The sequence below is a fragment of the Microchirus variegatus genome, assembly GCF_963457635.1.
Source record: "Microchirus variegatus genome assembly, chromosome: 5".
Lineage (NCBI taxonomy): Eukaryota > Metazoa > Chordata > Actinopteri > Pleuronectiformes > Soleidae > Microchirus > Microchirus variegatus.
This window is the reverse complement of record NC_139806.1, coordinates 7493193-7564546: the sequence shown is the minus strand read 5'-3', so window position 1 is coordinate 7564546 and position 71354 is coordinate 7493193. Positions and strand designations below refer to the sequence as shown.

At 40.5% G+C, this 71354-nt stretch overlaps 5 protein-coding genes across 5 annotated transcripts; 4 read left to right on the top strand and 1 right to left on the bottom strand.

Moving 5' to 3' along the window:
* Window positions 1–1262: 1262 nt before the first annotated feature.
* On the top strand, window positions 1263–19359 carry nfatc4 (nuclear factor of activated T cells 4; the record flags this gene model as incomplete). Its single annotated transcript, XM_083890284.1, has 13 exons — window positions 1263–1464; window positions 10715–10881; window positions 11794–12306; window positions 12384–12559; window positions 13358–13520; window positions 14409–14509; window positions 14693–14794; window positions 15826–16001; window positions 16093–16233; window positions 16573–16628; window positions 16730–16856; window positions 17781–18506; window positions 19260–19359. 13 exons carry the CDS (start codon window positions 1263–1265, stop codon window positions 19328–19330), a joined length of 2721 nt encoding a protein of 906 aa, XP_083746410.1. The 3' UTR covers window positions 19331–19359.
* Window positions 19360–29201: 9842 nt separating this feature from the next.
* On the bottom strand, window positions 29202–35549 carry myadmb (myeloid associated differentiation marker b). The gene is made up of 2 exons (XM_083890457.1): window positions 35417–35549; window positions 29202–31414 (listed from the first exon to the last, which is right to left on the bottom strand). The coding sequence occupies exon 2, from the start codon at window positions 31345–31347 to the stop codon at window positions 30466–30468; it is 882 nt and encodes a 293-aa protein (XP_083746583.1). The 5' UTR covers window positions 31348–31414; window positions 35417–35549; the 3' UTR covers window positions 29202–30465.
* A 2530-nt stretch (window positions 35550–38079) lies between these two features.
* On the top strand, window positions 38080–43709 carry pex19 (peroxisomal biogenesis factor 19). The gene is made up of 8 exons (XM_083888829.1): window positions 38080–38179; window positions 39197–39285; window positions 39389–39551; window positions 39630–39715; window positions 40164–40337; window positions 40416–40586; window positions 40873–40917; window positions 42115–43709. The coding sequence occupies exons 1-8, from the start codon at window positions 38116–38118 to the stop codon at window positions 42205–42207; spliced, it is 885 nt and encodes a 294-aa protein (XP_083744955.1). The 5' UTR covers window positions 38080–38115; the 3' UTR covers window positions 42208–43709.
* Window positions 43710–44385: 676 nt separating this feature from the next.
* Window positions 44386–57300, top strand: copa (COPI coat complex subunit alpha). Its single transcript, XM_083890554.1, has 30 exons — window positions 44386–44560; window positions 44904–45017; window positions 45132–45205; window positions 45900–45980; window positions 46082–46158; window positions 46431–46540; window positions 48278–48387; window positions 49168–49267; window positions 49512–49730; window positions 50325–50475; window positions 50585–50651; window positions 50761–50836; window positions 50939–51021; window positions 51206–51431; window positions 51631–51769; window positions 52459–52621; window positions 52744–52890; window positions 52993–53182; window positions 53286–53381; window positions 53527–53615; window positions 53805–53928; window positions 54205–54294; window positions 54413–54516; window positions 54692–54835; window positions 54975–55115; window positions 55389–55571; window positions 55684–55794; window positions 55906–56067; window positions 56187–56381; window positions 56913–57300. The coding sequence occupies exons 1-30, from the start codon at window positions 44521–44523 to the stop codon at window positions 56970–56972; spliced, it is 3666 nt and encodes a 1221-aa protein (XP_083746680.1). The 5' UTR covers window positions 44386–44520; the 3' UTR covers window positions 56973–57300.
* A 407-nt stretch (window positions 57301–57707) lies between these two features.
* On the top strand, window positions 57708–69469 carry ncstn (nicastrin). The gene is made up of 17 exons (XM_083889238.1): window positions 57708–57778; window positions 59271–59372; window positions 59604–59727; window positions 60708–60829; window positions 61126–61271; window positions 62573–62717; window positions 62830–62942; window positions 63700–63852; window positions 63964–64068; window positions 64406–64483; window positions 64914–65083; window positions 65203–65305; window positions 66075–66173; window positions 66599–66686; window positions 67043–67206; window positions 67372–67584; window positions 68259–69469. Exons 1-17 carry the CDS (start codon window positions 57721–57723, stop codon window positions 68379–68381), a joined length of 2106 nt encoding a protein of 701 aa, XP_083745364.1. The 5' UTR covers window positions 57708–57720; the 3' UTR covers window positions 68382–69469.
* The last annotated feature ends 1885 nt before the right edge of the window (window positions 69470–71354 follow it).

Here is a 71354-nt window from a genome sequence, read left to right as displayed (position 1 = left end):
CTCGGTTTACGCTGCACTACGACATGCTCCTGCCCCGGCTGCCCGATGGTTGTGAGAACCAAAGGAGGGCGAGGAAGGAAGGAGGATAGAGAGAGACACAGAGGAGGAAGAGGTGGAGGAGGAGGAGGGGGTATAGGAGGAGGAATAAGGAGAGGGGACCGAGAGCCAGAGAGAGAGAGAGAGAGTGTTTATTTAAGTTTTTCGTCTCCTGACTCAGACAGAGAGCAGACTACAGCGGATAATGAGAAACAGATCTGTGGTGGGGAGAAAAGGAGGGGAGAGTGGGGGAAAGGGGGGATGAGGAAGGAGGAGTGGGTTAAAGAGGGAAAAAAAAGAAAAAAAAGAAAGGGGAGGAGAGGGAAGAGTGACAACCAAAGGGGGGGTGATAGAGTAGGGCGAGCGTTCATGGCCACAGGAAATAGTCCTTCTTATGAGCGGTAAGTGACAGTTAACATCACGGCCTCGGTGGTCAAACGCTGCCGGGGCCTTTAACGGCGGCGTTTGAGCTGCTGACCATGAGTGGAATAATAATCACGTGTGTAAAAAAAATAAATAAATGTGCAAAGCGGTGGAAGGAGAGATATGACGAGTGAGGAAACAGCAGCAGAATTATGAATAAATAAGATGGGAAATAAAAGAGGAGGTGGTGTGGGGGGGGGGGGGGCTGGTGAAATAAGGGAAATATTTAGTGAGTTTGGGTTAAAGTGAGTGAGTGAAGGAGAGAAGGAGAGAAGGAGGGAGGGAGTGAGGAGGGGGTCATGACTGACAGGGATTAGACCCTATGGGAAATGAGTAACGGACCAACTGGAGTTGGGAAACCCACCCAAAGGCAATTAAGGGTAAAGGACGACAAAAATATTTGATAAACTTTTCCCCCCCTCACTCACTCACTCTTTCTCTCTCTCTCTTTCCTTTCTCTATCCCCTTCTCTGTCTTGAAGAGAGAGATGGATCCAGATGGAAGGAGTCGACTCTCTCTGGGAAAAATGTCTCTGGAAAACAGTCACTGAAGTTCATCAAGGCTGGAAAAGTTTCAACAACCCCATCGAGACGCGTCTCGCAGGCGGACAGCGTCACCAGGCACCGAGCGTCGCGTGGAACAGCGTCTTTTTTTCCCGGAGGAGCTCTGAGGTTTTTGCGCAATGACATTCACTTCTAGGAGGGGTCGATTTTTCACCAAAAGACGTTAAAGTTTCACAGGAAAGGGGGAGACGGGATTCTATCAAAGTGTCTCTATCTCGTCCTTACTGGAGCCGGAAGGCGATGGGGGCCGCGCCGGGTTCGGGCTGGGAGGAGGGCGAGTTCGAGTTCAAGCTGGTGTTTGAGGAGGACCCGCCGCCGCGGCACAACCGGGGACCGGGGCCGGAGCCGGTGCTCACCACCGAGCCGGAGATAAGCTCCGGACCCGGGGAGGAAAGTGAGGGCGCCGGTGGCAACAGCGGCGGCAGCGGCAGCAGCAGCCTGGGTCAGAAACACGTTTTTATTACAATGCATGATAAAGTAAAAGAGAGCACACTAATCTAATCCAATCTGGCTGGTTTTAATGAGGCTGAAGTTAGGATTATGATATTGGTCCGATACGTCGTGGTTCTCAAACTGTGGTACATGTACCACGGGTGGTACGTGAGTTTTCTGTGGTGGTACTTGGAGGAAAATCACAAATATAGCTCTTCTGTATTTACCAGGGTATTTGATCCGGGTAGAGTTGAGGAAAATAATCCTAATCCATCTTAATCTAATTTCTCTATACCAGTGTGTGAAGCAAAATATGTGAGGAAGAGGAGGATGACGATGCTTCCGTGGCTGACTTTTCTCACCCACTGTATTTTAACGTTAGACATAATTACTGTTACTGTGTGTGAGAAACGACGCTTTATGGCAAACGTCTGCATCTGTCACTCATCATCTGTTCCAACGACGTGACGTGTGTCTCTTTACAGCCTGTGATGTCATATTGGGCTTTTCCATCCACCACATTTCCTTTTCATAATATCGACATCTTGGCTCGGCCGATTTTGGACCGGTACCAGTGAGAAATATGTCGTATTGACTGTCCAAATGAATGAAAGTCAATACAGTGACCTGTCAAGAATAGCTGGACAAACCTCTCTCTCTTTCCCTCTCTCTCTGTGTGTGTGTGTGTGTGTATATACTCATTTTTGTTACCTCTTTAGGACCTTTCCTTGTATAAACACTGACTTTCCCTGGACCAGTACTCCTTGTAGGGACCAAAGCCTGGTCCTAATGAGGCAGAACCTCATTTTGAGACGCTGGTGAAAAAAAGGTTATGGTTATGGTTACTATTTACCTAGTTATAATAGTTTAGGTTAGGCCGCCTCAATGAATGGAAGTCATTGCCGTGAATTTACAAGAATACCAGTGTAAACCTGCGTGTGTGTGAGAGAGAGAGCTTGCATGTGAGCACAAGTATATTTTTATTGTGTGTTTGCTTTTTGCGCATCTGATTGTGTGCATTTTTCTTACTTGGTACATTTGCATGTGTGTGTGTGTGTGTGTGCATCTCTGTGTGCATGTGTGTGCGTGCAGCCCCAGACTCAATGTGTTTCTAATCAGCTGTGCGTGTGAGCAAAGTTAACAGCTGCCATCTGGGTAGGAACCTCAACCTCTGTGTACTGCACTCAACCTCAATCTCCCATATTTTTCACTACACACACACACACACACACACACACACACACACACACACACACACACACACACACACACACACACACACACACACACACACACACACAAAGACAGACACACACACCTCATGTCCTCACATCCACCCTCTGTTTGTTTCTCTCCTACACTGGCATACAGTTGTATCACCACACCCAGCACGAGAGAGAATTACACGAGAATTTTTCCTGTTTCAGATTATAATCCTGCACGGAACTTTGGTCGATACCTTCTTGTGTGTCTCCGCCGATGCGTTGACACCTCACCTGATACTTGGATTACATCCTCTCTATCTATGAGACAGGGCTGGGAAATAATGCAAAAACAATATATATTGCAGAATATTTTTTAATTAGCAATTGAACGTACGTTCAATATATATTGATGATCATACTTGAATTTGTGAAATGTGAAACTCTGCGTTTTTGCTGTTTTGCTGCTCATTAAGGCTGCAACTAACGGTTATCTTTATCTTTACTTTTAGTTATTTCTTTGTTATATGGAGCAAATAAACCAGAAAATACTTACCTTTAAAAAGCTGAAAAAAACAAACAAAAAAACACTCAAACCAATTAATAGTTGAACTAAATGTTTTTTTCAACTTTCACGAGGCAACAAAACTTTTAAAATATTTAAAATTAAAACAAATGTCTATTTAAACCATTGTAAAAATGAGTCCATACAATGCTGATCAGCTCACCGTGGTGTTAAGATTAGGGCTGTACATCTGGAATAAATATAAAATTAAGCACGGTAGTTCAAATATACAGCCTAGAAGTTCATCACACCGAGTGTAATAAACACACGGTCCAGCAGAGGGTGCGGTGAGCGCAGCTTGGATTTGGACTAGCTTTGAATCCACCCTGAAGAAGAAAACAGATAGTGGTGTTTTGTTGTTTCTCAGAACTGGAGCTAACTTCCTAATGAGCCTAAAGTTTTGCTGTGATGATGGAGGACACATTGATGACGGCAAAGCTTTGGAAAAACTGTGTGTGGGAGCACTGCGCTGTCTTCTCTGACGACAACGACAACGTAAGGAACAAATCTGCTGACTCACCTCCTAGCTTAGCTGTTAGCTGCAGCCTACTACTTTAGACATTGCCGCACTGCACACAGGAAGTTAATTTACTGACATTTATCGATAATTATGTGGTTTTTTTTTACACACACTATGAGATATATCTATCATATACATAAATAAATCCATTTTGACTCGCTAACCCTGCTTACTGGCTGACCAATTAAAGCAACACAATGCAACCTAAAAATAACTGCTATAAAATATGTTTGATGGCTGTCTGGCATGTAACTGGCCGGGAGAATTTGACTCTGTCCCTGAACATCCGTTCTTGTACTATATGTGTCTTTAGTGAGTGGGTAGGAACACTGTCTTCAGACTAAGACATTAGTTTGGTGTCGTGAAAACATGTCGGCCTATTCTTAGTTGGACTAACGTACGTGGACAATTTGATTCAAAGTCCGATTACTCTCAACAAATATCCGCTCATGTAGTTGAGCCATCATGGTACAGTTCAGTCTGGTATAGTACGGTATGGTTTGGAATGGTAAAGCCCTTGGTCAGGCTTGTGTTTCGAATGAGAACAATACCTTGACATTGTACCAGTAACAAACTGCGACACAGAACACAACAGACAACAACACAACGGACAACAACGGCCCTAACCCTAAATTTTGCACGTTCATGTGTAGGGGGGAGCAAGGGGAAGTGCGATTTTGCCATTTATAATCAACCCTCAAAATGTAGAGAGCTCTGATGCGGGCTTAAAACGAAGTGGAAGATGTAATTACCCATGATGCTTTGCGAATTCAGCGAGCCGGCTGATTTTTTTCAACAAAGATGGAGGCCACATCTGCCGAGGAACAATTTTGTTGTAATATATTTTGTTATGTTGGTTTGATATACATCCACAGGACCGTTGAGCTTTGAACACTAATGACGATTTATGAAAGCAGCTTGCTAACTAGCTAGCTAGCGGCTATTTGCAGAGGACGGGCAAACGCTCTCGAAGCACTCGGCAAATAGCCGCTAGCTAGCTCTGCTACATCTGGGTAGTTTTGTCAGTGTTTTGGATGTGTGTACCGGCATTCACCTGAACACGAATACCCTGGACTCCAAAATCACCTTTGTGATAAAGCGTTTACGAAGACGGAGAAAAAAAAAACGGTAGAATTGGCAACATGTGACGTAGGTTAGCACGTTCGTTACGGTCATTACGCTAATTTGCATATAGTCGTGTCCCAATTCCATAGGGAAGCCGCTTCCCTCAACGAGGGGAATTTACGCTTGAGGGCACTCAAAACCAAGCGATTTAAACGGGGAGGTATTGGGACGGGGCCTAACACTGGTTGCAAGGGAGTGACGTTTTTCTGTCGCCAACTGTACTCTACCATGCCATTACTCTGGTACCCCAAGGGAAGGGTACAGAAAAATAGAACGATAGGGGCCAGTTATTTTGGTACAATTCCTAAAGGAAACGCAGAAAATAAATACATAGCATACCGTACCGAACCGTCCCACTCAGTGGAAACACGCCAAATGCATCTTGGGTATAAAGGGGGCCTCAAACAACCTGAATCAATGCTTAGAAATTATGAAACAACTGCGCTCATTGTGGTGTTTTTTTGCTATAGTGGTTCCTCACATGTTGCTGTTGGACCACAGGTACACGTGAGCTCACGTTTCAGAACCAGAATTACATCACCTATTTACATGTCTACAGTCATACATCAATGTGATAGTGATTTGACCACATTTTTGGCCGAGATGAGGGGTGATGACTACCATTTCCTGGTTATGAATGTGGTTAGGTTGTGGCACAAAAGCACACGGTTTGGGAAAATAACAGATCCTGCCCACCCCCCCACCCCCCCTCCATAGCGTCAACATTTTCTCCATAAAAACACACCACGTCAAAACATAAAACTTACCCTAACCCTAACCCTAACTACAACAAATCTTCCAACATTTCTCGGTTTTTGAATTGTGGTCTGCAGTTTGGCGGACGCCTCGCTATGTTTCATGCCAACCTCTTCACTTCCCGGGAGTTTTTAATGGCAACTATGTCACATTGTTTTGAACTGAACTATGTTGTTGCTGTACTTAGTTGAATAAGATTCTTAGAAGAGGAAAAAACAGCCTATCCGAAATATGGAAATCATTTTTATCGCAGGCAGCATGAGGCCAGAGATTGTTGTAGCTCTAAAGAAAAAAAAAAAAAAAAAAAGCCCCACTAGGCAGCGAGCCGTGACTTTAATGGATATAATCTATAGCAGAAACGCTGAATTTTAAAAACAACAGTGGGAAAAAGAAAACACGTTTGATGTGGATCGGTCACGTCATGCTTGTTGATACCCAGGCAGCTTCATGAGGTCAGCGTCGTCCTGTCAGGAAATCAAACAGTGATGCGCGAGAAATAATAAGAGAAGATGTGAGCCATTGGAGACACCCTGAGTCTCAGTCACAATAATGTCATTGTCTCTCTGATTGTTAGGCATCACGTTTTGTGTATGAGATTTGAAATTTTGATTTTGTCTTTCGTCCATATGTCGGACGTTTGGTTTCTTCCACTCTCTCCAAATTGTCTGGGACACAGAATAAAACAACATGTTGGACTGAGCCGAGGAGACTTTTCTCTTCTGCTTTAAATAAAGTGACACGAAATGTTTTTCCGAAAAACTGTTAGCTCCTCTTCCGATTTCCTCTTGGAACATGTAAACGATCTTAGAGAGGCGTTAAGGAGGACAATTGAATTATTTTGGTACAGAAAATGTTTGGAGACGAAAACGAGAGAAACTACTCGGAGGCCACTTTCCCACAACGTCACACTCAAAAGAGCCGTTCCGGTCATCATGAAGTACGGTTATATGTTTCAGCTGAGTTTTCATCGCTAAAATGGAATCAGTTCTTTCTTGTGCTGTAATCTGCATGCCCAGAAAATATAATCACGACTTGTCCTTTAATTTTTCAGCTGTGCTACTGACAGTGAGACAAAAAAAAACACGAAACCCACAACCTCCTTGGCAGAGGATTTTTGACGACTATCAAAAACTAAATATAATCTACTATTGTGTTTGTTTGGAAACTTTGACGAATCATCTTTTTCTTTGAGGAAGTGGGACCTTATATTTTTGTTACACTACCATTCAAAAGTTTGGGATCACTTAGAACTGTCCTTATTTATGGAAAATCTCTTTTTTTTCCCAATGAATATAACATTAAATGAATCAGAAATACACTCTATACATTGTTAATGTGGTAAACGACTATTCTAGCTGCAAACGTCTGGTTTTTAATGGAATATGTACATAGGTGTATAGAGGCCCATTTCCAGTGTTCTAATGGTACATTGTGTTTGCTAATCGCATTAGAAGACTATTGAATGATTAGAAAACCCTTGAAAACCCTTGTGCAATGATGTTAGCACAGCTGAAAACAGTTTTGCTGGTTCTTTGAAGAAAGGGTAAAATTATTATTTTGAATGAAAATCATTATTTCTAATCTTGTCAATGTCTTGACTATATTTTCTATTAATTTTGCAACTCTTCTGATGAATCAAAGTGTGAATTGTATCGGTGACCCCAAACTTTTGAACGGTAGTGTATATAGATACATATATATGCATGTATATATATATTAGGGCTGCAACGATAGGTCGATTACTGGAAGTTCTCTTCAGTTTTCAGCTTCTGAAATGGGAATATTTTCTGCTTTATTTGTTCCATATGACGGAGAAATCAGGTTTATTGATAATATAAGACTTTTAAAGGCACCATAACTAAGAATGTGGCCAAAAACGGTTACTACACTTAAATTCAAAGGACCGAGGTCTTTTAGGTTTTGTTTTCTCCGCCATTGTAGCTCACACATAACTGGCAACCCGTGGTTGCTCGGCAGCTGAGACTCTACTGACCGCAGCGATTGGTAGGTGGCGGTAGGTGGCGCCAGATGCCAAAACATGATTTGCAGTCTGCAAAATATTTTTTTTTTTGCAAATATTTTGTCTGTACTGTTGTTGTTGGTGAGTTCAGTATGTTTTATGAACATTATTCCTGAGTCTCGGTGACATATTAGGAGGATTTTATGGCCAGTTGCTTTAGATTTATTACATAATGCACCTTTAAGAACATCATTATTATGGGGTTTGGGAAACACTGATCAATATTTTCTGACATTCTATGGCTCAAACAAGCACTGGATTATTTAAGAAAATAATTAACACATTCATCGATTATGAAAATAATTGTTATTTGCAGCTCTAATATAGATACCTGTATGTATAGCAAGAAAACAGCTTTGTGTTTGCTTCGTTTCAGGCTGAGATGCAGCAGAAGGGGGAAAAAAATCATGAGATTATTTACTTTTTTTAACTTTGGTGTTTAGAAAATGTTCATGAAGTATGGATTTGTAGGGGTAGAGAGAACCAGACTATGCATTTATGTACATAAACATCCACTCATTGGAACATTTCTTCATTTAGGTTCACCTTGGGACACGCAATAAATTATTCCCTCTTACTCAATCTGTTAGATTAGACTTTTATTGACTTTAATAGGTGTTTAGGTAACTTTTCTTGGCTCATAAACTCCTCCGCTGGTCATCACACAATAATCTGACGCTCTTTTTTCGAGCGTAAAGTGGTCCAGCAGCAGAAGGGTTGCCTCAACGCTGCAGCTTTAATCACTTGGAAATATTTTTGTTGCCAGGAAACATTTGAGATTTTTCACCCCAAGTCTTAATTTGCTGGCAGTTGCTGTTGTGCGTCCGTTGCCCAACAATTGCCTGCATGTATGGCGTGCTGCCACTGCAGCGCAACAATGACCAATTGGAGGCTCGCTCATTAAAGAGTAACTACTGTTTGGCTGCGTGTGAAGGTCTGACTGCGCCACGCTGGGGAAATGTTGTGGTGAGAACTGTGGTTCCTGAGCGGTCGTGTCCTTGTGGTTCTTCGGGGTCCAGGACGTTTTGTCGGGAAGGATTTCTGACGGTTTTTTGTTTTTGAAAGGGGAATGTAGAAAAGCCCAAAATCATCTCAACCACTTTCCAGATTAGCAGCAGAGAGTTGGGTTTGTGAGCCTCAGTGGCGTAAGATTTGGATCAGTGAGGCAAAAGTAAACTTAATCATTTGGTTAAATTTCCACTTTAAAAAGAAGTCTTGGGGCAAATTTCGTAAATCGTTGCCATGTGACTGCAAAATTATGGAATATAAAAGTATAAATACTTGAATATGAAGCTACATAGTTTTCTCCTTTTCGGGAAGGAAAACAAGGTCAGCAGCCATACATCCCAGTCACTTTCCACGAAGATCCCAAATATGAAAACCAGTTGAACCGCAACCTCATTTGTTTCCATGGCAACAACCGAAATGAACAAATGAAGCATGCCATATGGAGTTTGGAGGAAGAAATAGTCTAAAGTAGGCAAACACAGGTAGAAATGGCATTGTGCAATATATTTTATTATTGTTTACGTGACTCCAGATTGTGAAAATGAGTCTCTAAAGTAACGCTAAACTTTAAAAAAAGAGGCACACATACGCAGTACACAGGTACGCTGGTTATTTGTACCCCTGCTCTTTTCGTTTAATAAACAGACTGCTTCAGTTCTACTGTTGGCACGCTAACGGCGCTAAAGGAGCTAATGCAGCTAACGGAGCTAACTGGTAAACGGTGCCTGGAATCCGGTGTCGCGGCACGTAAACATGACGTCATACGCGTCTTTTTCCGGTTAACGTGCGTTAACCTGGTGGCCAGCACTAATTTTATGATTATGTCTCATATAAATGATCCACTTCTTTTGAAAGCTGCTACCAATTATCGGAATGCTTTGTTGTTTGTTTTTAAATGACTTGCACATTGTGTGATACAAAACAAAGGACATTCAAACGCATTCATTCAAATCTGTCTTGCCAGAGAAAAGCAGTCAAAAAGTTGAGGGAAGATAAAATGACCATCTAAAAATAACCAGAGAGCCCCGATTTTAGTATTTAAACATTAAAGGAAGGTGTTTGTTTTTGTCCTTTCTGAGCCTGTGTAGTCATTTTGAGCTTTTGCAAAGTTGTAAGCAGCTTCCACACTGCTGCTCTGCCAGCTTTGCAATTGTCCTCTGGCTCCAGCACGCTCTTAGAAATAAGGGTTCCAAAAGTGTCCTTCTACAAGGGCTGAGGTTCTACCTGGAACCATTTGCTTCTGAAGAAAGGGTTTTTCAAGGGTTCTTGGTAACACTAATAGTTCCAGTAAGAACCATTTTGATCCAGAGAACCCTTTAAAACCCCTTTCCTGAATAAAGGGTTTAAAAGGGTTCCAGGTGGAGGTGCTCAAGGTTCTACCTGGAGCCAAAAAGGGGTTCTCCTATGAGGACAAGCCGAAGAACCTTATATGGTTCTACTTAGCACTTTTATTTCTAAGAGTGCAGGTTTTTACAAAGTCTGAACGTTCTCTTTATGTCTCCAATGACAGTAACGCAGCACTTGTTTGAAAGATGCCAACCGGGCCCTTCCTGCAGAGAATGCTCCGGTTGCATGTATTTCCCACGTGGTAACAATTACAGCGCACTAAATCAAGGAAAACCAATATGAAAGATGTTGGAAACAGAAACTCCACTTAGCACTAATTGTGTTTACAGTATTTTCACCGAGTCCTGTTTCGTGCCAGATACAAAAAGAAGGTTTCAGACTCAGCTGTCATCGCGTGGTTTTCAAGCAAAAGATCAATATGAGGTCAAATGCCCTTGAAAACTATAGTGGGTTTAAGCAAAGTGAAAACTGGGAAGCAGCCAGAAAAGAAATTGTTGCCATGTGGACGAAAAAGTGAATATTCAACAAATGAATACGATTTAAACTGTGTATTAGCAGCAGCAGCTGATTGTTTTTTAATAAATTAAACCAAAGTGGGGAAACAAAAATGGGGGATGCCCGTTCGTGTTTTGTTTGTGTTCTGAACCTGTGGTGATCACTGTCAAGAGTTTGCCATGTTTGCTCAAATTAAATCACAGTATGTTTACTTACTTTCAGTTACAGACAACCACTTGGCTGCCGCTCATGCAGCTCACTCAATCAGCATCCCCAGCCCGCCGCCTTCAGCCAGTCAGCGCGCTGGGATGCACTCGCCGCCTCCACGACGGGCCCCGGTCAGAGAGTTCAGTGGGACGTACGAGAGCCTGCCGGCGCGCTCAGTGCAGGTGAGACATCCTGTTTGCACACTCACTCTTCATGTTTATTAAAGACAAAAGAGTTTAGGGAACATTCAGCCCATCGTGTCCCATTGACAACAACAACAAGGTGAGCTCAGCCATGGTTCCTGAACTCACCGCGACATGTTGTCTTCCTCTTAATACTTTGTTGTATCATCATTTATTATTATTAGGGACCTCACGCATAAGGGTGCGAGGACCCTATCGTAATTGCATGAATCGGGGAACGTGCACACAGGGTGCAACAAGGACACTAGGGACCGAGCACACAGGGGTGGCGAAAATGAAAACAGTATTTTTCTTCTAGGAATTATTATTGTTATTTCACTCGAATTTTACCCCCTAAACATGCGTGAAAACGGGCAAAAATTGCCACGCACATCAGAACTTGCGAAAAATGCAAAATGCAATGCAAAATGGCTTGGTATCGCCCCCACAGGTCAAGCGCCTATGGAGCTGGCCAAAATTTAGTTGCGCCAAATTTCGAGAAATTCGGTGGGAACATGGTCTGGCCCAAGATGAACAAAAAATCCTCTTGACACCATGACCTCAACTCAACAGGAAGTCGGCCATCTTGGATTTGGCCTATATCTTGTTGTTATTATTATTATTATTTTGTAATTATCACCTTCTTTCTCTTGATTTTTCAAATGCAAATACAACAATATGAGCCAACAATATAAGGCCTTTCAGATTTAGGGATTAGGCAAATTAGACACCGATTTGTCCATGTTAGCTGGCGTGGGCTCCAGTTCCCCCACGACCTCTTACAGGATAAGTAGTAGAAAACTGATAAATGAAATAACAGTCTACATTAAAATAAATAAATAAATACAATTATTATTTGATATTTTAATATCTGTCATTTTCCCTATCCCTTCATCCACCTCATCCTCTCAGGTTTCAGAGTCCCGTGTGGTCGAGTGCCCGAGCATCCAGATAACCACCATCTCCCCTGAAGACGACCCTGCGTCCACCAACAACAACTACTGGGACATGGGTGGTGGAGGTGGGTGGGACCGTGAACGCCTCTACCTCCCCCTGCTGGACCCTTTCACCTACCGCGACCGATGCCCGGGCTCCCTCAGCCCCAGCCCAGCCTCCAGCCCCTCCTCACGTGGCTGGCTGAGCCCCGCCTCCAGCTGTGACTCCCTGCTGGTCGAGGAGGAGGAGCTCAACGAGGCCACCATCCATTTTGGGCTGTCGCCGTCATCGAGACCCACCTCACCTGGTGGTAAAAAACGCAGGAACTCTCCTCTGGCCTCCCCCTGTACCTCGCGGAGGGGCAGCTACTCAGAGGAACTGCAGGGGTGCCACCTGGAGGGCGGAGACTCCAACCTGCAGTCACAAGCTCCGCCCGGCAGCTGTGAAATGAGCATTCCACAGAAAACTAGAAAGACGTCCTTGGAACAGGTAAAGATATTGGACATTGGTTTAATTTTGTGGCAAAATATGAAACATTTGATATGACCTCACTGTCTGTCCTTCAGTTGTCTCCCAGGGAGGTGGATCAGGAGCAGGCTCCAGGCCACAGCTCCCCCTGCCCACTGCCTGAGGTCCAGCAGGTCAGGAGAGAGCCTCCTCCTGTGGGCATGGACTACCTCTCTGTGCCCCCTGCTCTGGCCTGGGGAAGAACCAGAGCCAACGCTCACAGCCCTCTGTTCAGGTACACGAACACACACATACAGAATTTCAACAGTTTATACTGTGTATGGTATTTTTGTAAAACTCACAAATTAACACCTTACCTAGCTTGAACCTTAAAGGGACCATATGTAAAATGTTCAGGTATTACCATTTAAAATGAGGGCTGCAACCTCAGTTCAAGGCAAAACGGCAAAACATACACTTAGTCACTTAGAAATGTCCTTATTTTTGAAGGAAATTCACTTTTTTTTCAATGAATATAACATTAAATGAATCAGAAATACACTCTATACATTGTTAATGTGGTAAACGACTATTCTAGCTGCAAACGTCTGGTTTTTAATGGAATATGTACATAGGTGTATAGAGGCCCATTTCCAGTGTTCTAATGGTACATTGTAGAAGGATGATTAGAAAACCCTTGTGCAATTATGTTAGCACAGCTGAAAACAATTTTGCTGGTTTTAAAATCATTATTTCTAATCTTGTCAATGTCTTGACTATATTTTCTATTCATTTGTAACTCTTTTAATTATTAAAAGTGTGACTTTCAATGGAAAACACAAAAAATTGTATAGGTGACCCCAAACTTTTGAACGGCAGTGCACCAAAAAAGCCAGTATTTCGGTGATTTAACCTTTAATCTGAGCCTCTGAAAGAAGGTTCTGCGTCAAGGTCACAAAAACAAACATTTAGAGATATAGCAAATATGTAGAGTCACATAAGTTCACCTAAATGACTAAATAAACCGTCCTGTGATGGGTCTGTCATGTTCGCATAAATAAAAAAGTAAATCTCACTTGTTTTCTTGTTCCAGGTCTAATGCGCTGCCGCCTCTCGACTGGCCGCTGCCACCCCAGTTTGACCCGTATGAGCTGCGTATCGACGTGCAGCCCCGCCCACACCACAGAGCCCACTATGAGACAGAGGGCAGCAGAGGAGCAGTCAAGGCTGTGCCTTCAGGACATCCTGTGGTCAAGGTGAAGCAGAGTGAAATAGTCTGAAAGTGTTTTTGTGTTTTCCATTAAAAGTCACACTTTTATTCATCGAAAGAGTTGCAAAACGAATAGAAAATATAGTCAAGACATTGACAAGATTAGAAATAATGATTTTTGGAACCAGCACAATTGTTTTTGCGATTAGCAAACACAATGTACCATTAGAACACTGGAAATGGGCCTCTATACACCTATGTACATATTCCATTAAAAACCAGACGTTTGCAGCTAGAATAGTCGTTTACCACATTAACAATGTATATTGTGTATTTCTGAAATCAAGAGGACCTTCTTCTACTATGCAAGGCTTTGCAAACCGACATATTTCACAGCTCAATACAAAGACACGACTCTCCTTCTGTCTCCCACCACTGACTCAAATCTTGTCTCTTTGAGACAATTTAACTTTGCTTTTGCATTAATGTGGAAAACACACATGGTCAGATGTATTTGTAAAACTCAAACCCCCTCCCCCCCAAAAAAAAATCCACATGGAGCCGAAACACAGGGAACAGAGCAGACACACATAAAAACCAGAGCATAACAAACAGAGCAACAGACATGAACATACAAGATGAACTAACACAGACACTGGCGAGGCAGGCAATCAACAGGAAAAGACAGAACAGCAAGCCAAAGATAACATAGTCCACACAAGGAAAAACTTCAAAATAAAACATGAAACAAAGAAAACAGTAAACTAGAAACAGAACTAAAAACCCAAAGTCGAGAAAACAGAACAATAAAAAGCACCTGGATAATCCACGGGTTGTGACAGAGACGGAACGTTCTCTCATACTCTGACATCTGTCAGACTTTCTTGATCAAAGTCATGTAAATGTCTTGGTATGTGTGTCTCTTTCTTTGCAGCTGTGTGGATACACGGAGAGAAAACCGCTCTCACTTCAGGTGTTTGTAGGAACAGCTGATGACAGATCCATCAGGCCGCATCCTTTCTATCAGATACACAGGTACTGTTTCATTTCATGACACTCACAGGGTTTCCTTGAAATTGTGTGAATTATCCTAAAAGTTCAGTAGGGTGTGGACGCCATTTCATTATTACTTTGAGCATTAGCTAAACATCTACTCCTGACAAAGAGGGAAAAAGACACTCTAGGCCTCAGTTTTGCCGTGTCTCTGTCGTCCTGCAGGGTCACAGGGAAGATGGTGGGCACTGCCAGTCATGAGAGTGTTCAGGCTGGGACCAAGCTGCTGGACATTCCCCTCAACCCTGAGAACAACATGACTGCACTGTGAGTAGAAGAAAACACAAGTGATAAAAAAACACATCTAATTTTCAAGTCTACCTGAGATATTAATGAGGTCCACGGCATCTTGAAGGTCCAGTGTTTAACACTTAGGAGGCGTCATTGGTAGAAATGTAATCCTATCCCACTAATTGTTACACACTGGACCTTTAAAGAGAAGCGTTGCACTTTTCAGTCTTTTTAAAGTTCATTTATTCACCTTTGTTAGTTACAGAGAGTCTGAAATTATGATTTTGTCAAAAAATTGTTGTTACATTTCTCTGATGATGAGTAAATCTTCCACCACTGCAGCTAATTTCCAGGAATCCAACATATCACTTCCTGTCGGTAAAACCAAATAATTTTAAAGGAGACATATCCATTTTAACCATTTTAATACTTATATTTGGGACTCTATGAGTAGGCAAAGTGTGTTTTTGTGGTCCGCCTCAGTCTTAAGTACAGGAGATAAAACATGCGATGTTGACTTCCGCACTCATTGCTACGTCACAGTGAGACATTCCTAGAATTGTTGTCTCGTGGAGCTCCGCTTTGTCCCTAAAAAACGCGAGAGTGCAGGCGAGGGCAATAGTATCTGGAAGAGCGGAAGTCCGCAAAGTGATCTATTCTTGTCTGCACAGTGCAGCACAGAGTTCTACACAAACTTCCAGCCTCAGAGGATTTACATTTTATATATGATGGCAATGTACTGGCTAGAATCGGCAAATGATGGCTTCTCCAAATGCTAACTGCTGTTAGCTGCTGGAGCCGTTGAGACACGGTTTCCTGTGTCTTATTTGCATATTTAAAGAGACAGGCACTCAAAAGCGAGCGTTCTGAACAGGGCTGTTTTGGCAGAGTGATTGAACTGCTGTGGTGCTTCATCCTTAAGGTATTTTGACCAAAGCATGTCACAGACATGTTCATTAGGACACCAGGGAACTAGGTTCACTTGGTAGAAATAGGGTATAATATGTCTACTTTAATATAATATAGAAACACATTCTCTGAATAACTGTAAACAAACATTGTTTTAGCATTGACTGTGCTGGGATCCTGAAGCTGAGGAACTCAGACATCGAGCTAAGGAAAGGGGAAACAGATGTTGGCAGGAAAAACACACGTGTCCGCTTGGTGTTTCGTACCCACCTCCCTCTGGCGCCCCCTGGCCGGGTTCTGGCTCTGCAGGTTGCCTCACTGCCTATCGAATGCTGTGAGTTACTGGCCTTGTGCATCATTTTTGTAATGTTACTGGTACTGAGGAGGTTTTCATTCACCAAACTATTTCCCTCCCCTTGCTTCAGCCCAGCGCTCGGCCCAGGAGCTGCCCGTCATCGAGTCCGTCAGCCTCACGTCCTGCTCTGTGGAGGGCGGAGAGGAACTTCTGCTGAGTGGCACCAACTTCCTGCCAATCTCCAGAGTCCTCTTCATGGAGCGAGGCACAGGTAAAGGTCACGTGATGTCAAGTTAAGATTTGTACTAAACTGAGGGCGCGTTGGCTGTACGTATGAAAACAGGATGCAGAAGTTGCATAAATAGACTTAGATTTATAGATAGGTTTATTCCCAATAAAATCATTTGCTCTCTAATCTTCTTCACATATACTTCAAAGAAATCAGATTAGGATGGAGCAAGTGATCACATACCCCGGTACACAGTAGAACAGTACTTCTGATTTTAGTACCACCAGAAGAAGGCTGTGTACCACTGGTGGTACATGTACCACAGTTTGAGATTCATGGTGTTCAACAATCTGTGTGTGTGTATGTGTGTTAATGTCTTAGATGGCAAATTACAGTGGGAGGAGGAGGCTCATGTCGACCGCGACAACAGCAACGAGGTAATTTAGCGCCCTGCAAAATCTCAAGGAGAACTTCAGTCTCTGCATGATTTTCTATGTTTTTAAATGTATTTATATATTTATTTCAATAAATCTTGTAGTGTTTGTTGCGCGTGAGAGTTCCCGCCTACAGTGACCTGTCCGCCAGTCGGCCTGTGCCGGTCAGTCTGTACGTTTCTAACGGGAAGAGGAAAAGAAGCAGCACTCACTGCTTCAAGTATCTCCCCGGTAAGTTTTCCCTGATATTTAGATTCATATATATACTGTACATATATATATATTGTATAAAACCTTAATATCATCATTTCTAACCCTAACCCGAAGGAGTTTTTTTGCAAATAAACTAAAAGTGTAATGTGTGTAATGTAATTTATTTTGTTAAAATTTATTTTGTTAGCATCAAAGTCCAGATTTTCGTCCAGATATTGGTATTGACAGCTTGATGAAAATGTGTTTGCCCACATTTTCTACGAGCCCTAAGCCCTGACATGTTCAAAACGTCTCATTTTTTGTTCTGCAGAAATTCCTGTTTTTCTTTTACAATAACGAATACAACACACATCAGCATTTATTTAGAGACTCCATCAATGATCATGTTCAGACCTGGTGTTGACATCTGGTCCGAGTGAGTGGATCATGTGCAGATCGGTCTCCATACTGAATGTGTCTAAAACCACTCGAGCTGCATAAACTCAGTCCGTCCTCAGGACACGTTGGAGACTGGGTCTCCAACGTGTCCAACCCGGGTGACGTCCTCTCACTTATTTGTACACATCTGTACAGTCAGACTTGTGAAAAACAGAATTTTAAGACAAGACAACACAATACTTTATTCTCTGTTTCTTGCCGTCACCATCCTGACAATCGTAGACAGACACAAGACAATTTTGTTTATTTATGCTCACAGGAAAGTCACCCAGGACACATTTTTACTGCCATAGTTACACACTGTACTTAACTCAGTCTGCATGTGATCAAATCGGTGAAGCTGGATGTTTATAGCAGGTCTGAACTGATCCAATAAGCCATGTGGCATTAACTTTCTGAACTTGGCAGGAAAGAAAAACAAAAACAACGTCAGTTTTTTATTTATTCTTTCTAGGAGAGAAGTGTTTTTAACAATATTAATGTTTCCTTTGTTCCCCTCTGAAGTCATGTTTAAAGAGGAGGACCCTCTGCTGTCCCGGCCCTCTGCACTGCCTCTGGACAGGGGCACTGTGTGTCCTGCAGACGCTCAGAGCAGGATGGACAGAGGCTTCCATATGAGAGGTGACCCCGCAGCGGATGATCGAGGCCTGGGTTTCCACTTGCCCCCCTACCCCTCCGCCTACTCCCCTCCCTGCCCCACCATGAGCTACCACCACGAGGAGTACTGCTCCAAACCCGACTCCGTGTCCGAGGAGCCCGGTGGATCCAGAGCGCCGTTGTCCGAGCATCACCCCAGCTTCGAGAACCTGGAGCTGGGCTTCACCGAGCTTCTCCCCCCTCTGTACCCCCGTGGCCCGCAGCCTCCCTCCCCCTCTCCTTCTCCGTGGCTTGACTCGCCCTACCTGTCCTCCTCACCCTCTCCCTCTCACTCCTCCTCCCTCAGTCCGTTCCCAGCCAGCAGTCCAATCTCAACCTCCCCTCTGCCTCCCATGCCCACCTCCCCTTACCCCCAGTACACTATTTATCATCAGGAGGTGTGTCCCTCCCCTCCTTCCCAGCCCAGTGCCTATCAGGACATGTGCCCAGTACCCTACTCCCACTATGACGGCTGGGACCCTCAGGGAAGGGTGGTGGGAATGGGACATGGGTTAGAGAGGGACGCCAAGATCCAGGAGTGCCCACTGGAGTTTACCAGCTCAGTGTCTATGCACCACATTACCTTTGAAGAAGGTGAGTTGCCTTGAATTTTAAAAAAAAATGTTGAGGTGTGCGTGTGTGTGAATGTGTTGAACTAGGGAGCAAAAAGAAATGTGAATCTAACTGTGTTTTGTATGAGATTATGAAAATATCAGTCAGTGGAAAATGGCAGAATAAATGGTTGGTGGTTTTTTTTATACACTACCGTTCAAAAGTTTTGGGTCACCTTGTGTTTTCCATTAAAAGTCACACTTTTATTCATCATAAGAGTTGTAAAATTAATAGAAAATATAGTCAAGACATTGGCAAGATTAGAAATTATGATTTTTATTCAAAAATAATAATAATAATAATAATAGCTGTGTTTGCATAATTGTAAAAGGGGTTTTCAAGGGTTTTCTAATCCTCCAATAGCCTTCTAACGCGTTTAGCAAACACAATGTACCATTAGAACACTGGAAATGGGCCTCTATACACCTATGTACATATTCCATTAAAAACCAGACGTTTGCAGCTAGAATAGTCGTTTACCACATTAACAATGTATAGAGTGTGTTTCTGATTCATTTAATGTTATATTCATTGAAAAAAAGTACAGGGACATTTCTAAGTGACCCCAAATTTGCATTTATTTATATTTTTGACAATTAGGGTAGTTAAGGTAATGGGTAACGTTATCTATCGTCTTTGGCCGTCACATCAGTCTCAGTTATTCTAAAATTCACAGATATTCATGTGGTGGACTCTGACTGACTGACTGATTTTCTCTGTCTTCTCCCTCCACAGTATCAGAGTACATTGGAGAGGACATCCAGTCTTACCAGTCAGGCTCACAGATGGACAACCAGCCAAACTGAGCTCAGAGCAGCAGCCGATCACTCCTCTGTTCTTAATGCAGCGTCAGTTCAAACCTCCTATGCACTCCGTTCGCTCCGGGTTACATGTGATAGTTGTCAGGGAAATTTTCTAATTACCAGGACACTGTTGTAATTATGACCACAAGTAACGGTTATGGTTTTATAAAAGGGAAACTAATGTTTTTAACATGTTTTCAATATAAATTATACAATAAAATGTGTGTGTTTTTCTTTCTTTCTCATCATCAGCATCATACAAGGTAAATGGGATTAAAAATCAATGAATCATTTGGTCCATAAAATGTCAGAAAATGTTTTTATAAAAAAAACGTTGATCAGTGTTTCTCAAACCTGGAAATGACGATGTTCTCCAATGTCTTGTTTTGTCCACAAACCAAAATGATTCCGTTTTAATGATTTCTTTGTTATGTGGAGCAAAGAAATAAAGGAAATATTCACATTTAAGAAGCTAAAACAATCAGAAAAAAGCTTCAAACCGATGAATTATCAAAATAGTTGACGATTAATTTAGTAATCGATAAATTGTTTCAGCCCTAGAGCCATGTCTCATTTTTATTTGTGAGTCCCCCCTCCCAACCACTAGGGGGTTGTATTTAATTCCTTATATTCTGCCTGAGGCCGACACCAGCCCAGGGTCATGCTGGGTCATTTAAGGTCATTTTACTCAGATGTTGCTGATTAAAAGGGACAAACAGTTTTCTACTGTGCTTGGGTTTTAAGTTTATGTAACACTTTATTAATAGGGAACACATATTTACCATTAACTAGGTGCTTACCAACATATATAAGTCGCATACTAGCCCTTTATTAGTAATAATTAAGCACATATTGACGCCATATTCTACCTCTATGAGGACATGAATTAAGATTTTTCCTACATACGGTGTTAATACGTGCTTAATATTTACTAATAAAGGGCTAGTATGTGACATGCATGTTAGTAAGCATGTAGTTAATGGTGGATATGTGTTCCCTTATCTAAAGTGTTACTGAAAAATAAGATGACATTGGAAGGAAATAAATATGATGATATCATTTCAGACATGAAGGAAGAATCTGGTTCTGATTTATATTTGAGTGCACGTAAAAACAATACCTACAGCAGCCAGTACAGGTCTTAGTCGCTCCACTACTGTTTGTATACATTTCCATTCATTTTCTGGTTTTGAAATATTGTCTAGAAAGATGTTAAAGAGGCCAATGTGTTACGGGATGAGGTTTTTCTGTCCTGTTTGTAGTGTTGAGACAAAAGAATTCTTCTGTTCGTATAAACCACCGCGGACGATTGATGTGACTGTTAAAGCTGTTTGACAGGTTTGTGTGAGCAACAGTTTGTTAAATCCTCTCAGAGCAGAGTGGGTCTGCGACTGAAGAACAGTGCCACCTGGGGGGAGGCCAGGACCAGGATCAGCATCATGACACGGTCCTCAATCAGATTGAGATATTACTCTTTCTGCTGTTAAGACTTCACAAGTCTGACTTTGTTCTGTTTGGAACTTCTTCACGTGAGGAGTATGGATGGCAAAATACCTCCATTATTCCCAAAACACGGAGGGCAATAAAAATGAGCCAACCTAACAAAAAAAAGTCGCTAAAGTAGCATTATATGTTTTCTCGACAGTTTTATGGATCTATATGGTTCAACACCACCATAAATGGGAATGTTGGGAGCTCGAGAGAGAAAAGTCGTAAAGTGAAGGAATGGATAGAAGAGTTGGTGTAGCGCTCTTAACGTCTTAAAAAGATGAGCTTATGGTTGGGAACCTGGAGCCGTAAACTCCACCGTGACACAGACCGTTCCAGCTCCGGCTCCTATTTTGAATGAATTTTTCTACACTCAACAAAAACATAAACGCACAAAGAAAAACTTGTAGTTTTATGTGACAAAACAGAGTAACTATCCAAAAATAACTTGATCAATAAAGTGGCTTTAATTTGCGAGTATTAGGATCAATTTCAAAACAAAAGTCCTGGAGTATTGGCAGGAAGAACACAATGGTGGTCGATGATCCAAGTTCACAAACTTCAATAACGTATGTGTCCACCATTAGCTTCACCATTAGCGACGCATAGACATCACCAGGTTGTCGATCGTGGCCTTGGGGGATGTCGTCCCCATTCCTCCTGCAGAGCCACTTGAAGTTGGCGGCCGTTCTGGGGAACTGGAACTGGAACCCGCTGGTGGACACGCTTATCCAGAACATCCCAAAGGTGTTCCATAGATGACATGTCTGGTGAATACGGCGTCATTCAGTTGTGTTGCCACAGCTGTAACACTCTAAACCCAGCACTCAGCATGCCAATGGCACACTCCCTCATGATTTGTGACATCTCTGGCATATTGACAAGTGACAAAAGTCCACATTTTGGTGTGCCCTTTTATTGACCAGACCATAAGGAGTGTCTGTGTACTGGTCACGCATATTGACCACCACTCTGCCGTGCTCCATGACTCTCGTGAGTTGAAATACTCACAATCTGAGATTGTCGTCAATAGGAGTGGCCAAGTGACGCTGGACTACTGGGTTTGAGCAAAACAAATCATTCCATAAACAAATGCATCAAGAATCTGAGCAAATGTCATGACATTCTATTTTTGTTCACTGTTTCAAGTTTGTGCGTTTATATTTTTGTTGAATATAGTTTACACTTTTGCACTTTTAAGGGATCAAAGAGCAGACAAAAGATGCTTTACAGTGCAGCTCACATCATTCAGTGACATTAGATTTATTGCCAGGTGTTTGGTTGTTTTTTTCCCCCATACAAATAATTTGCTTTTGCAATTAAAAATTCTGAGATATTATTATCTGCGTTGCTTCTCAGCCTATGAATAGACAAGCAAGGTCACCTTGACATGAGACTGGCAAACCAGCCACCAAAAGGAAATGCTTTTTTTTTTTTATCTGTTTCTCTGAAGCCTTTGGGAACAATGTTGCTTCCCCACCCTCTGGTAGCACTATTGGAAGCTGCAAGTGTCCTCTACCTTTTGTTAATAAGTATGAAAATGCTATTTTGAGCGACTCAGATTCAATGCCTAGATGTGATTTGTGGTCGGCAGAAGTGTCAAACACATTGCGTCTTTATCTTGAGAGATTTTTTTTAACGATTTTATAACAAAAAGAGAGGAGATTTATTTGACGCATTTGATGGCGCCCTGTACTGAGATACTGAGAGGGGCGGGACTACGTTTATTAGTCTGTATGTACTTAATGACAGTCTGTATGTACTTAATGACAGTGACTTAGAATGACAGTGGGTGGGGCTAAAAATAGACGTCTGGTGGCGTGTTTCGCGTACATTAATTCAAATCGTTTTTTACGCTACTTAAATGAACAAACTTGTCTGATCACATGAATCAATCGCTGAGAATTTGTACTCAACCTGTCAAGGATTAAAAGTCACCAAAAGGTCACGCAGTCAAAAGGGTCGTGGCCTCGGCAACCATCGTAACTTAGGGGCGAATTTTGACGATTTGCCACGAAACAGGAAGTTCCCTGTAACTTTGGCGTACATAGACCAGTCTGCACGAAAATTCGGCAAAGCTTACAGGAAGTGCCCTGTAAGCTTTGCCGTACATTGACCTGTGTGCTTGAAACTTCAGGAGTGGGGTGTAATCCGTTTGTAGAGGTATGCACGGATGTGAGGGAGCTCTTTCTTACCCTTTTCCTAACTCCTCCTGAGTTGGGTTTTTTGCTTTAAGTTTTAAAACGAAATCTACTGTTCAATACGTCTTTTCAAACCCAAATTCAAGAATCACAGTTCTGTTGTAATGTCTTATATTGTTTCTACACACATGAAATCACTCAGACACTCACCAGGGGGAGACAAAAACTCAAACATCAGGTAGTGAGTCACGTGAGTCAGCCTGACTGACACATATTTATACATACAACAGCTGTGGAATGGATCCTTAATGGGGAAAAAAAAAAAACAACCCTCATTATATAAAGACCCAGTCCCACGAGACTGGATAAGTATAGCTATAGTTAATGTGGCTCACTGCTGTGTTCACTTTGACACATATTTACTGTGTAACAGTGATACTTTCTGTGACTCTGGCACTGACACGCTCACAGTTTATTTAAAAAAAATCAAGACTCACATCCTTAACGTTTCTACAGAAAAGTGCCTTCAACTAAAGTATCCTTATGGCCTATTTTAGTATTTCACTTATTATGGGATTGCTTTGTGCTGATCTTGCTGATTTTTGTTGCTGTTGTTGTTGTTGTCATTTACACTACCGTTCAAAAGTTGGAGGTCACTTAGAAATGTCCTTATTTTTGAAGGAAAAGCTCTTTTTTTCAATGAATATAACATTAAATGAATCATAAATACACTCTATACATTGTTAATGTGGTAAACGACTATTCTAGCTGCAAACGTCTGGTTTTTAATGGAATATGTACATAGGTGTATAGAGGCCCATTTCCAGTGTTCTAATGGTACATTGTGTTTGCTAATCGCGTTAGAAGGCTATTGGATGATTAGAAAACACTTGAAAACCCTTGTGCAATGATGTTAGCACAGCTGAAAACAGTTTTGCTGGTTGTTTTTGACGAAAGGCAAAGAATACAAATAATTATTTCTAATCTTGTCAGTGTCTTGATTATATTTTCTATTCATTTTGCAACTCTTTTGATGAATAAAAGTGTGACTTTTAATAGGAAACATTTCCACCGGCCCCTCCTCCTCCTCATCAGCTCAAATCCACTCACCTGTTCACTGCAGCTGCACCTGATCACTAATCAGTCCACTATATATATTCCTCTTCACCATGCACACATATTGTGCCATATTGTGCTATATCACCAGCACTAGTCTCTCCAGTGGTTTTTCATTGAACTGTCGATCAACATTGTGGTAAATAAACTTCATTACCAACTGTCTGTTTGCCTCTGTGTACTGCAGTTGGGTTCTTCCCTGACTCATTACACTTACTATATTATTGTATTATTGCTTGTTCTGCTACTATGTTGGACTTGTCACTTGCTGGAAAGGAGGGAACCAGGGGTACAGGCTCCAAGTAACTCAGATGTTTATTTTAGGGCAAACAAAGGTGGATGAGGTTAGGAGCAAGGTTTTGTACCAAATGAAATCAACAAACCAAATCTCTTGTTATCTATGCATACTAACTCGTATTAAAAATTCAAATCAATTGTATTTCCAGTAATTATCAACGTTCTTCACGATATCATCTACCTCAAATCTGTTTTTGGTTTCCTCGTCGCGTCGGCAAATTACAACACAGTCGCGCTTCAGTGTGAGGTCAAAGGGTCACCAGAGTGTTGAAATTCAGCGACGCTGCAAACATTACTTAACAAGATGTTCGTAAACTGCTTGCACAGCTGTTTGACATCAACTGCCGATGACTTGGAGAAAGAAGAGGGAAGAAATCAGTTGAGGAAGCTACAAGATGAGGAAGCAGCGAAGGAATGTTTGGCTGACAAACAGCTCGACACATCTGCGAGTCTTCTGTCACCACTTTTAGGTTTTTGTGTTATCACTCAAGCGCCTGCTGTACAACGCACCCCTTGTGAGAGTGGGAACACGGTGCAGCTTTTCTGTGATGTCTTTCATTTCAGATTGTATCGAGCCATTGTTGCTCTGATGAACTTAAAACCTCTTTGTTCTCTTTTTGGGTCAGAATGGGAAGGCCAAGGTTAGCAGTTTTTTTTTTTTTTTTTTAAAGAGGAGGACGATCAAATGGATCATTTCCTGAATTTCAAAAATTCATTAAAATTATTCCTTAAGAGGTTTGCAAATATTTTCAACGGATCATTGTTCAGAGCGATGCAGACTATTATGATGGTAAATTTCAAGTCATACCGAGATACTTTTTTTTTTTGAAGAAAGTCAGTTCACTGTCAAAGTGCATCAGGGCAAATGGATAATTTCCTGAATTTCAAAAATTCATTAAAATTATTCCTTAAAAAGTTTGAAAATATTTTCAACTGATCCTTGTTCAGAGCGATGCCGACTATTATGATGGTACATTTTAAGTCATTCCAAGATACTTTATATTTTTTTGAAGAAAGTCAGCTCACTGTCAAGGTGCATCAGGGCAAATGGATAATTTCCTGAATTTCAAAAATTAATTAATATTATTTAATAGGTTTGCAAATATTTTCAACGGATCCTTGTTCAGGGCGATGCTGACTATTATGATGGTAAATTTCAAGTCATTCTGAGATACTTTTTCTTTTTTTGAAGAAAGTCAGCTCACTGTCAAAGTGCATCAGGGCAAATGGATCATTTCCTGAATTTCAAAAATTCATTAAAATTATTTCTTAAGAGGTTTGTAAATGTTTTCAACGGGTCCTTGTTCAGGGCGATGCCGACTATTATGATGGTAAATATCAAGTCATTCTGAGAAATAAAGTTGCTACTCACCAAATAATTATTATGCTGATTTATTTATTTGTGTTTTACAAGCTTAATGATTATTGGTTATTATTATTATTATTATTATTGATTATAATAATAATAATAATGACAAAAAAGCCAAAACCTTTCATTAAAAGACTTGAGTATTTCCTCTCACTGCTCACAGAGAGTAACAGTTATTTTTATATATCAGAGTTATTTTCCATGGACAATAATCTGCAAACGTGCCGGCAGCCGGTGGCTCCTGCAGCTGTCCATTCCTATGTCAGAGTGAGGGTACGACCCTTTTCTGTAAACAAAACAAACCGTGTGACATTGTGAGCAGAGGTGGGAGTCCAAGCCTCACCAGAGATTTATAGGTGACTGAACAGCCGACTGTGTCGCACTCTGTCTCCCGCAGTTGTGAAACGTGCGAGGTGGATCTGAACCACACCGGGTTTTTCCCCCGACTCTGTGGGGAAAACAGGTGTGGAAAAAAGAAATATGTGGTGAGAGACAAAGTGAACAGCAGAGGATACTGTAAATCATGTCAGGGTTAGTTTACCAGAGCTGGTCCAAAGTATAAGCAAACTGAGGGCCCCCCACATTTTAACATATTCAAAAAAATCTAGATATCTTTATATTTTTATTCCAGTCCAATATCACCTACATTTAGTGCTTCACCGTGAATATGAAAGTGCAAATGAATGCTTTAGTGTAAATAACACAATTATAATTAATGCAAATTATACTGTTACATTTGTATCATTAACATTCATCAGGGCTGTCAAACGTACGGTCCCCAGGCCAGAACTGGCCTGGTCCAATCCAGACCCCAGGAAGAATTTGTGAAAATACTACACTACTGTTTAAAAGTTTGGGGTCACTGACACAATTGCTTTGTGTTTTCCATTGAAAGTCACACTTTCATTAATCAAAAGAGTTGCAAAATGAATAGAAAATATAGTCAAGACTATGACGAGATTAGAAATCATGATTTTTATTCAAAAATAATAATTTTCAGCTGTGCTAACATCATTGCACAAGGGTTTTCTAATCATCCAATAGCCTTCTGACGCGATTAGCAAACACAATGTACCATTAGAACACTGGAATTGGGCCTCTATACACCCATGTACATATTCCATTAAAAACCAGACATTTGCAGCTAGAATAGTCATTTACCAATGTGTAGAGTGTATTTCTGATTCATTTAATGCAAATGTGTCAAACTCAAGGCCCGGGGGCCAGATGTGGCCCGCCACGTCATTTTTTGTGGCCCGTGAGTGATTAATTGGTCTTGAAAAACTGTGTTAAAATAGGTCTATGCTGCTTTAAGGCGTGCATTGACCATACACTACATTTCCCACAATGCATGGCGATTGTGTTACCCGCAAAGTGGCAGCACCGCCATTAGATCGCAGTGTATCATTGTTTACGCATCATGCGACGAGTGAAATTGAATAAGTAATAAATACACGAAGTTATTTAGCAATATGTTACGGAGTAATTACATTTATTTTACATTATATTTGGTTGCATTTGGTTACATTTATTCTGTATGACAGTTACATCTGGCCCTTTGAGTGTAACATTTATGCTGATGTGGCCCTCAGTGAAAATGAGTTTGAGAAAAAAAAGCGCTTTTCCTTCAAAAATAAGGACATTTCTTAGTGTTTTCAGATACCTGTGTCTACATGTTTAGTGCCTTTATGGATCCACTGTGATCTGTAAGTTGTCATGCACACGTGTACAATGCACAACTTGAAGTTTACCATTTAAGGCATGAAATTGTTGAAATTGCACTTATTTTTCACTAGAAATTTCAGGTGTTTCGTAATATCTTGTGTAAATGGATAGTCAACTAAAGGGAAAAAAAATGTGGGGTCCTTGTTTATAGGTTGTTATGCTATTATTTCACTGGTCTGGACCACTTGAGATCAAATGTTCAACACGATCAGCGTTGTCAAGTTACCAGCTTTTTTTTTTTTGCACTGTTTTTGTTGAAGGGTGACCATATATGGACATTGGCCAGTCGGTTAAGGGCGACACACACACTGATCCTGACACATTTTAACTGTGAACACAAATCATTGTTGGCGGTGGAGCAGTTAGAGCAGGCACAGTGTCCGCATGGTTATGACAAAAATATTGTATGGCGCTAAATGTGCAGCAAAATAAGTCAAATGTAATTTTGTAGTTACGTGTGTACAAAATGTTTATTTTTCGTATTCTTGCAAATGCATATTTGTCACAAACAGTGACAGTAGAAGGGAAGAAAATACACTTGAAATTGAAAAGCTGTGTTTTCTAGAACAGTTGACGTGTTTTGTTTTTTTGTAATGCTGCTATTTTTGATAATGCTGCGTGTGTAATGTAATGTGTGTGTGTGCACTCTTGTCTTTCTATTCTTGTGTGGACCACCCCCTGGCAAAACACCCTTTTTGTGGGGACGTTTTTCCTTGTGGGGACATTATGCCCGGTCCCAAACGTGGTCCCCACAATGTGGTAAAGACATGTAGATCTGTGTGCGCATGTGTGCGCGTGTTTGGGCGTGTGTGTGTGTGTGTTCGGACTCTCAGGGCCACTGTAGTTGTAACTCTTTCTATGGGATATGATCACATTACAATAAGAGCATCATGTAAAAGGTCAGCAGACATTCAGTCTACACAGGCTCAGTCATATTAACACAATTAAAGCTCTGTTGGGTAATCATACAAATCATCCTTTGTAGGTGGGATGCTTTTGCTCGATGCTTAAGTTGCTTTGGTTTCGAATAAGAAATGTGAACGGGATGTGACTTTAGTTTGTATAGTTTTATAGTCAGATGGTTAAACGGTTCTGCCTGCAGATTCTGCTGTTTTTGTTTGTGTCTCCGTAAATATATTAGTTGTTTTGGTCTGTAGAAAATGAGGCCATGATATTCACCCTCGGTTTCTTCACCTATAAATTATGCCCCTTTTATCAATGGTGTGCAAGGCAACATGGACTCTCTTGATGGCAGCCATTTTGGCAGGACAGCACAGTGGGAGGGGAAAGAAATGATGGCCAGGTTCCATTTAGCTTTCTTAATTTCAGGCTCACCACTTTTCATACATGTGAGAAGTCAGATTTTAGCCGGACTAAGACAATCTTCGGGAGTGTTTTGCGTAAGCATGTTAGTCTGACTAAAATCGAACTATTCTTAGTCGGACTAACTGACTTAAGTCCAAACAGCAAATTGGCACTTTTAATTGGTCGTCCAAGTCGAAGCAGGAAGTGCGATGTATGAACGGTAAAACCGTTCCTTATTTTCTCATCAGGAATAGAAAAGTATTTGGCCATATCAAATCCGTAGTGGTGTTTGAGGATTATGCGCTGCCTTTAGTGGCTACCGACTAAAAAATATATATATATATATATATATGATTTATGAACGTTTAATCAAACCAAAGTATAAGAAAAAAAACACATCCACACACAAACATCTATTTACCATGTGGTTTTATTGAAACTCTGGGTTACCGTTTCCTACAATACTGATGTGGCAAGCTAACATGAAACATGAACAGTGAAATAATAATAATAATAATAATAATAATAATAATGATTAAAAAAAAAAAAAAAATGTTTTTTTTTGTTTGTTTTTTTTAACAGCAACACAAACCCAATGACCCGATGAACATTTTGTCAGTTTAAGCAGGGTGAGAGTTTACAGTTGCTTCGGTGTTGGAGACACACACGACTATAAACACATGGAAAATATGAATATTAAGTGCACTTTAAGTCGCCCTCGATTGTGTTTTTAAATCCTATAACTATATATATATATATATATATATGTATACATGAATATTTTCCGGCTGTAGGATTGTAGCTTGCAGATACAGATATACATATGTCATTACAGGAGCAAAAAAAAAGCTAGCCTAGCATTCATCTTAATATCATGTAAACCATCTTAATTTCACTAATTCAAGTCTCAAAAAACACTGGAGCCACTGGAAAGAAAAAGTAAAGGCGATGACCCAAACTGCAGCATGGCATACTGTTGGGAAAGACATTTTTAATGACTTTAATCGAACTAAGTTGAACTTTCTTAAAAGTCTGAATTAGATTTCCAATTGTGAATTTAAATATTCTCCTGGCTCCGCACAGCTGTTCAACTTAAAACCACATGACGTGCATATGTTTTGCAAAAATAAGAAACGGGGAAAATAAACCTTCTTTTAACTTTGGTTTTTCCCATCATGTGTCATCACAGACTATATTTACATGCACCTAGTAGTATCTTTGATTGTTTATATCTTTGGTCTATAGCTTCCGCACATCACAAACAATACACCACAGGCACTGATAAGCCATAATATAATGTATATATATAAAGGTATTTTGTGATATCAGCACATTCAGGTCTGAAATATTGGAGTTAAGAGTCTATTCAGGTCATTGGAATCAATGTTTGACATTTACATGCTCCCACACACACACACACACAAACAGAAGGCCTCTGTAATTTAAGGGGATATTGCGCTGTACGTGTAAACACACCCAAGGTCCTAAGAATGGCAGTATATTTCACACAAAATCAAATTTGGCTGAAAAAAAAAAAGAGAGTAAAAGTTGAGGTTTGGTGAATCTGACAACCATTTTCAGCAAATTTCAAACACTCGCTCCCGACATTGTATGTAAAACAGGTTTGACAGCCTTTAAGAAGCCAAATTCAGCTTTATTTGGAGCATACTGCTGGGCCTTACATGCTTCCTCTCCCCTCAAGCATTGATAAACACCAGGCGGGTGGAGTAGATGAGATCAATCAAGTAGAGGATGAAGTTGACACCAGAGAGCACGGCCACCGCCATGAGCTTATCCCACACGCACAGACCCATGGCATTGGCGCACGTGTACGGCCTCTGCTTAATTCCACCGTTCTTCGGATCAAAGTTAAAGATGGGCCAGATGATGGTCGCCGACAGGTAGAGGATCACCGCCAGCATGGCGTACGAGGACAGGAAGCGGGCAAACGGGAAGGGGAGGCAACCGGTGCATTCGCCTATGCAGAGCAGGATGATGGCGGCCGACAGGATGAAGCAGATGCAGTAGACGGCCATGCAGTACTTGAGTGCGTCGTGGCGGTCGTACAGCACGGGGTCGCTGATGAAGACGAAGATGATGCAGGCAAAAAAGGTCTCGCAGACCTTCAGGAGGCCGGGGGCGGTGGCCATGTAGCCGGCCACCTCGCCGGGACGCGCCTTGCTGATGCTGACTTCGCTGATGTAAGCGACGGCGGCCAGGAAGGAGAACACGGTTGCCACGATGCGGTAGTCACGGACCTCGCTGGGGCCCTGGGAGCCCTTCAGGAAGTAGAGGGGGAAGATGATCAAGGCGGAGAGGCAGAGCAGAGCGGCGTAGCAGGCGAATGTGATGGGGAAGTTCTTCCAGGACACGGGGGCTCTGGTCTGGAGGCCGAAGAGCTCCACCAGGAGGACGAGCAGAGTCCCGGCGAAGCTGAAGGTCCAGCAGAAGAGGCAAAAGTCCCCAGTGCCGTGGTAGAGCCTGCCGCCATGCACAGCTACAGAGAAGGCCACGCAGGTGAAGATCAGGGCCGCCAACCGTGTCCACAGCAGAGGGCTGGACTTCAGGACGATCGCCATGATGGGAGACGGGGTTGGTGATGAGAGAAGCTAAAATGTTTTTTTTCAAAGCCACTTCCTTTACTACCTGCAAGAAGAAAAGACAATGAAAAATAAGGACCATACAGCACGGTACTTTAGGGTTTTATGTAACGTCTCTGACTAAATGAATTATAATACACGACCACTTGAGGGCAACAGCTTGCACATTCTCCTCAAACAGGCTGCATAGCATTTTAGACTAACAATGCCGTTATTGTATTTTTATGAATAGCAGAGAGAGAGAAAAAAAACAACCACGAAAAGACAATTTCAAACCACAGATAATGACTGCACTGTGATCACGCTCGGCACATTTACATCGAGCCAAATCGTCTCGTAAACAACCGAACGTTTCTTTTTCTCTGGTTGTTTCTGCCTCCTAATCAAACTCCAGACTACAAATGTTATCAGCAGCTTTCCCTCCGCTGGCTTTTCCACTCAGGAATTCCTCCATGTCAATGTCCTCAGTGACGGCCGGGTGTGGCACCACGGCTTCCACTGAGCCCACAGTGCGTCTATCATCGTGCTCTTAAAATGACCCTCCTCTCGCCTCATCCACTCTGCAAAACACTCGGTTTGAAGCGACTTCAATTTCTTTTACATTTGCAAAGCTGGAAACAAGCCCTTTGGATGCTAAATTACTTGACCTGAATGCTCAAAATAGTTTTATAAATGGACATTTTTGAAATTGCTTGACTGCATGATGTCACTGGGGATAACTTGGTTTTGTTGCTGCCATTTCATATCGTTAAAGGTGCCATATGTAAGAATGTGGCCAAAAACCGTTACTACACTCAAATTCAAAATACTGAGGTCTTTTAGATTTCGTTTTTCTCCGGCCATTGTAGCTCAGACGTAACTGGCAACCCGTGGTTGCTTGGCAGCTGAGACTCTACTGACTGCAATGATTGGTAGATGGTGGTAGGTGGCGCCACATGCCAAAATATGATTTGTGTGATCCGCAAAATATTTTTTTAATGCAAATATTTTGGCTGTACTGCTGTTGTTGGTGAGTTCAGTATGTTATATGACATTATATGGACATTATCTCTGTGACATATTAGGAGGATTTTACGGCCAGTTGCTCTTTGCCAAACTCATCCTTCGATTTTAGAACGATGTCTGAACGAGTCTGTAAATCTGAGAAAAAAAGTCTGAATTCTGAATTTAATCTCAGAAATCAGTCTGTTTTCCCAAATAATTTTTTACATTTGGCCCTAATCCTCCTCCCTATAGAATCAAACCAGGAAGTAACTCTTAATTTAATAGCCACCAGGGGGCAATATTTCCATCTCAATGGGCCTACTTTGCACTTGAGTTGTAACGTCAGTAAACATCTTCCTCAGGAGTTAGGGTGCGTTTACACTAGCTGGGTATTTTTATAAACGGATATTTTCTTCCATGGTAATAACCTCATTCTCAAAGTTCTACCACCAGACAGCAGTCCGCCCAGGTCGAACACAAAAGCAGCGATGCTGAAGGTGTCTGCTCCTCTATGTAATATAATGTAATATAGGAGCTGTATTTGCAAATGTAAACATGTAAAAATTATCATAACCAAATGTAAAAAGGTTGCATTTTTGAAGCGTAGATTTGCCGAAAGAATTGTTTTCAGAGGCAAAATCGCCGTTTGTGTGTAAACGAAAAGGCACAAACGCAGGGAAAGTCTCTGTTTTTAAAAATACCCGTGCTAGTGTAGCCTTAATCAGGGTCACAATCCCTATAGCTTCCCACTTTCTTTAATAGAACACGATGTCAATTTTGTAGATTATGTTCTCGCTTAGCGAAAATAATCTATGTTTTAGTAGATTCTTAAAGTAGTATTTTGTTTTTTTTACAGTGTAGAAACAGTCTGGCCATACTGGCCGTCCTCTCTCCTGACGCCCACTTGGCTGCACATGCACTCCACTGTGTGTTCCCAGTGTTCACAGAGACACAGTTATAAACAAGAAGAAAAGGCCTGTTTACATTAGTTCTATTAAACACCTAAAGAGGCAGCTTTGACTGGACCCGGGGGGGGGAGGTGTGCAAGTAGAGACGAAGACAAAAAAGAGACGGAAAATGGTGTAAAGGGAAAGTTTTAAATCCTGCAGGGTGACTCATTTGGAGCTGGTGTGTGTGCGTGTGTGTGTGTGTGACAAAGAGGGAAGAACACGGGGGAAGCCCTGTGCCTCGGCCGCAGGAGGACAGAAAGTTTAAACACATTGATGGAGTGGAATAGCAGAAGTGTGAGTCACCACTGGGCCCCCATCTCTTTCACCACTCCTTTCTCCTCCTCCACTCTCTGCCCCCTTCTCCCTTTACTCCTTGTAAGATTTTCCAGCACCCTGATGTGTTCCAGATGTGCTGCAGTCTGGCTGCTGCAGAACAACTGGTAACTTTGTCACATTTGCCAAGTCCTTTCCTCTCTTTTTTACTCTGCTTCCTTCCCTCCTTCACAGTCCCCTGTTTGGTGGTGACTACTCCCTCTCTTTTCCATCAGTTGTCACCCCCATTTTTCTCAATAGACGGCCCACTACAGGCGCGTTACAGTCAGGGTACCAATTATGCGCCATGTAAACCACTCAAAATAAGCATACGCGGAGGGTCGTAATGGAAAAATCAATCGCGCCACTCCTGCCGCCATTACTTTGCTGCTTATGGAATCAAGTCAGGAAAGAAAATAGGAGAGGAAAATATGGGCAGATGGTGAAAGGGTGAAAAAAAAGAAAGAAAGAAAAGAAACAAGAGCTCAGTTTAGGAAGAGAAAAATGTGTCTTTTCACAGCACATTCATGGAAAACACAAACAGGGCCCACTTCCCTACATGGAGGAGGTTATCAGGACTTCAACAGGATGTGACAGCGTCGTGCACCTCACGTAAACCCTTGTAGGAGTGTGTTCTGCTCACACAAAGCATCGCACACACACATGCATCGTGAAGCTGACATGTCTCAGGAAACAAGTGGCTGGTGTGTCTCCGGCTGAGAGGTCTGCTTGTTTGGTTGTCATGACACAACGTTGTCTAACTCGATTTCACACCATAATCCACTTACAGGGCATCTATGAAGAAGAAGATCTCTGTTGGCTGTGTGTGTGTGTGTGTGTGTGGGGGGGGGGGGGGGGGGGGGTAAATTCATTTAGGTTTGAGCATGTGCTTTTTTCGACGGCTATGACAGAATACACATTTTCAAACTGAATAAATTCCCCTTATTCAGCATTTTCCAGCAGAATTCCACGCTTGTCTGCACACACACACACACACACACACACACACACACACACACACACACACACACACACACACAGAACAAAGTAAAACAGTCTGTGCACCATCAGACGCTGTAAATCTCTTTGATTTTTAAAGTCATGCTTCTTTCTTTTTTTCTCCCCCAAGCAGCCCAGCTCACCACATCTTCTCTGCAGCGAGTGTAACCTGATACAGCTTCTGATTTTATGACAAAGTGGAGAAACAACGAGGAACTTGTTGAATCGGCCACGTTCATATTTTAGACAGTGTGAAGCAAAATAGCAAAACAAAACGTAAAAAAATAAATAAAAAAGGACCCTGCAAAGTCGTTATCCAGCCGTGTTTTCATGCAGAGGTTCATTCATTGACAGTGAGGGTGGGTGTGCCGCCTGCCGCACCCTTCTCCTACCACATTTACACACACACACACACACACACACACACACACACACACACACCACACTGTCGCCTTCAAAACACAAACAAATCAACACACTGCATTTTGTCAAAGAAACTTCAGAATAGCTGTAGAAAATAACATCGAAAGTGTCTACAACAGCAGCTTAGAGATGAATAAAGTGGTTTATTATCTTATTCTATGATGCAACTTTTATATAGATTTCAAAATTTGACTAAAAAAAAAAAAAAAGCACCAGTTTTACATGCACTGATAGTATCACACTGTTATCATGACAGGAAAACAAGATGCAACAGGTTACAACTGCAAGAAACTATGTTCCAGAAAAACAACAAGCACACAAACATTCCACCATCTCTTCAGTCTCCACAGTTAATGTGTATGTTTGTAAAAGTCTATTACCTTGTGTCACCTGCTGATGTCTGTCTGTCTGTCTGTCTGTCTGTGTGTGTTCTTCTGGACGTCCAGCAGTTAAGAGTCTCCTCAGCTCCCTGACTGGATTTACTAGCAGCTCACAGAGTGAGCAGCTCCTCCCCGCCCAGAGAACCAAATTAGGCATCAAATGTCTCCACCGTTACTCACATCTGTCTGGGTTCTCCTCCTCCTCCTTCTTCTCCTCCACCACCTCCTCTTCATCCTCCTCCTCCCTGTTGCTGGACACACCCAGTGTCGTAACCCGCTTTCTGGGTTAGCACCTAATATTTTATTTTATTTTGCACTACACTCAGTACTCCATATGTATACTTTAAAAAAAAATACATATTTTATATTACTATATTACTATGTCTAGTTTGTTCTTTTATGCTCTTTTTTTCCATTTCATTGTGTTATCTATCTATCTATCTATCTATCTATCATCTATCTATCTATCTATCTATCTATCTATCTATCTATCTATCTATCTATCTATCTATCTATCTATCCCCCTCTTTCTTTTAGCTAGCAAAAGGTCATTTTAGCTATCTCTCTTTCTCTAATTATATAGCTTTTAGCTAGCAAACGTTCATTTTTTAGCTAGCCAACATCTATCTATCGCTCTATCTATCTATGTTTTAGCTAGCAAATTTTCATTTTAGCTATCTCTCTTTATATAGCTTTTAGCTAGCAAACTTTAATTTTAGTGTCCCCTTTTCCTTTTTGCATGACACAAGAAAGAAAAAGTAAAAAGTGTTAAAAAGTAACAGAGTTACTTTTACTCTGAGTACATTTTAAACAAGCTACTTAAAAAAAAAAAAAAACTTTAACTTGAGTACATTTTTAGCCCAGTACTTTTACTTGCAAAAAAATAGTGGTACTTTTACTTGAGTAGAATATTTCAGTACTCTTTACACCTCTGCTTTTATGTCATGCAAAAAAAGAAGGAATACTCAGAATGTAATATCTGTATCTGTTGTATATACTACATAACGAAGCTATTGTTGTTTACTTATTCTCATATTGTTTTTTTGTTTTTTTACCCTTGCTCATAATAATTATAAATTATATTTAACACTCTTTATTTCCTTATTTCTACTTTTCTGCCTTGTTGTGATTGTTGGCTGATCTCACTGAAGATTTCTTAACTTATCTTATAATTTGTGGTATGAAACATGAGTGCATGTGTGGTCACACTTCTCTTTTCTTTTGGTAAAGGTGAGGAAACAACGACTGCAGCTGCAGCATCACACATGCATCCTTACAGGAAACACATCAATTTACAACTCTCTGTAAATACATGTGGTTGTCAGGGGCAACCGCTGCAGCTGCTTGGTAACCCACACAAACATAATCTCGGCGTGCGGAGATGGTGCTGACAAATATTTAGCCTATATATTTATCCTGTATCGATAGTAACGCTGCACATTAAAAATAAAAATAGTTTTTCGAAAAAAGGGTTTTTACAAACCAGGGGATGTACAGCACATGTTTTATTAGTTATGAAGGTCTAATGAATTAAGAAAAAGAAAGTCCAACTTATATAATCTAATATAATAATATTAGATCTAATATAATCTTAACTGTTGTGTTTCCATGGGAACATTTCCATTAAACAAAAATCAGAGGTAGAAAGAGTAACTGAAATGACACCAGAGGCACCAGAGGTGAGCCAGACACCATAGATGTATTATACATATCAATTTTACAATACAGTGACTGTCTGAATAGTATATCACAAAAATAAGCTGTCTGTTAATAATATGAATAAATTGTTGGTAATAAAACAATAATGCAGTACATTTACATGCACATTTTAAACTGAAGGGGGCAGCATATCATGTTCATTATAGCGTGACTTCTGTATCATCCTTGAACTATTCACACTCCTTTAGAGCAGAAACAACTGATTAATAAAATACACTGACACAAAACACTATCATAAAAAATGTGCTTAACAAATGTATTACACCAGCACCCAAAGCAACAGCTCCTCTAAATCAACATCAAAATCACAATCATATGTTATGTTTCTGTAATGGTTAATACACCAGTATGTAGATGCTCTTTAACCGAAAAGACATTTCTAATGTTAAAATGTGATTATGATTGTTATCCTCCAACTTTCAAATGTACCGTTTTACAAAAAACAACAACCTGAATTGTTACTTCTTGATTAAGACGTCAAACTATAGTGATTTACTTACATTCCTGAACAGAAAAGTTTAGTTTTAATGATTGAATGTTATGCTTGATTCATTTCTAACTTCTCAGTTCATTTGCCAAATAAATAATATAGGCCTACAAAAATCCATAACAACTTTATTTGTTTTATTAAATACTCTGGTGCATACAGTAGAACAGTATTGCATTTATAATAAAATATAATATAATATGATATAATAGAATAGAATAGAATAGAATAGAATAGAATAGAATGGAAAAAAACAGCGCTCCTATTGGACGCTCCTCTGTCAGTCATTGTATTAAACCCGCCCTATTTCAGAAACTTGTGTGTGATTGGTCCAAATCGTCGAATGATGTAGAATGCAGGGAGCCACGCCCACGAATGAAAGTGACGTAAAAAACGAGCTCGCTGATTGGTCCGCTTTCCAGACTAACGTTACCACGACATTTTTCGACAATTTACGACGAACCTGCTCAGTGGTTCTCTTTTTGGCGAAATCATGGCGTCCGGAGGAGGAGAGTCATCCACACAACACGACGCAGAATTGGATGAATTACTGGACAGTAAGAAATATTGTTAATCCATGGCATTGACTCACATTTTACCGACATTATTACGGGTTGTTTGGGGTTTCAAAGTCACTCTGGTCTCGCAATGTGACCCTCGTTTTCTCCTCCTCCTCTCGCTCTCTCGTTAGCTTACATGCTCGTTGATCTTTGCCTTGTTTGATAAAAATAACAAGTTATCGACAACATTCACATAAACAAAGCAAAAAAAGCTGCAGGTGGCGTTAAATGCTATTGCTATGCTATTCACGCTAGCTGACAGCAGTGTGTGAGACCCTGTGAGCTGTTTGTACACACTCTGCCCTTGAATTTATTTGTTTAGAAGTTAGTCGACATTGTTCAATATTGATGTTTTGAAACCCCATTGGTCTCCCTGTTCTCATCTGTTTGTGTCTCTCTATGTGTGCGAAACACTTTAAACATGTTGCACAAGACGTCACCCGACAGAATCAGAATCAGAATACACAGTTGCTCCATGAAAAATTAAGAGATATATAAGTAAGGAAGTTCAAAATATTACAAAATAAAACCTAATATAATATTATAACAGAGCAGCAGAATGCCCAGATGAAAAATGGACCAATGCTCCTTATAAACAGAGCCATTTATAATAAATGAAAAGTAAGTTCAAAATTCAATGAAATACTCCTTATGAAACAGCACAACAACAAATAAGAACATTGGTAGCAGTCAAACTCTGTACAGAATGTGCTGATAATGGGAGTGTGTGCAGAATTTTGTTATGTATAATTAACGCTGTTTCAGTGGTGCATTTGGGTGGTATCAGTCTCTCATTGATGGCACTTCTGTGACTGGCCCGCATGTCGTTGGAGCAGCATCTCCAGCGTTGTCCTCATCTTGGACAAAATTCGATTCCCAAAACCATCGCCCAGCTCCGTACCCACAGCGTTACTGGCCTTGCCGATCTATTTGTTATTATCATCATTCACGTGTTTTCTAACGTACAATGTGAATGATGCTGAATATCCTGTGACCCAGTATTGTCTCTTTCAGGTGCGTTGGATGACTTTGACAAGACATCGGCCCCTCCAGCCCCTGATCCTGCTGCCGCTTCCTGCTCGGCGAACAGCGATGCACAGAAGGTTCTGCATGTGCCAGCAGCTCTTGTTTGACTGGTTTCTTCTCTTCTAATTGGATTACACTTGTATTTGCTGATTGTCAATGACTTTTGTTCTGCCTGTTTAGCCGCCCATCCTCGAGGACTCAAAACTCTTCGAGACCCTCTTTGAGGGAGAAATGGCTGTTCAAGCCAAGGAGGAGTGGGAGAAGGCCATGACTGAGCTGGCTCAGGAGGAGCCAGAGTTACTGCAGCACTTCCATAAGCTGTCAGAGGCTGCAGGCAAAGTTGGTAAGGGCTTCAGTTTGCATTGTTTGATGTGTTGCCGCTTTGTTCCTGCGTCCTAAATGTGACCTGTGTTTTGTTTAGGAAGTGACACGGCCTCCCAACAAGAATTCACCTCTTGTCTCAAAGAAACTCTCAAGGGGATGGCCAAAAATGCTGACAACCTGCAGGTGTGTTAAATCAAGATAATGCTGGTTTCAAGTCGTCATTTAGTCTCCATGGAGATTTTGCACGCTCTCACAGAACTGCCCGCTGCAGTAGGCATTATTCCAGACATACAGTTTTCAGTCATCCTCAACTTTCTGATACTCAACTTTCCCTCATCCTAATGCAATGATTCAACTCCACCCTCCAACGTCTCTTCCAATCTCTACAGATCGGGTAAAATATTCTCCCTTCTGCTTGTCCCCAAATGTTTTGGTGTCTTGGGGTACAACAGCTACCCATCCATCTTCACATTTTACAGTTGGCAAAGAGACGAGTTGCTTGACATACTGTATTGCCTGGTATATACTGTGTGTTGTTTGGTATTATTTTAATTTCCGACTGTTGCGTGATAGGATTTCATGAAGCCAGCTTCTGAAACTCTATAAAACACATACTATTCTTTTCTTATAGTCAGCGGGACTGGCAGGAGATGATCTTGTGAAAGCTCTAGAAGGTCTGGGTTTGGAGGAGGGCAGCGAAGGAGGCGGTGAAGACGGAAACATTCTGCCCATCATGCAGTCCATCATGCAGAATCTTCTGTCAAAGGAGGTGCTTTATCCATCTCTCAAAGAGATCACCACCAAGGTACAATTTAATTTCAGTAACAGTTAAAGATGATCTGTCCCTGTCACCGTTTGTAATGAACAACCCTTACCCTCGCAGTATCCAGAGTGGTTGGATGCCAACAAACCAAGCCTTAGTCCAGAGGACTACCAGCGTTATGAACAGCAGGCCAAAATCATGGGAGAGATCTGCAAACGCTTTGAGAAGGAGGAAGAAGGCACAGAAGATAAAGAGACCATGTTTGAGGGCGTCATGGACCTGATGCAACAGGTAGATTTGACCACCAAGTTGTTGAATAGCTCATTATGAATTATGAACGTTATGAATTAATGTGTGTGTAAGTTTGTTCCACTGTCTTTAGAGGATAAAGGATAATTAATTATTTTTCATTTTACTGGAACACATCCAGAAAATATGAATGCAGGTTTTTTTTTTTTTTTATCCTCTACAGCTGTCAAGTATTTAGCGTGATCTACCCTTACACTTGATGTTCTATTTTCGTTATGTTATTTATATAATATATAATTATTTAATATAAAACATATTTTGCTAACAGCTGCAAGACCTGGGCCAACCACCTAAAGAGCTAGCGGGGGATGCGGTAAGTTTCTGCAACAAAACACAGTGTGATTTTGATATATATATATATATATATATATATATATATATATATATAATGTATTGTATGTATGTGTAATGTATTAAATGTCAACTTGCACAATTAGAAACTAGAGTAATCACAAAGACAGTAATAACCTTTTGTCCGCCATGTGTCAGGTTCGCAATCATTTACAAGAATAAACTTCCGATCTGTGTCCTGATCACCACCTAAATGTAATTATTTGTTCCTTCAGCCATAACCTACAGCCTCAGAATATGTACTCAAAATCTGTTCTGTAATTACGGAGTTATGCTGCTCACGGTAAAACAGTCAAATGTGACCAGAACACTCAACCATCCTCTGCAGAGTTAATAATCTTTGTAACGTATAGATATGGTTCTATCGTGAAATGGATATATGGCACTGCAAAAGGCAGATGGGAAATGTTGATATAAATATTTTTTTAATGAATAACATCTAATGAGGTTCATATAAAAGGCTTAACTTAAAAAAAAAAAAGAAATGTATACAAATATATTTTTTAAAGTGATTATTTTGCATTTATATGTTTTTTTTTTTATATATATATATATATATTACACTTTTACAATTAACCCTCCTAAATGTTACACACTGGGCCTTTAATTTACAGATAATACGCCCAGATATATTAAAGTAAAAATTGTGAAATAATATGTGAGCTGAAAAAAAGAAATGCAAATAATAATAAAAAAATAAAATGAGTAAAGGTCCCATATGTAAGTATGTGGTCAAAAACGGTTACTACACTCAAATTCAAAATAGCGAGGTCTTATAGGTTTCGTTTTCTCTGCCTTTGTAGCACAGACCTAACTGGCAACCCGTGGTTGCTCCTGGTAGACAGTGGTAGGTGGCGCCACATGCAAAAATATGATTTCAAAACATAAACATAATTTGCGGTCCGCAAAAGATTTTTTTTAATGCAAATATTTTGGCTGTACTGTTGTTGCTGGTGAGTTCAGTATGTTATATGAATATAATTCCTGAGTCTCTGTGACATATTAGGAGGATTTTATGTTAGTTGCTTTAGATTTATTACATAATGGACCTTTAAAAAAATGCAAATTTGACAGATTTATATTGTTTTCAGCACCAAGTTTATTGGCAGTTTGACCTGCCCTTGTCTAAAGATGAGTGTCTGCACTTCTTCCTCTACAGCCTCCCGGTTTGAACTTTGACATGGAGTCGCTGTTTCTCCCTGGCGGAGCCGGTGCTGGTGCTGGGGCTACAGAGCAGTGCTCAATCATGTGATGAAATAGCAGCGCATTCCATCAGAAGCACTGGTGCCAGAGGGTCACTCTGTACGCGTCAGCAGTGAACACGAAATAAGGAAGGGATGACAGCGTGTTAGGCAGGGGTCAAGCAGGAGTGTGACCAGACCTTCAGCACCGTTCTCCCTCAAGTCCAAGGTGTGTGTTTGGCAGAAAACAACAGGTGGAGGCATGAAAACCAGCCGTAGAACCACACACACACACACACGCAAACCCCTGATCTTCTCTGTAAAACCATGGAATGCACAACTGAGAACATTTTTTTCATCATTGTTAATTTTAACAGCATTTCTTTAAGTGGAAAATGCCACTGCCCCTTTTTCTATGTTGTTTTTACCTACAGTTTAGTATCTTGGTAAACCTTTTTCAAACCATGTCACGGGTATAAACTGTGCCTTTTGCAGAATGATGTTAATTTATTGTTTTAGGTCTCCTCTCGAAATAAATATTCCACCAGCATTCAGCTGAGCACTTCATGTTATCGTTTTAATGTAGTGTGAATTTGACGGATTTTCCATCTAACTCCATCTTATGTCTCTGATATTTAATATAACGTGGTAACACATCTTTGTACAGACTGCAAAGGATTTGAATTAACGAGTTATCAAATTACTAATACGTGAAGTAATGAGAAAATATGTTGGGTGCATTTATTAATTATTTAAAGAAGAAAAGAAAAGACGAGAGTATTCGATTCCCAGCACTTTCTGTGATTAAGCTAATTTAACCACACCTTTAATGTGAGTGTTATTCCCCATCCCCAGGTATTGGCTTGAAATGATTGAAACGGTGATTCCTGGATGCCTTTGCTTTGGTTAAAGTGATCATTATAGCGTAGAGTTACAGTGCAAAGTGCTTCCCTTGTGATTCCCAGTGTTTTAAATGTGCAGAGTGGTGTTTTCTTTGGTAGGGGGTCCCTGTGAGGAAAGAAAAACAGTTGAGTGATATTCAGGAGTGTTTACCTCCGCTATGTATATCCTCTGCTCCCCTCTGTTAAAAGTACATAATGGTTTTTCTCAAAGAAAACTGACATGCAGTTTAATAAGCATCGTTTATCCACACAAGGAGAGGGAAATGTGTGTAATTAATGCAGAAGACCTGAAAAACATCAACAGATTTGTTTACCTCTAACAGCTGCACTTTCACCGGCTGCCGTTGACCGTGAACAAAAGTTTACCACTGTTTCTACAGAGAGAGGTCTAGAAATGTCATGACCATCAGCTCATCAATAACTGTATAATAATGGGGCACTACTGTGAATGGATTCAGCCGGCCATGCACTGAAATGAGATCCATGAAGCCCTGCAGTTGTTATAGTCATCAAACTCTTCACCTTTCAGGGTCTACTAAAAAAAAATAGCCTAATGTTTGACACTATTTTGATTTGTAAATTTACTAAATAAAATGATATATTGCAACTTAAACTTTGTTGTGAGTTTTCACAATGACATGAAGCAGAACAACACGCAGAAAAGGATTTATTCGAGCACTGGTTAGTTAACGTGTACTGTAATAAATGACTCTGTTTGATATTGTCTATGCCTCTGTTTCATTACACTCAGAGTGGATTTAACTGTCCAAAATTCAGAGTTGAAGGTTTCTTTGATGTTTTAGTCAAGTTAATAGAGGTTTAAGATTCGAACATTCAAGCATCGGAAAGCAGGTTTGCAATAAAACATTATGTGTTCATATATCAGAGAAAATTAGATCTATAACTATTCAGCATTATACACACAAAATATTATGAATTGACTATTAAAATCCTCCTTTTACTCATTTCCTTAAATATACTTAATTGTCATATTGTTGAATTAACTGAGGTACATGTTTATATTTGGGGGTATAGATATAAGCTATATAGATGTGCTGTACTTTCTCAAGGGGAGCACTTAATTTAAAAGTTGACATCGCAGTTCAAAGTTATTGCGCCTTACAGAAAGAGCACTCCTAAATGTCGTTGTAAGGTTTGTTTTTAAAGGCACTCGTCTGAACTTTAAAATGTGTGTTAAAGTTGAACAGAGTCGGTTCCGTTCTATGTACTGTACTTCTATTCGCCGCCGCCGTGGAGCTTTCTGCGTCACATTTTTGACATCACAACTTTATTGTTCACAACCGGAAAACAGAAGACAGAACGGACTACGTGTCAGGAAAACGAAGAATAGGTAGAACGAACGGGCGAAGGCGAACAGGCCGTCTGACTTGTTCTTCCTAGACAGTCTCATTCTATGATTTTTGTGCTTGCTGTGGAATTAATATTTTAACGGGAGGAGTGCCTCGTCACCGCCAAGTGACAATGTTAACTAAGTTTGAAACGAAGTCGGCCCGTGTGAAAGGTAAGCGTTTGAAGACCTGCGGTTAGCATAGGAGCTAATGTTAGTTAGCTGACATCCGGCTCAAATATTTACTTTCTTTTACACTGTAGCATTGGATTAAATAGATGTTGCGTAATATCATATTGTATTTATTAGTGTAATGTGTGCGGCATGTTGTCTTTAGTACGTGTGTATTGAAATGGACTACCTGAATATTTCATTAGCAACTTCGCCTAGCTCACGTTGCTAACTGCGTGAATCTTGGTTCCCTTGATTCTTATACAATTTTAGAAGACGACCTCTCAATTTGCTGGTTAGAGGCAATGTTATAAGACGAGGTGATTAATTTTTTTATTTTTTTCAGGTCTAAGTTTCCATCCCAAAAGGCCATGGGTTCTTGCAAGTTTGCACAACGGTGTCATCCAGCTGTGGGATTATCGGATGTGCACCCTGATCGACAAGTTCGACGAGCATGACGGTAAAACTGATGTGTTGCTCATGTGGAATAGTAGAAAATACATTATTGTATAATAGTTTTATAACGTACATATAAGTATACAATGTGCTTTAACTGACGTGTCCTCGCTGACAGGTCCCGTCAGAGGAATCGATTTCCACAAACAGCAGCCTCTGTTTGTGTCTGGAGGTGATGATTACAAAATTAAGGTTTGTATGAGTTGCCAAAAACGTAATTTTGCAAAGTCATTTTGCGTCAAAGCATTGTCCTTATGTATCTTTTTGATGTTAGTAGTTTTGATTCCCATACCACTTCAAATACTGTTCTCAGGGTTCTTAGTTCACAAATTAAATGACAGGTGCAATTGTCAGCTACTCAAAGTGGAAGGTGGAAGGGAAATCATGTTTTTTACATATTACAGTGGGTCACTTATGGAGTCCAACGGGTGTGGCATTTTGTACAATTGTACAAATGTAAACAAGACGTTTGACAACATCATCATTTCCGAGTTCTGGCACTTTATGGACTAAACTAATGCTCCATTAATCGAATCATTGTGAAATTAATTTTTATTTGCAGCCCTTAACAGTATGTATGTCAAGAATCAGTGAAATATTTTAACACAAAGTTGTTGTCAGATGGCTGCAGCAAAGGATTTAATACAGTGCTGTTTTAACTGTCATATTGTTATGACTTTCTTGTGGTTGCAAACTATTTTGCAAGAATATTCCATAGAATTACGTTAATTAAGTATGTATGACCCTGCAATGGACTGGCGGCCCATCCAGGGTGTACCCTACCCTTTGTCCTATCTCAGCTGGGATTGGCTCCAGATCCCTCTACAACCCTTGTGTGAAGGATAAAGTAGTAGAAAATGAATGAATGAATTTTTCTTTGGACCAGGTGTGGAACTACAAGCTGAGGCGCTGCCTCTTCACTCTCCTTGGACATCTCGACTACATCCGAACCACCTTCTTCCACCATGTGAGTTATTCTGACACTTTAGACACTTTTCTATCTATTTCATAACCTATTTCAAAGACCAGGGTAACAAAGATTTGATTATTCATTTTTATTGTTTTTAGGAGTATCCCTGGATTTTGAGTGCCTCGGATGATCAGACCATACGCATCTGGAACTGGCAGTCTAGGACCTGTGTCTGGTAAGACACACTTTTAACTCTACTATTGTCCTTTTTCTTACAAGTTCAAAACCACAAAGTCATAGAATTGAACCTTGTGAAGAAGGGCGTGACTCAATTTAGTTCTGTCTCTGAAATTTGAACTTTTTGTAATTTTTGCTTTGTAATCTCAGGCATTGCTTTACAGGAATTTCAATAAATACTTTTCAGTGATCTTAAAGAAAATGATCACCTGAGCTGTGTTTTTAAAGTTGTAAAACTAAATGTTCCCTGTTTTTGCTCTTTATCTGCAGTGTCTTGACCGGCCATAATCACTACGTGATGTGCGCCCAGTTCCATCCATCTGAGGATCTGGTGGTGTCAGCCAGTCTGGACCAGACTGTACGAGTGTGGGATATCTCTGGTGAGAGCTTAGGGATGGTGGACTAGAGCACTGGGGACTGGGGTTTGGGGGAGGGTTGGAAGTGGGGGGTAAGGTCAGAGTGGTACAGAGAGCAAGAAGAAGCTGGAACAGGAAATCTAGTCCTTGGCCACCTTTTCTTCCTCTCTGTCTTGTAGAGGACAAATCTCTGTGGGCTGTTTGCAGAAACACTTCTCCTTTCAGGACAGATGCAGGGAAATGGATGTAATGTTATATTATTACAGTGTGGTATTTGGTAATTAAGTAATACACATTGTAAATAAGCATTCTGAAGAAAACCTGTATAATGTGTGTATATATATATATACATTTTTTTTTTTAAAGGCTTAAATATAAAATAGGAGAGGTGTTTCTGTGCTTCTGCATGCTCTTAATCTTTTGTTGTGTTTTTTGGTGATTCTTGTCTTCTATCTTTCATCTGCTTGTCATGTCGCTAACTAAATCATTAACTTGCTCACATCTCTTTAATCTATTTCTTAAATATGGTCATGTACTGTATATGATGTGGATCTTTATCTGTCTCCTGTCCTCCTGGGATTCACTTGCTCGCTTCTCCCCCCTTTTTTTTAATCACTAAGCATGACTGCACCCATCCATACCATTGTGATGAACTCGAAAATATGACATCATAGCAAGATTTATGGTTGTCATACTTGGACCAACTTATTCCTTGCATTAAGCCTTAAAATATTGTGTTATTGAACGTCTGTTCTGCTTTCCATACTGTAGTTTTTACTACTGGTTTTCATTCATTTTTAATTGCATCAAGAAAAATAACAGGTATCACTACTAACCGTTTTAAAAGCACATCTTTAACAGACTGAACTTACTCTGATCTGATGTTACAATATTGTAATATGCCTGGCATTCTCTGCACAGCTGGCTTTATAAATATAACATGAAATATACAACATATTTCTTGTGGCGTTAGTCACCATGTTATCAGCTTTATTCCTAACCTTTAGAACTGTGCCATGTCAAAAGCTGTTAACTTTGCATGCGACTCAAACATCCTCACCGAAACATGCACGAGCTTCTAAGAAAATAAACTCTAATACTCTTATTCCTGACATCCAGCGCCCCATCAGAGCACGTCTTTACAACAGCAGCCACCTCCCACTCCAACTCCCATCAGCCATGTCCACATGCACTCTTAGTGTCTTCCTTATCCCATGCGCTCCCTAGAAACATCCACGCCTGTACATGGGTTCCTGGTTCCATTTCTTTACCCCGCTGCATCGCGTCTCATTGCTGTTGAGCTAGTTGTTCACCACATTGTTTAAATGGGCAGGAATCATCAATGCAGGCTTTGTTTTCTCAGTCTGTGTTTTTCCTGACCTAATTTGAGTCTGGGAGGTATTTGGCACTCTTGCTCTGTTCAGTCAAGATCATGAGTCATTGTCTCTTTGTGATTTTTTAACCCAATCAAGAGTGCTGCTTCAGCCATAATGGTTTTCCAGATTCAAGTTGGTGGGGATTGAGAGAGCAGAAGTTGTGTTGGTGTTTTTCAACCCTGTGTGTGTTCAGTAGTTCAACAGTTATAGTCTCTTTTTCCATTCTCCCCCCCCTCCTCCTCCTCCTCCTCCATTGTATTGATTCATATTTGAGCATTCTGTTGATGTGTATTGTGTCTTTCTTCTTCCTTGTGTTTGGGTTTTGCCCTGTGTAACATGAATATGGCTCCCCCCTTGCACCTGCTGCTCTGAATGTTGGTTCCAGGTCTGAGGAAGAAGAATCTGTCTCCTGGTGCTGTAGAGACAGATGTGCGTGGCATCAGTGGTGTCGACTTATTTGGTGCCTCAGATGCCATTGTCAAGCATGTTCTTGAGGTAGGCAGACATTTTGAATTATTTTTTAGTTGCTGTGTGAAGCCTGATTTGAGTGACTAAATCTTAAAATGCAACAGGTGAGTGATGGAAAATATTTTGCATGTCTAAAGCACTATGCTCACTGGAAACCCATTTTAAAATACATTTATTTGTGCCCATTAATTCTCAGAGGGGGTGTTATTAATGTTCTTTCCAAAGAAACAGTAATACCTTCTGCCTGAAGCTACGATAAATGTTCACTTATTTAAGCTTTAAATGAATAATTTCCACTGAGAAAAGCAAAGGGAAACAAGTGAGCATTGTAAGGAGATTTTCCAAATGGTCACTGACTTCCAAGTTTCAGTCCTGCTCATGGAAAATGCCATGAGTTGGCTTTAACTTGGTAAAAGCTGGGCCAATTCTATAAATTACATCACAAATCCTGAGTAATGACTCCACAAGGTCAAGAAATGTCCAGCCTAAAAAAAAACACATTGTTGGCATGCTTTAATAGGAATAATGATATTTCAAAGCATTTGTCGAACTATATCTTTGCTTTCTTCTCTTATGGAAATGCTTTCTTATTGAAGAATGATCCCATTTTAGCAATTTAGGGAGCACTTACACTTTAAAAAATGCCCAACATACCATTATAGTGACACTTGTGGCTGAGGAGGTAGAGCAGGTCATCCTTTTATCTCAAGGTTTGTGGTTATCTTCATGTGTGTCTTCGGGAGAGACGAGATGAGCATACGTTATAGATTTCTGTGCGACTTGAGTGACTTTTGTGTCTGTGTCCAGGGCCACGACCGTGGAGTCAACTGGGCGGCTTTCCACCCTACCATGCCCCTCATTGTGTCCGGAGCTGACGACAGGCAGGTTAAAATCTGGAGAATGAATGGTGAGTTTCACAACTGTCTATTAAACCTAAATTTAAGTATGTGATTTTATTTTATTTTTAAATTAAAAAGAATCAAATCAGAAACACTGCAAATAGAATGTTGTGGTATTTTCTGGATGATTGTAGTTTTACACCAATATTTTGAAAACAATACAAGTGATGGCTGATATATTTTGCTGATGGGATGAGATTTGAAGTTTCCACCTTTTTTTCTCTTCAAACATCTCTTTCATTCCTTACCCAGAATCCAAGGCCTGGGAGCTAGATACCTGCCGCGGTCACTACAACAACGTGTCATGTGCCGTCTTCCACCCACGTCAGGAACTCATCCTGTCCAACTCTGAGGACAAGAGTATTCGGGTTTGGGACATGTCCAAGAGAACTGGAGTGCAGACTTTCCGTCGAGATCATGATCGCTTCTGGGTTCTCGGCGCACATCCAAACCTCAACCTGTTTGCTGCAGGTTAGTGGTGTTTAAATCCCTTTCATGTAGGATGTACTGATTCCTTAGTTTGGCATTGACTCTTAGGAAGATCAACAATAATAAAAGATCTAAAAGATAATACACTACCGTTCAAAAGTTTGGGGTCACTTAGAAATGTCCTTATTTTTTAAGGAAAAGCACTTTTCTTCAATTATTATAACATTAAATGAATCAGAAATACACTCTACGCATTGTTCATGCGGTAAACGACTATTCTATTGGCGTATAGAGGCCCATTTCCAGTGTTCTAATGGTGCATTGTGTTTGCTAATTGTGTTAGAAGGCTATGGGGTGATTAGAAAACCTTTGTGCAATGATGTTAGCACAGCTGAAAACAGTTTTGCTGCTTCTAAAAATCATTATTTCTAATCTTGTCAATGTCTTGACAATATTTTCTATTCATTTTGCAACTCTTTTGATGAATAAAAGAGTGACTTTTAATGGAAAACACAAACAAATTGTATAGGTGACCCCCAAACTTTTGAACGGTAGTGTAGATAAATAATGGAGTCTATATGGAATATACACCTGAAAATGATGTCGGTGAATGATGCCGTGTTGTGTGTCCTTTAGGTCACGACAGCGGCATGATTGTGTTCAAGCTGGAGCGTGAGCGTCCGGCGTACGCTGTGCATGGGAACATGTTATACTATGTTAAGGATCGTTTCCTCCGCCAGCTGGACTTTAACAGCAGCAAGGACACTGCTGTCATGCAGCTACGCAGGTCAGTACTGTTTGTGAGGATGAGAGAAGCATTATGGTTGTTGCAAAGTTGCTGTTTTTTTGTTGAAGTGATTTATAACGCTTTGGTTTTATGGGTTATCTTGTCCTAGTGGCTCAAAGTTCCCAGTTTTCAGCATGTCGTATAATCCTGCTGAGAATGCTGTCCTGCTCTGCAATGTAAGTACCGTTTTAATCAGAACACACACAAATCACTCGACTGAAGTCGCAGAAGCTCCTGTTCATAGTTTTCCAATGTGTTTAATGTAATACTTTGCTTCTCCTGCAGAGGGCAACCAACCTGGAGAATAGCACTTATGACCTGTACTCTATTCCTAAAGAAACAGACTCTCAGAACCCTGATGGTACTTATCTTAAATCACAAATATTACCCTTTTTTGTGTCTTGTCATTCAGGATGCTGATCAAATGCACAGTAAAGTCACTCATTGTGTTTTTTTCCCTCAGCACCTGAGGGGAAGAGGTCTTCTGGTCTGACAGCAGTCTGGGTGGCCAGGAACAGATTTGCTGTCCTGGACCGAATGCACTCTGTAAGTCCATTTACAGTTTTAAAGGGAGCTGTTAAAGGGAAAAAAACATTGACAGAATTTTGTTGACGAATAAAAATAATTAAGTTATGATATGCTTCAATTTTACTTTCTTCACTTTGTGTCAAGCCTTATCTTATTCATCTTGAAATCACTTGTTTTAACATTATTTCTTTCTCTTTTGCAGCTGCTGATCAAGAACCTGAAAAATGAAATAGTGAAGAAAATCCAGGTTCCAAACTGCGAGGAAATCTTCTACGCGGGGACAGGCTCGCTGCTGCTGCGTGATGCCGACGGCGTCACACTGTTCGATGTGCAGCAGAAGCGCTCCCTGGCCACTGTCAAGATCGCCAAGGTCAAGTATGTGGTGTGGAGTGCAGACACGAGCCACGTGGCCCTGCTGGCTAAGCATGGTGAGTAGATGAGTTGAATAACTGCATGTACAAACAGGAATAGGGATGGTTGGAGAGACACAACATCACTATTTTGTTTTGTACATTTGTTTGTCCATTTCACTCCACTGAAAGATAATGCTATAATGTGCACAAACGCATTTAAAACTAATTAGTTCTCACCAGATTTCAATCTCCTTTGACTGTGTTCTTTCTAAAGCCATCATGATCTGCAACCGTAAGTGGGAGAGTCTCTGCAGTATTCATGAAAACATCCGAGTGAAGAGTGGAGCTTGGGACGAGAGTGGAGTCTTCATCTACACCACCTCCAACCACATCAAATATGCCCTCACCTCTGGGTATGTGCTGAACATAAATCTAATACCAGCCATTTAACTCCCACTTGTTGTTCAACTATGACTATGTAAAGTACACAGTTAGAGGACCGTGGAAGAGTGGGGTGAAGTAAATAATTGCCAAGTAGTTGGTCAGGCATTGACTAACTCCTTGGCAATTATTCACTTAGGTGTTGTCATTGACCTGAATTCAAAGATAAGAGTCTGTTTAAAGCATTGTGAATGTAAAAATCATAAAGATACATGGCATATTTTAGTTTCATCTCATCTTAAGTGTGTTAACATTACAACATTAAATACATTTTATTTTTCCTCCTAAATTGAATATATTTTTGTAGACAAAACATTTCCTCAGACAATAAAACCTGTGGAACATGATACACATGATTGATCCATTACATTAAAAAGTGTGTGCCCTGTAGGCTTAACCTGTGACATTTAGGGGATTCAGAGTTTGGTGCGTGTTTGATATGAACAAATATCAGGTCTCAGACCAGTTGTAAAGAGAGTTGCTTGTAAAGAACTTCAGCTATTTTTTAGCCTCATAAAGAAACCTGATTGGTGTCTGACTGCTGCAAAAACAGTGGATTGTTTTCTTTGTTGAAAAACAGACAGCTGAAGAGTGAAATGAGATTGAAAGCTTTTACAGTTAGTTCTTTAGTTAGTTCTAACACATTGCTGTGTTCCTGCAGTGATCACGGCATCATCAGAACACTGGACCTGCCCATCTACGTGACCCGTGTGAGAGGGAACAGTGTTTACTGCCTGGACAGAGAGTGCAGGCCACGCGTCCTCACCATCGACCCAACAGAGTATCGCTTCAAACTCGCCCTTGTCAACCGTAAATATGATGAGGTGGGTTTGTGTGAATGGATGAGGAGAACGCTGTACCCACACACCATTTTTAACTATTGTAAGAACAAGCATGTGAGAACCAAATAATCACTGCTCCTATCATTGTGATTATTGTTGTGTAGGTGCTCCACATGGTGCGTAATGCTAAGCTGGTGGGTCAGTCCATCATCGCCTACCTGCAGAAGAAGGGTTACCCTGAGGTGGCGCTGCACTTTGTCAAAGATGAGAAGACTCGCTTTAGTTTGGCTCTGGAGTGTGGCAACATTGAGGTGCCAAAGCAGTAATATTGTCCCACTCGAGTTGGTGTTTTCCCCACTGTCCACTCGGTTTTCTTGTTTTCTTTTTTCCTAATTTCATTCACATATGTCCAGGTGGCGCTGGAGGCAGCCAAGGCCCTGGATGAGCGCAGCTGCTGGGAGCGTCTGGGCGAGGCAGCGCTGCTGCAGGGTCACCACCAGGTTGTGGAAATGTGCTATCAGAGGACCAAGAACTTTGACAAGCTCACCTTCCTTTACCTCATCACTGGCAACCTGGCCAAGCTGCGCAAGATGATGAAGATTGGTTAGCGATGGAGACTTTTTGGTTTTACTTTAACCAATTTTATTGTTTGTTTTGACGGTCAAATGTCTTGCGTTACTAATTATTATATTGTCTTTATGTGTAGCTGAGATCAGGAAGGACATGAGCGGTCACTACCAGGCAGCGCTCTACCTGGGAGACGTCAGTGAAAGAGTCCGCATTTTGAAGAACTGTGGACAGAGTGAGTTCAAAGCCCATATTGCGGCATAGTTGTCCACATACTCGTGTCACAGTGTTGCTAATACTGCCCTGCTGCCCTACCAATGTTGCACCATAAACATGCTTGCTGTAAAAACATCTTGTTTTGTATGTGTTTTTGTGTGCAGAGTCTCTGGCGTACCTGACCGCAGCCACCCATGGTCTCGATGAAGAGGCTGAATCACTGAAGGAAACGTTTGACCCAGAAGTAGAGACGGTGTGTTGAAAAAACATTCAGTGTTGCTTTGTACACAGAATTAGGACATGCTGCATGAATAATACACACAGCATGGTTTATTTCTTTAGTTTACCAAAACGTTCTCGAGTATTTTTCCCCCTAAAATGTTCACTTTGTGATTACAAACATAATTTTGATGATGAAACGATGATTTATTGTACTGTGTAGGTGCCTGAGGTTGATCCAAATGCACAGCTGCTGCAGCCCCCTCCACCCATCAACCCTCTGGACACCAACTGGCCCCTGCTCACTGTATCAAAGGGCTTCTTTGAAGGAGCCATTTCAGCGAAAGGTGACTCATCAGCCTTGACAGATACATATATACATATACTGTGTATTTACAATACATAAGTAAATATGCCTGCCTTTGTATATAGCAACTGCATTCCTTTCTATGAAGGCAATTGAACATTTAAGCATCAGGCTTAACTCTACTAGTCTTATACAGCAGGGAGCAGTGATTTTTAAACAATTTCTTAAAATAGTTTGAAATTCTTTTTTGAAAATGATGCCTGTGGCTTTTTATTTTTTCCCAGAGTTTGAACAGTGTTTTTATTTTCTGCTGCAGGGAAAGCAGGACAAATGGCTGCTGATCAGGACATGGATGCTCCAGGAGGCGAGGGCTGGGGAGACGATGCTGAACTCCAGCTGGATGAGGGTAAATGAAACTTTAAAAAAAATATATGTTAATTGTTACATAATATATTTGGCCATATCAGTATTATTGCAACATTGCACAAATCGTGTGAATTAAATATCTTATCATCTCCTATCAGATGGTTTCATGGATGCCCAGGAAGGATTTGGGGATGACGGGATGGGGAAAGACGAGGGAGGAGGCTGGGAAGTGGAAGAAGACCTTGACCTTCCTCCAGAGCTGGTGAGAGAAAAAACGCTGTTACGAATCTTTTCAAGATTATAATGTGGCTTACGCCATGCACAAGACATGCATTGATACATTTCACCTCAAGTCTGTTTTTGTTGGTGGTTGGTGTAATTAAATGTGGTGGAACTACTTTAACACTCAGACTTTTTCCACTGTTTTCAACTATCAGGACATGCCAGCTGCAGGTGGAGCAGGAGAAGACGGCTTCTTTGTCCCACCAACCAAGGGCATGGGTCCAACCCAGATGTGGTGCAACAACTCCCAGCTGCCAGTGGACCACATCCTGGCTGGCTCCTACGAAACGGCCATGAGAGTATGTTCATAGTGTCATAATATTTTATATGATTTTAGACATTTATAAAATTGACATTTAGACTTGTTTATAAAAAAAAAAATAATAATTTAAATTAAACATTATATTAGCATTTAATGTTCAACCTTTTCTACCACAGCTGCTCCATGACCAAGTCGGAGTTGTGAACTTTGGCCCGTACAAGTCGCTGTTCATGCAGACATTTTCAAGAGGTCGCACCTGTTACTTGGGGCTACCATCCCTGCCCTGCCTGCGCAGCCATCCCCAGAGGAACTGGAAGGTAGTGTGTGTGTTATGTTTTTTTTATTTTGGTTGGGTAATATTTTATACCCCATTCCCACTGGTCATTAAATCTGTGAAGTCCAGGTTTTTTTAATCATATTGTATCTCTGTATGTTACCCTGGTTTTTTGGGGGGGATTTGCTTGAATTTCCTTTTAAAATGAATAGAAAAGGGAAATAAGTTCCATTCAAATGAAGTCCTAACCCACACATGATCTTTATTCCTTATGTTCTAACACTTCTTATATACAAATGATTTGTTTGTTTTTTAGGACTGTGGAGCAAAGCAGGGCCTGCCTGCTGTGGGTTTGCGCCTCTCCGACCTCATCTCCCGTCTGCAGCAGTGCTACCAGCTGACCACTTCTGGCCGTTTTGAGGAAGCTGTCGAGCGCTTCAGAGCCATCCTGCTGTCTGTGCCTCTGCTGGTGGTTGATAACAAGCAGGAAATTGCAGAGGTGAGCACTAGGTGTTCACAACCAGCACTGCACTTTAACTAATGTAACTGACATGTACATGTACTTTGCATGGGTCACCTTTGTGATTGTGATTGTGATTTTTGTGTTTTAGGCTCAGCAGCTGATCACCATTTGCAGAGAGTACATTGTTGGTCTGACCATGGAGACGGAGAGGAAGAAGCTGCCGAAAGACACTTTGGAGCAGCAGAAGAGGCTTTGTGAGGTAGCCACCCAATCTGATTTTTGATAGAAAATCAAAGATTTGCAGACTTGACTATCACCAAAACTTTCTTATGCCATATTTTCTAATCTAATTGTTTTATTTCCTTTGCAGATGGCTGCTTATTTCACCCATTGTAATCTCCAGCCCGTCCACATGGTGCTGGTGTTGCGCACAGCTCTCAACCTCTTCTTCAAACTGCGTAACTTTAAAACCGCTGCCGGCTTTGCGCGACGCCTGCTGGAGCTGGGACCAAAGCCAGATGTTGCACAGCAGGTGGGTTGTGAGACATCCACAGAATCACTACAACTTTTTTATCAAAATAAAAGGGGGTTTGCGCAGATTTAAAAATAAAATGTTCTGTCTATTTCCTTTTACATGAAATCTGTTTTCAGACTCGCAAGATTTTGGCTGCCTGCGAGAAGAATCTGACAGATGCTCACCAGTTGAACTACGACCCCCACAATCCATTTGACCTGTGCGCCGCCTCTTTTGTCCCACTGTACCGTGGACGCCCTGTTGAGAAGTGCCCACTGTCTGGAGCCTGCTACTGTCCTCCATACAAAGGCCAGACCTGCAGGGTCACACAGGTACATCTGGATACACATAATCCTCTAAAAGATGAACTGGTGGTAGATTTTAATCCTAATTTTAGGGAAAAATTCATTCTTTTAAAGCGACTTTTATTCAATTCAATTCTTAAGATGAAAGCCTATACCGTGTCCACTTTATTAGGGACACATCTACAGTCAAGTGAAATCCAGTACAACTGACATAGTTGATTTAAAGGGTTAATGGACACACTTCAATATAATATCAATTCATACATTATTATGACTATGATGGTGTATATATACTTTAAATATATGTAAAGGGGGTAACGGATTGGTGGGCTTCCTAGTGGTTGTATTTTAAGTATATCTATATATAGATATAGATATACACTACCAGTCAAAAGTTTGGACACGTTTCTACTTGAATTAGGAAGTGTGTCCAAACTATTGATTGGTAGTGTGTATATATACACATTAAAAAAGATGACAAAAAATAGCCAGTGATGATTTTGTTCACTGTCTGACTCTTGTAAACTCTGACCTTAAATGTTACATCTTATTTTCCAGGTGACAGAGGTTGGCAAGGATGTGATTGGTCTGCGTGTGAGTGCACTTCAGTTCCGTTGAGAGCACATGGAGATAAAGGAGCAAAACACATCCACGCATGCTCTGAAGAAATAAAGAGTTATTGACATGAGAAATTAAAGCAGATATATATGTGTTTGTTCACAGCAATGTGCAATTTCTTTAATGATTCCATGCACCATCTTTCCTAAAGAAAGCGTTTATCCTTGTAACCCACTCCTGCTTCATCTCCGTGCTCTGGCTCTGTTAGATCTATTAACCTGACTCGTCTCTTTTCAGAATTGTATAAGATAAAAAAAAAAGTAAAGGGAGCTACACTGCTCTGTGTATCTGGGGAAGTAAAAAAAAAAGAATAAAAATCCCATCCACGAATGGTAATTAAAATAAGTTTCTGTGGTTTTCTTGATGTGGTGTGGGTGCCAGTGTGGTTTGTCTGTAACCAACAGTGTGAAGAATGACAGGTTTATATGTATCAGATAAAGGTAATTCTGGAATATGCAAATGACTCATCAGTGTGTGAAGATTTGTGAGTACTAAGTTGACATGACTCTTATCTTCTACCGCCTTATCCAATTGAATTGAATATTGGATCTATAGTTAATTTGTAAGCTTAAATATACAATCATTATATATTACCTATGGGTATTTAAAAATTACAATAAACAATTTAACTGATTTACAAGGTTCAATTTTGCTCCCTTATTTACACGAGCGGAACTAAACAGCGTAACCCGGACGTTTCCAACGTCAACACTTCCTGTTGTGTTTTTCTGCTTATCAAACCAGGAAGATGGGTTTCCCCTCGCTCAAATGGATTAGTAATTTGCTATTTTGCTGCTTTTTCGTCGGTAAGTTGTGTCCTGAATGTGCCGAATGTTTGTGTCCACGTATTTATGAACGAGCGAAGTGCGTTTCTATGTTACGCGTTTAGCCTGCTGGACTTCTTTGTGCTGGTGGCTAGCGAAATGCTAGGCTAACCCTGTTCGGCTTGCATCTATATTCTCGGCGTTTTAAAACAAGTTTTACAATGAAGTTCGTTAGCGGAACAAATGTTGATCAAATGTCATGGTGGGTACGTTCAGAAACAACCACATGTCTCTTGTATCTGTATCCTTTTAAGATTGATTTTCTTATTAATTTTTCTTCCCCTGTGGATAAAAAAAAAAAAAAAAAAAAAAAGGCAAGTCAACATCAGCGTGACTGCTCGTGATTAACAAACTGCCGCCTTGAGCGCAGGGATTATACGGTCTACATCTAGAACGTAACTTCATTCAAAACTGTATACTATTTTTATTTAGAATGGTAGTGATGGCCTGTGCTAGTCTGACGGTGAATTATCTTTGGTTATGGATCTTTAAAATACACGTAATTCAATGGATACCGTTTTAAAGTCAAAGTGTTACCAACTTTGTACTTTATGAAGACATAAACACACTTGAAAGTTAGGTTTTCTTTGAAGAACTGCCATGAAGAAGCATTCAAACTCTTAAGAATGAATATGAGTGAAATTGACAGCAGAACAGTTATACATGCAGTAAAATACGTTATTCCTGACGGTTAAAATGCAGTTCATTGTAGCTATAATAACATACATTTCGCACTTTTGAATTGAATTTGAATTGAATGACTTTATTCCTCCCCCATACAAAACAGCTCAGTTAAGGTGACAAGAGATGCAGAAATGTCCAAGGGCATAATAAGTAAAAAGAAATAAGGAGAAGTAAAAATAGGATAAATGAAATAAAATACAATATGGTAAAAAAAAGTGCACTCTAAATATAAGTAAAACTAGAATCAAATAAAATACAATATGGTAAAAAAAAATACACTCTAAATATAATTAAAAATAAATAAAACGTAAAGATAAGAGTAAAAATAGAATAAAATAAAAATACAATATGGTACTAAATTAAATTAAATTACACTCTAATGTAGAGTAAGTAATAAAGTAGAGATACGAATAAAAAAAAAAAGATAAATGATTTTAAATGAAAATCTCAAAAATGTTGAATGGTAGAGGTCATTGTCTGTCCTCTCCATTTTCCATAGGAACATTTTGTAAAGGAATTCCACCTATAAAATTCATCAATGTCCATCACTGCACATATAGAGACGAACAAGCACTCCACTCTCAGACTCATGTAATGAGAAACAAATTTTGTTCAATAATAGAAATGTGTTTTCTCAGCATCAACTTTCTCTTGATTCTTTTAAAACTGGAAGGTCCTGCTGATTTTAACAAAACATTGTTTTACTCTGTGTTTGTCGAGGTCACTTATGTCCTGTTTTCAAACTACTCTCCTTGTGCAGTTGATGAAGTGATTTTCTTTTCTTTTGCAGGTATCGGCTGTAATTCAGTGGAAAAGAAGATTTATTTACATCTCAATTACACTTTCCCATGTGTACGACTGCTGAACGCAACACATCAAATAGGCTGCCAGTGTGAGTGTCTATGACGAAATTTGCTTTTTGTTTTGTTCAGTGTGTGCCCGTATTTGGAAGTATAAGCATTTGCTCAATGTAATGAAAGGAGTAGGTTTAGAATTTGGTTTGTGGTCGCTTCAGGCAGTTCATTTAAGAGACAAATAAATCATGTCTGTGGCTTTGAAAGTAAGAAGGCTCTAAAAATGGTTTTATTTGACTGATAGTTAATCTTCCTCGCTCTGGTTTCAGCATCTATGTCCGGTAATGTGGGTGTGCTTCATGTGCTGGAGTCAGAGGAAAACCTGGACTGGGTGCTGAGTTCTGGTCCCAATCCTCCTTATATGGTCATCTTGGATGCCCCACTCTTTACCAGGTACAGTTGACATGCTGTGGGATAACCCACACTCATTTCAAATGTTAGGTAATCTTGCATCAGGCTATCATTGATACAAATACTACACAAAGACTCAAAAATTCAATTCAATTCAAAACTTTATGTATGTTTTATAAATAGGTCTCAAATTAGGTAGTCATTTAAAGAAGTTAGTAGCAACAAGCCCATGATAGACTTTAGTAATTCCCAAATGATCTTGTCAATATTTGAGTTGCAGAATGTTGAGCGGATTTAAAACTGTAGTGCGAAAATTTTCCTTCTAAACACATGTCGGTTACATTCAAACCATTGTCCCATGGTGACTTTCTTTGTAAGCACCATACATCAATTTAATATTTGTTTTATTTATACTGTTTATATATTGTTATGTAATGTAAAAGCACTTTGTAAACTGGTGTTTTTAAAGGTGCTTTAGAAATAAAGGTATTATTATCAGTCGAAAGACGCGAATGCACTTGGAAAAAGCACAGAAATGATTTTTTGACTTGGCACGATGCAAAAAAATGCATTAGAAGTGGCAGCAGGAAAAGAGAGCACCCACGAAAAGTTTCAGAAGTGAATTCTTCTGCCCAATAAACACAGTTGCTCAGGAGTTTAATGGGGTAAATCTTTCACCAGCACCAGCCTCTGCTATATACGCACAAACGCTCCCTCACTCAGGTCTGATAGTTGTGCTTGACATAGCCTGATCGTTTCTGTTCACAAAGCCTAAACAGGGAAATAACATCACTGATTTAAAAAAAAGTCATCTAAAGTTGCGTACCGCAGCTTTAATATCAGGACAGTAAACGCAGCCATTCTTAAATTGTCAGTTACATTGATGTGTGCTAATTTTGGAAAATGTTTCCTGTCTGACCCTGAGGAAATACATTTGAACAATATTTCAACCCCACGTCTGACCTGTGTTTGTACCCGTATCATTTCCCCCTTCCCCCCTTCACCGACCGTCTGCCTGTCAGATCCATCATGATGAAGTTGAAGAGCAGCTCTGGCAGAGTGGCGGGCGTTGCTGTTGTGGCGCCAAGCGCGAACCCGGCTGAGAGCTTCTCTCCACACACCACCTGTCCCAACGAGAACACAGGTGGGTGTGGATTTGCAAGCAATGACTTGTCTCTCAGAATTACACAAGTCACAGAGATAAATTTTAGTTTTACGATCCCCAGTGGGCGCCGCTGCTAAAGTCAAACTTTGTAGTAGTCTTTTCAGATTTATGTTTTGTAAATTATGTGAATGAATTCTGAAATGTTGTAGTGTTACCTGTTAGTCGAGTATGTCTTTGAAGCAGATATTTGCTGCTCATGCCGTACATGCTGCACTCACATGAACACCTGTATTATTGTTATCACTGCTTATGTTTTCCATTTGCATTTCCCTCAGGTGTTTATTCGGAAACCTACGATCCAGCCATGGCTAACTGTAACGTGACAATGTGGAACCCTCTGGGAAACGGTCTTTCGTACGAGGAGTTTGATTTCCCTATATTTTCCCTCAAAGACGACAATGACACCCGAGTCATGCGGCAGGTAAATGTGGCAGTAGATATTTTGTCTTTTGATCCTGGTTGTAGTTACAGGGACCGCATCCCTCACCCATGTTGTCACTGCGGGAAATGTCCGTCTAATTGTTTTCCACTTGCCTCTGGTGTCAAGGAATGGAAACCCTTTCATGTGCAGCTACAGTAGAATCTGATCTGAACTTGCCTCAGTGCTGGTTGGGATTTGGAGCGATGCCAGTTGAAGCTTCACTTGATCTCACCTTCACGTCGGGCATGTTGTGGCACATTATGTTGACATTATTTATCTGAACCCACAAATCACTTGCTGCTCTTCAACTGCTGTATGTGACAAAAACAGGCAGATCGTGTTGCACAGCCTGGTGTAAAAATCTTTTCTCAGGCAGTGAGTGTATGGTTGTGTTCCTGTGTGTTTATGCGGTTTTTAGTGAACACAGGGCTTAACATAACCAGTTGTTGCCTCAGTTTTCAGTTTCACTTCTCTGCTTCTCTGCGTTTAAAGTTGCCTCTAGAAGTTTCTATAAGCTGCTGTGTGCAGGGCTGGGCTTGGGACTGTTTTTAGAAATGTTTTTCTCCAATGAGGGTTGGTACAGGTGCTTGAATTGGGGAAAAAATCGTTGCTTATCCCTGTGAAGCCTAAACCATTATGTAATTGACAGAAAAATCAAAATCTTTGAAACTGGAGCCTTTATTGGTCCTTCTGAACAAAAACAAAAATTCAATTTAGGAGTTTTAATATAAGAGTTTTAATGTGTATCATATTTGATACAGCTGGTCACAATGCTCAAAGATTCTTTTTTTTTCTTGAACAAAAAATACACAAACAAATCCAACAAAAACAATGCAGCAATGAAACTGGCACGGTGGAAGTTTGGAAGACTTATTTTCACTCGTTTTGCGATTCACAACCTTTTTATTTAGAGTGATGGTCGGCTTGAAAACAGCTGTTCAGACAAAGATGCACTCTGCATTTCTCACAGTACGCATGGGCAAAGTGGCCTACGCAGCACTTGCATCTCTGTTGAGTTTCCCATAATTTTTTACATCAGGTTTTCCAGGGGAAATTGTCACGCTGCTCATGTGGAGGGCTCAAAAACTTGTGTATCACATATGATATGTTTGGCGTTATAGGGTTAAATGGTGAAATGACTGAAATGTTTTTAAATCATAATTATTTTATATTTTCATCCTTGAATCAGCTGTTTTGTCGAAGTGATACACCTTACAATTCAACCATGAACAAGACGCCAGAATCAATTATTTTGCAGTTGAGATTGACTAAAAATGGTGTATGCTGTTCTCTGTTCTCAGTGTTACTTTGACCATAACCAAGCTGTGAACAACAGCACTCCTCAATACCCACTGTGTGCTATGGAGCTCTACTCCCACATGTTCGCTGTCACCGACACGGCCACCTGCATGAGAAGAAATGCCATCAACTTCAGCATCAGCCCAGGTATTTACACAGTAGGAATCAAATACAATTTCACTTTGTGCCAGTTATACACCGAGTCAGGAAGACAATCTGCTTAAATGTCCATATTTGTTTTTATTCTGTCTTCGTGTAGAGATGGTGTGTGACCCACTGGGTGACTATAATGTTTGGGGCTCCACCAGACCGATCAACAACACAGCCAAGGGCCATAAAATGTGGGAGAATGTGGTCATCGCAGCAGCCAGGGTGAGTGTCTGAAAAGAAGCCTCCAAAATCCACCGAATAAGCTTGTATCAATATTTCACTGTAGTTCAATATCTGTTCGTATTAGTTTGCAGATGCCCGTGGACTTTTATTAGTATCTGCTGTGATATCACTAACTTTCCAGTGTTAAAGTCCTGCGTCCTGCGTTGTTTGGTGTAAAAGGGAAGTTGGAAAAACAATATTGTAAGGATACGGTTTAATTCATCGGTTCATTCTGTAGCGTGGAAAACAGACTGGTTACGCTACATTCAGATTTCCAGTCCAATTTGAGAATGATTTGAAAATCAGAATTAACGATTGCATGTGTGTGTGTACACAGCCCTGGGGGAAAAAAAATCAAATCTGAGATTAATCAACGGATTATAATAGGCTACTATCAAAACATAGCTTTAATTTGCTTCCCATTCAGACAGATTTCCAGGTTTAATGTGATGATTGAGAGAGTTGTGCTTTTGGGGCGTGTTCATCTAAAATCAAGACGGCTGCTATTGAAGTTAATATCTGTTTCCATAAACAAACTGGGTGATATATTTTCAGTTTTGTTTTTTTTTCTGTTTGGTTAAAGTTTCTGTCAAATTGCTTGCAGATTAAAAAAAAAACATTCACCACTAGAGACCAGGTATTGTTTATCTGAGGAGTTTTTGAACAACACTGAAAATAGGTCACGGCACGTGGAACTCGGCTACTTTCCTCCATCTGATCTTTGCTTGATTTTGTCTTCTCCCCTCCCCCTCCACAGTTGGACAGCAGGTCGTTTTTCTATGATATCGCTCCAGGAGGTGAAAGTGGAGTCTCCGGCTTTGTCACCCTCCTGGCGGCCGCTCACGCTCTGCGTAACGCCACCCGGGAAGCTCAACCCAACCGCACCATCGTCTACACCTTCTTCCAAGGAGTCAGTTGTTTCCCTACCACTGTTCTCGATCATCGAACCTCATTTTGATTTTTATTTGGAGTTTGCCACAAGCCTGGCTCATGTTCTCTCTACTTTCCTTTCTTTCACCAGGAAACCTTTGACTACATCGGCAGTTCAAAGATGGTGTTTGACATGGAGAACAAGCAGTTTCCATTGGACCTGGACAACATTCACTCAGTGCTGGAGATTGGACAGGTTCGTGTTGTTGACTTTTACCAGATAGATTGTCAGGGAATACCTCAGACATTAAATTAGATTTTGTGAAGAAACTGAGGCAAATTAGCAGAGGTTAAATGATGTCATGATGAAGATTTGGGACATAATTTGCCATGTTGGATAGCATTGTTGCCTACCTAGGAGGTTGTCAGTATGAATCCTAGTTAGAAACACGTGTAAACATGTTTGTCAATTTTCTCAAAGTCAGACTTTCACACATGGTGACTAACGAGCTGCATGCATAACTTATCCTAATTAGCTATACCACTGCCCCCAGAATTACACTTGTGTCAATTGTATTTGTTTTTGACTCCAGGTGGGGCTTCGTGCTGACTCCAGGCTGTGGCTTCACACCGATCCTGTGTCCAGGAGAAATGACAGCATTAATCAAGAGGTCTGTATCTGTGATTGTTTTAAACACTACCGTTAAAAAGTTTGCAGTCACAATGTCCTTATTTCTGAAGGAAAAGCATACATAGGTGTATAGAGGCCCATTTCCAGTGTTCTAATGGTACACTGTGTTTGCTAATCGCATTAGAAGGCTATTGGATGATTAGAAAACACTTGTGCAATTATGTTAGCAAAGCTTAAAATAGATTTGCTGGTTATTTGACTAAAGGGCAAAATAAAATAAAATAATAAAAATCATTATTTCTAATCTTGTCAATGTCTTCACTTTATTTTCTATTCATTTTGCAACTCTTTTGAATGGTAGTGTATAACTAAATGAAAGCTCTGTTTTCTGATTAATTTAAACTAAAACTCAAAATGTGTGGGTTTTCTTTACCAAATGAATCTGTTTTAAATAAATATTTTTCTTTCAGGTGGAGGAGCTGATCAAAAACTTGAACTTGGCCGCCACAAATTTAAATGTCACACCAGTTGCACCCACTGTCTCCCAGCCACTCCCGCCCGCGTCCTTCCAGCGGTTCCTACGAGCTCGGCCAATCCCTGGCGTTGTTCTGGAGGATCATCAGTCTGCATTTGTTAACCGGTGAGTGGTGGTTTTTAAAGCAGCAAAACTATGCACTGTAATAATATGTCACCCTGGTGTTTTCATGATACCTCGAGTGATGGATGAGTGATGATCTGTGGTTTTTGTTCTGTGCTCAGGTTCTACGAGAGCATGCACGATAATGCAGAATACATGAACGTGACTTACCCGTCGGATCTGACGCCTGAGGAAAAGCTCAAGTTCATCACTGCCTCTGCGAAGGTATTCAGTCAATCACCGACGAGATGTTTGCTTCGCAAAATCAACTCCCAACTTCTGCATCACTCATTGTGGTCCTGTTATGGACATGGATATGATTACATGTGCTTTGATTTGACTTTTAAAACGGGTAAATAAATGAAAAGGAAAAGTAAGGAGTGTTGACAGGTCGAAGGAGGTTTCCATTTCACTAGGTTTTGTTATGCAGTGTTAATGTTCTTTTTTTATTATTACATACACAAATGTATGCATCCACACATGCCAGCAGAGATGTAGACATGTATATTCATGATTTCATATCCTTTCACTTATCCTTCCTTACCCTTCCACCCCACCTGTAACCTGAGATGCTTTAACCTTATTATAGATGCTTTCATCATAAATAATAATTCAGCAATACTCATAACGACAAATAAGTTATTAGATAAATAAATAAATGACAACAAAATTACCCATTTTACAAAATAATGAAAACCAGGGTTGTACAGTATGTTTTAGATTCCATCGCCTGTTGATCCACTGAATAGTGATAGTGATAAAACCAGAGAAGAATCATCATTCAGAGTCAGTAATATTTGCCTCCTAGTTCTTTTATTTGGTCCATTCTCTCATCACATTTTATGTATAGAATTAGGATAATTGTGCTCCATTAAATACTACTGAACATTTAATTGATGCTTCACCTGAATCTGATCTCCGAGTTTTGCGCAACATGGAATCTTTCTATCTTCTAAACGTAAATGTACCTAATTTCCTGTCTTTCATCACTCAGGCTCTGACCGAGGTGGCCACGTTGGTCGCTCGCACTCTGTACTTGCAGGCAGGAGGATCCCAGTCTCTGCTCAGCGACATCAGTGCAGACCCTCAAATAGTAAGACTGATGGATTTCGATTAGATTTTTGTTTTTTGGTAAAACATTTCTCAGGGATCTTATCTACCACCTCACTGTGCTTTCAAAACATCACTGCTGAAGATTATTGTGAGAGATAACCTGAAGATGTTATTATCACAGGGTTTTACTTCAGATCAAAAATATCACACTTATAGACCGATTATACTCTTACTATATATCTAATATTTTATTTCACTCGTACAGTATCAACTGAATAATAATAACTTTTATTTTGACTTCTCACATTAGTATATTTAAACAGCTTATCGATCTTAGCCAAACAAGGATAAGTGATTTAGTTTTTGGTTTCTATAAAATTCCAGGGGAATTTTATATTACTTATATATATTTTATAATTCATCTTGTAGGAAGTGACATTGATGTCTGTTTTTATTTGTTTTCAGGTGACCCAGATGCTGTATGGATTCCTTGTCCGGCCAAATAACTCCTGGTTCCAGGAACTAGTCCCCGCAGACTTCACAAGTCACCTGTGTAAGTCTGTGAAAATATGCAAATCCTTAAAAAGTCTTAAATATTAAATTAAGGCCTGTGCTTTTTTATATATATACTAAAATTGACAAGTAATCGTTAATTGTGGTGTTCAGGGGTCTGAAAAATGCCACAGACACAACAAACTCCTACATTTTTTGGGGGGGAAATCTTTATCATCAGCATTTTCACAAAATGGATATCAAAATTAGTGCAACCATAGCAATTAAGCTGTTTTTAACATGAATAAGCACGGGAACAGGAATCAAGAACAACTTATTGATGTGGAGAAAGAGCAGAGGGAACACTGATGAATGTCCAGCAAACTTAAAACCTCCTCTCTGTTTTCCGTCTCTCAGCTAGCGGACCCCCAAACATGTACGTTGGTGCGATCCAGCAGCCCAGTGAACCCACTCTCCTGGTCCAGTACCTGTTGGCCAATCTGACCGGCAGCACCGTCAATGTCACCCAGGAAGACTGCCAGAACCAGAGGGAGGATAAGGACGACAAAGACAGCAAACATGTAGGAGTTATACTGTTTTCCTTTAGTCAACTTGTAGTTAATTTGGTCTACATTTAATCTGGAATTAATTATTTCACTTTCACTCATTTAAAGCTTTTTAAAAAATGTAACGTAGCTGCATCGCATGACTTTTCTCATGATCAAATGTCATCATTTCTCCCCCAGATGTACACCTACATATGGGTTCAGGGTGCAGTGCCTCCCAACAGCACAGAAAGGGACGGTTTCTGCGTGCGCTCCTCCGCTCGTCTCACCAAAGCCGTGTCCCCGGCATTTGAACTGCAACAATACACCACCTCAGAATACTCTACGTGGACAGAGTCCAGGTGGAAGGCCATTAAAGGACGCGTATTTCTGGTGGCCAGTCATGAACTGGAGGTAAAAAAAAAAAACCTGTTCCTGTTTCTTCAAACTCAGATATTGAGTTTTGCTTATTTGTGTCAGAATGGCTGTCATTAGGATTTCTACTCTGCTCGATCGGCTCCTTTAATAAGGCTCTTACTGTCGAGGTTCACGGCTTAAAGAAAACCAGCTAGTTGAGAAAGTGGGACAGTGAGCTAATGATTATAAGATAAAAGGACTGCATTATGCCAACACCAAGCCAGATATTTCAGGCAGGAATTGGAGCAGACTTAAAAAAAAAAGAAGAACAATTTAAAAGCACATCTTGCTCACACATCACAAATTGTCCCAATTAGATTTATAAAAAAATGTATTGTGAAAAACCCCTGCTGGTATAAAAAAAAAATATATTTAATACACAATATATTTTATGTTTTTGTGAAAATGATCAATAACTTGGTTTCCATTCTAAGGTATCGCAAATTTTAACTGAAATATTGGGAGTTAGTTCCCTAGGATAAGCAGTAGGGGGCGCAAAATGTAAAGTTGGGGTCACCTTAGAAACTTTGAGAAAGATTATGTGTGTTTGGAAGACTATGCTCATGTCCCTGTCCACGGTACGATTTATTTTGAATTTTCTACAGAAATTAAAATTGTGCATAGAACCAGGCATATCATTTTTCTGTTGTTATTTTCCTTTCCCCTTCTAGATGTTGACGTTAGGCGTAGGCATCGGTGTGCTGCTAACGTCCCTCTTCCTGACGTACGTCATCAGCGCCAAGGCCGACATACTCTTCAGCTTGGGTCGAGAACCCGCCAACGCCACCTACTGATCCACAAGGAGACGACGCAGGCCCACGACCACTACTACTTACCACCACCATTACTACTACTACTACTACTTTTATCGCAAAGCCAGACTTCAACAGGACATTTTATTTCAAACACGACACTTGTAGGTACACAGACAGGTTAGACACCGCAGTAGCAGGAGAGGAAGGGGGCGGGATTAGTAGACGACAACTCCGGGATCATGGACTCACTTCGGTGAGGTGTGAGATGAGGAATGGACTGGCCTGGATGGATCTGGACTCATCAGGGTTACAAAACACTGGTCAGGCACCAGAAGACCCTGACAGTGGGAAAAGATGTTTATATTTCTTTTCTTTTTGTTATTTTTCTTCTTTTAATTGTGGAAGAATGTTTACTGTGTCATGGGATGGGCACTAAACATTAAGCATTATTTTTGAGTGTGTGCACGATTGTGAAAATGTAAATGTGACTGAGTGAGTGTGTGTGTGTGTGTGCGCGCGTGTGAAAAGCTGTATGGTGCAATACTGTAGCCGTCTTCTCTGTCATGTAGTTAACTTATCACTCAATCCTAATAATAAGAAACCACTTCATGAGTCAGTGAACAAGTAGTAACGTAAAAAAAAATTCAACAAAATCTGGAAATGTGTCGCAAGGTATTTTAGTTTCTGTGAATTTGACAAATATTTGATTAATTTTTGAAAAAGCAAATTCTACTAAAACTGAAACAATTTGTTATTCAAAACCCAGCGCACACGTACCGTATAACTACAATTGTATGTAGTTGTAAATCCCACTGTGATTTCACATATTGTGATATTTGTGTGCAGAAGAAGAATTTCCCTAACGTGCGAGAGTCCGAAGTGGCTGAGGGTCTCTTCGCTTTTATCAATCAGCTGCTAAAAATCGTTCAAATCGGCCAGAAAATCTGCTTTGACACTGAAAATGTGTTGGTACTCTGGCTGTGCACTCGTTTTCTGGTTCACACCTTTTTTTCACCAGGTTTCTCTTAACTTCTGAGAAATTGTGTCAAACAAGAGTTCATTTTGTCGATGGATGTTCATTTAATGCCTGAATCAATTGTGATGCCTTGGTGAGGAAAAAAATTAAACATTGCTTCTTTTCCATTTTCTTTTTTGGTGATTTGATTTGAACATAGAAATTAAATGTAATTGTCATTTGTTTTCACGATTGAAGGACTCGTGATCGCTGCATCATGAGCTTTTCATTTTGCTTCTGTATGCTGTTCAAACTTTAGAAAACCGTGATACTAAACTTTTATTACAAAAAATACATTTTAATTATTTGGATCTGTCAAGAAATGAACCGTAAGAGTTGCTGTTCAGCTATTTACAAGCAAAAATAAGTATCATTATTTACTTTTTGTCAGTCAGTCATCAAACATGATTTCAGCTTTGAAGGAAGAAAATGGAAAAAAATGACCCAGTTATTTCTGTATGTTATTCACATACGAAAAGTGGACATAGTCTTCCACACAGTCATGGTCTATTGAAGAAAACTGGAAACTTTACTGACATAAGTCCATAAACAAGTGATAAAGTTTGAAATAGGGGCCCCAAATCCCTTTGAAGTGCCCTTGACTCAAACTATGACTGCGATATTAAAGTGCAATCCATAGTTTATGTCTCAGTAGGACCAGATTATTGGTTTCTATAAGGATACATTTTGCAGCAGAATATGTCCTAAAGAGGCAACACACACACAGTCCTAGAGACTTACTATAATCTTAATCATAATTACTACTGGCCTAATCCTAACCTTAACCTGACCTCAGCCTTCACCTTAAAATGTAGTCATTGACGTGATAAGGACTTGTTTTTTGTTGAGTCCCCATAACGTGGCTGTGTAAACAGATGTAGGTCCCCACCGCATAAGGAATACCAGACACACTCACACACCTTAACCTAACCTCAGCCTCACTTTAAAACAGGGGTCTCAAATAACAATGGCCCATCTATTGTGGTCAAGAGGGGGGTGGCCTAGAGAACAAAAAGTGGGGGAAAAAAAACAACTGTTCACAATATTGAATTATGACATCACACGTATACTTAATAATACTATTTATGATGCAAAATTAATGTATTAATATCAAAAACAGACATTTATTTTAAAATACATAAATAATAGTGTCGACAACTGTCATTAAAATTCGTACCAGGAGCCGTTTCGGCCTCTGCCATTCGTGGCTCGGGCCCTAACAAGTGTATTTATATATGTGATTGAATGTTGTATATGATACATTTAATACTGGGATAATTATGACCAAATGTCTTATTATTACTGTTATAAAAAATACATTGCTAACAAACATAATTCTATTCTATCACCTCGCTGGCAGGTGTGCCTCAGCTACACACTGTGTTTAAAAGATGGTAGTGGGCCATGTTTTCTTTATAACATGATATTAAGTGGGGGGCCGCATGCAATCGATTGGGGGGCTGCCAGTTTGAGACCCCAACTAAAATGTCTTCACCTTAAAATGTAGTCATTGGTGTGATACGGACTTGTTTTTTGTTGTGGGTGTGTTGTAGGTCCCCACTACATAAGGAATACCAGACACACTCACACACGCGGAGAGTATCCCCCCCCCCCTCCTGAAACTAAGAGGCGTGGCTTAACTGTGGCGGAGGCGGGGCTCACGGCGCTACGGCTGAGAGGAAAGAAAGTGGAGAGTGAGAAAATACCTGAATGGACGAAACGGCATAAGTAAGTAGCATTTTTCAGTCGGAATATGTGTTGAAATGCTGCGGTTGATGTTGTTAGTTGGCGGTTTGTGGCTACCTTTGACCTGCGGGGAGGGGGGACAGAGAGACGCGGGGGAGGAAGCAGGAGATCTCCGGTTTCCCCCAAACAATAGTCGAGAGGACGCGATGGTCGCCGTTTTTTTTGAAACCACAGGGGAAGTTTAGGACCCTCATTGGCCCTATTGTTGTCCTCACGGAGGCCACGTAGCTCCGAGGGTTTGAGTTTAAACA

Coding starts and splice junctions, on each gene's coding strand:
- myadmb (XM_083890457.1), bottom strand. CDS start 31,347: ATGGCGATCGTCCTGAAGTCCAGCCCTCTGCTGTGGACACGGTTGGCG.
- pex19 (XM_083888829.1), top strand. CDS start 38,116: ATGGCGTCCGGAGGAGGAGAGTCATCCACACAACACGACGCAGAATTG. Junction 39,286..39,388: donor CGAACAGCGATGCACAGAAG/GTTCTGCATGTG, acceptor CTGCCTGTTTAG/CCGCCCATCCTCGAGGACTC. Junction 40,338..40,415: donor TCAAAGAGATCACCACCAAG/GTACAATTTAAT, acceptor TTACCCTCGCAG/TATCCAGAGTGGTTGGATGC.
- copa (XM_083890554.1), top strand. CDS start 44,521: ATGTTAACTAAGTTTGAAACGAAGTCGGCCCGTGTGAAAG. Junction 51,022..51,205: donor TCCTGGACCGAATGCACTCT/GTAAGTCCATTT, acceptor TCTCTTTTGCAG/CTGCTGATCAAGAACCTGAA. Junction 55,116..55,388: donor ATCCCCAGAGGAACTGGAAG/GTAGTGTGTGTG, acceptor TTTGTTTTTTAG/GACTGTGGAGCAAAGCAGGG.
- ncstn (XM_083889238.1), top strand. CDS start 57,721: ATGGGTTTCCCCTCGCTCAAATGGATTAGTAATTTGCTATTTTGCTGC. Junction 57,779..59,270: donor ATTTTGCTGCTTTTTCGTCG/GTAAGTTGTGTC, acceptor TTTCTTTTGCAG/GTATCGGCTGTAATTCAGTG. Junction 67,585..68,258: donor TGGCCAGTCATGAACTGGAG/GTAAAAAAAAAA, acceptor TTCCCCTTCTAG/ATGTTGACGTTAGGCGTAGG.